This window comes from Botryllus schlosseri, chromosome 13 (assembly GCF_051294905.1).
Source record: "Botryllus schlosseri isolate E-star chromosome 13, Bs_hap1, whole genome shotgun sequence".
NCBI lineage: Eukaryota > Metazoa > Chordata > Ascidiacea > Stolidobranchia > Styelidae > Botryllus > Botryllus schlosseri.
Window position 1 is genome coordinate 22,849,806 of NC_137248.1, and position 58,191 is coordinate 22,907,996.

At 40.5% G+C, this 58,191-nt stretch overlaps 4 protein-coding genes across 5 annotated transcripts; 1 reads left to right on the plus strand and 3 right to left on the minus strand.

The window, feature by feature from the left end:
- The first annotated feature begins 2,048 nt into the window (after positions 1-2,048).
- LOC145453311 (transmembrane protein 243-like) lies at positions 2,049-4,598 on the plus strand. The gene is made up of 3 exons (XM_080331298.1): positions 2,049-2,885; positions 3,479-3,643; positions 4,241-4,598. The coding sequence occupies exons 1-3, from the start codon at positions 2,832-2,834 to the stop codon at positions 4,391-4,393; spliced, it is 372 nt and encodes a 123-aa protein (XP_080187424.1). The 5' UTR covers positions 2,049-2,831; the 3' UTR covers positions 4,394-4,598.
- On the minus strand, positions 4,387-29,221 carry LOC145453299 (translation factor Guf1, mitochondrial-like). 2 transcript variants are annotated; one of them, XM_080331284.1, is made up of 13 exons: positions 28,972-29,221; positions 25,608-25,710; positions 22,300-22,454; positions 20,600-20,725; positions 19,505-19,931; positions 17,467-17,709; positions 16,421-16,537; positions 13,936-14,108; positions 12,544-12,677; positions 7,466-7,557; positions 5,512-5,641; positions 5,410-5,446; positions 4,387-4,528 (listed from the first exon to the last, which is right to left on the minus strand). In XM_080331284.1, the coding sequence occupies exons 1-13, from the start codon at positions 29,071-29,073 to the stop codon at positions 4,403-4,405; spliced, it is 1,965 nt and encodes a 654-aa protein (XP_080187410.1). In that variant the 5' UTR covers positions 29,074-29,221; the 3' UTR covers positions 4,387-4,402. The 2 variants fall into 2 exon arrangements, with proteins under 2 accessions (XP_080187410.1, XP_080187411.1); XM_080331285.1 differs by having other exon boundaries at positions 25,582-25,710; positions 28,972-29,018.
- Positions 29,222-42,309: 13,088 nt separating this feature from the next.
- Positions 42,310-48,674, minus strand: LOC145454301 (uncharacterized). The gene is made up of 3 exons (XM_080332294.1): positions 46,575-48,674; positions 43,579-43,665; positions 42,310-42,663 (listed from the first exon to the last, which is right to left on the minus strand). The coding sequence occupies exons 1-3, from the start codon at positions 48,672-48,674 to the stop codon at positions 42,310-42,312; spliced, it is 2,541 nt and encodes an 846-aa protein (XP_080188420.1).
- Positions 48,675-48,780: 106 nt separating this feature from the next.
- On the minus strand, positions 48,781-50,001 carry LOC145454304 (uncharacterized). Its single transcript, XM_080332298.1, has one exon. It carries the CDS (start codon positions 49,999-50,001, stop codon positions 48,781-48,783), a length of 1,221 nt encoding a protein of 406 aa, XP_080188424.1.
- Between the last annotated feature and the right edge of the window lie 8,190 nt (positions 50,002-58,191).

Consider the following 58,191-nt stretch of genomic DNA (forward strand, 5'->3'; position numbering starts at 1 on the left):
TTCTGCCTCTCTTGCGCTAAATGAACACAGATGCGCCGCGTTCTTGTGTTTCAATAAGACTTTTTAACTCAGAAACGGCCTACCAACTCCTATACTTACCAGCTACCACCTTATGACGACCAACACATATATATATATATAGGTCTAGCTCTGTCTGCATTCAGACTAAGAGCACCATCACCGAGGTGATGGAAATATCCATCGAAAAAGGACACAGCAATAAAGATTTCAAATATAAATTAAATTTCGCGTGAAAGTGCTGCTTTCGAAAATGTCCTGATGTCGGTATCGTTCCGATTAAGGACATTGTTCATCAGCGTTGCAGACGGTCTTCCTTTCTTGGTTCTCCTTTCATCTTCAAAGGTTATTGACTTCACGACACTATCATTAGGTTTCCGAATTATGTGGGCAAGAAATTTAGCTTGTTGGTGATCAATAAAGGATGAGAGATCTTCAGTGCGACAGATTTTATGAAGACTTTTATTACTAATTTTGAAGGCGTGGCCGGTTCCCTTTCGAGTGTAGCCTCCATGTATCATTTTTCGCAAAAATTGTCTGTAGCAGACATCCAGGACGTTTCTTTGATTTTCTGAAAGGGACCATACGCTGCAGCCATATGTGAGTCGACTTCTCACAAAAGCATTTAAAATTTTTATTCTTGTACCAATCCAAATTCTGAAGTTTCGAAGCAGGTATTTATTGGATTGGAAAGCTGCATGAGCCGAGCTGATCCTGTTGTTGATTTCGGTTATTCCCACATTCGTTTCCTTATAGTGAACAATACATCCAAGGTATTTGAAAGTTTTTACGTTTTCAATATGATGATTATGCAGAGAGCAGATTGAAGTCGGGTAAGTCAGTTCTTCATTGTGGTTAAATATCATAGTTTTTGTTTTCGACTCATTAATTTGTAATCCGAAATCAGTAAGAACTTCTGATAGCAGTTTCAGGCCTTCCTGGAGAGAAGATTGGTCTTTGAAAAAGAATTCAAGATCGTCCGCATAGCCTGAGCCCATGTTGACAGCTGTTCCTTGGTAGTTTTTGTCCCTTTTATTTTCTCGTGCATAGTCCGGTGTGCGAAAATGATACTGGCTGAAAGCGATATCGGTTAGTTCCGCTCTGTGTAGGAAAACCCTCACGGCATAGTCCATGTAAAGATTGAAGAGGATAGGGGACTCGGGACCGCCCTGTCGAACTCCAGATTTTGTGGAAAAAGTAATATGACATTACAATAATAGAGGTGAAGAGGCCGCTGGTTACCTGAGTATTTGAACATGCCATTCGGGGTACAGAACTTCAGAATAACGCGAAACAATAACTTCATATTGGTAATTTATTCGCTAAAACCTAGTGATAGCCAACCTGAGTGAGTACTGAGTAGTGGGTTGAGTAATGAGTATGTTACCTATCCACTAGTAGTGTTGTCCGTCACAGCATCGCTAGTTCTCAAAGCGGAGTCTCCATGCCAGCTACGTTGTAAATTGCTATGGTTGTAGTCACGTGAGTATAGTAAATATTTTATTAAAAAGTTTGAACGCTGCAGTGTTTATTATCCAGTTTCCTGCTTGAACTCTTCATCAGTTGATCTGTTCGCGGATATTCCAGGACGCAGCGTTGTTACGTTAGACGCGCCTCGGTGTTTTGTTAAGTCTTAGCGATCTACCACACATGCATACCGATTGGTTAGTACTTTGCAGTTGCTAATATACTCAATTGTATTCTGTTGGATTAAGTAGAGTCGTGGCAACAGTTAAATTGAGTGTGAAATAATATTTGCGAAGAGGAGGAATATTATTCACTCAAGCTCGGTAGACAGTGGCATTCGCATGACCACAAAAATAGTTTTCAAAACGTGAGGTGGACCTGCACATCAGGAAAATCCAAATGTTGCATACCGTATGTTGAATCTCTTTTTTATATTGCGTAGATCTTGACTATGAGACTTGAACGTCAGCTTTGTCACTAAATACAGTGTGAGCTTTGAGTAGAACGATTGAAAATAACCTTTCTGTATGTATTAGCAGATAGTGTTACCTTACGCTTACGGTATAGTCGAATTGGAATTGGAAGATGATCTGATGATAGGAAGACCTAGGAACTTTTATGTGTCAGTGTGCCTTCATTCAATGAAGAAATATCATAACAGACGGCAAACATACAGTAACATATCAAACATTACTTGAATATACACTGATTCTTTGTCGCCCCAAATATCTGTCTGATACAGGTACAGGATTTTTATTGAGAACTTGCAGCATGGTGCCTTCGAATTCAATTCAGTACAAGTTTATTCAATGCAGTTCAGGTCGATTCTATTTTGGATTAACCAACAAGCTGTCACAATCCACTATTTTCCATCTGTTTGGATCGATATCATTTGCGAGTTGACAAGTGGTTCAAATCCAAATGTATCACTGGCAGACTTGTACAGACTGGGATTTTCTAAATGCGATACCAGAACTATAACTATTCACTTTCAAAACTTGCAATTAGAACTAGAACAAGAAATATGGGAGCTAGAATTGGCATTTACGTTTGAAATGGGAGAGGTTGCGGCTAGCGATCCAAAAACCTATCCCCTGGCTATGTCACTGTTATAGTAGTGATGACTCTGAGCTGGCAATGGCAGCAATATCATCACACAACAGATCTCCGTATAGTTATGATGGTAATGCCTATCAGATTCACTTCAGCTAATGTTTGTCTAACCATTTACAGAAGAATACTACTCGATCTGGTTCGTAGCGGGCATATCTATAAGTTTAAATGATGTGTCTACTGTGACCCCGTGGTTACCGTAGTTGAACATTGTACATTGTATCACCTTTACCATGGATGGATATGAATCTCTGGATAGACCGCTGTTTGGCGTCAGCACAAGAAGGGTAAGTGATTTCAAAACCGATTGGATCTAATTTTCATTGTAATTTGTGTTAATGAAATAAATTTTTGATCAAATCGTTTGAAGTAGGCTATGTACTTTAATAAACGTGCCATTTGTGTCAGAGTGAGTCTCCTGTAGTCTGGTTTTGATATATGAAATATTTCTATGCTCTAATTTTAATTCCAATCTAATTTCTGCTTTTACTGAAAGTGCTACAGAACTGTATAGTGCTCTACAAACATTTGTCGTTCTTGTGCTTATGAGAACACTCTGATTTGATATGACCTGGACTTCATTTTTGTTGTGTACCGTAATTCAATTTCCAAGTTTTTACGAATAAACTCTAGCTACAATTCTAAATGTTAGGCTATCCGATTTGGAAAAGCTGAAAATTTTCTACTTGTCCAGCTCTGTCATAATCTACTTCGACACGTAAGTGACTAGAATACTGTTGGGACAACTTGGAATATTATACACGATTAAATGACATTGAAAATACCTTCATACCATCCCCATTGTGTGTATGGCTTGTTGATTGGTTCTGTGAATGAATTTGTTCAAATATGGATGATTAGCCTATATTTGTAATTCCAGGAACGTTTGCTGAATCTCGTTGTTGGATTTGCAGTCAGTATATTTGTTATTGTGACATTTATACTGTCATTTGCATCTTGCTCTGGTCAGGACTACAATCTGAGGGGAAATGATGTCTTCTTTGGTATTTGCATTGCCTTGGTATGCAGTTCGCTGGTAATCTTGGTAAGATTTATACCTTCATCTTTTTCCCTAGCCTTGTAGATATTGAAACTGAATGTAAAAAAAGATAACTTCTCTAATGTGTGAGGTTTCCCACTTGACCTAGAAATTATGTGGATGTCACCATAAGTGTATAATACTAATACATCTGAAGCTGTAGACTATAGCATGGGCTGGATAGCAGTATTTTTCCATTTACTCAGCCATGCATCTCTGGCCAGTTAGCTGTAGGCTACCTGGCATGCTCAATATGCTGAAGTATGACAATTTTGTAAACGGAAAACAATGCCGATTCTTGAAAGTGGTGATTCTCAGGACATGTCATAGCTTTGAGGTGGCTGTGAGATCTGAAAATAGCTCTAATCATTTAGTAGGCCTAGTTAGAGGCAATCGACAATGACAGCTTACAAAATTTACTAAAATCAATCCGAACAATAAATTTAAAAAGTAGTTGTTAGTGTCAATAGGACATATTTACATATTTTTCTGGCACTGTGGAAAGGGTACCCGCCAAAATAAGTTGGAGAACCCCTGCACAATTTTATGTAATGAAAAATAGATACATGTCGTGGTGATTACCAATTGTATTTATATCTACAGATCTACTGGTACAGAGAAGGTGATGTGAATCCGAAATTCAAGCGTCTGATCTACTTCATGTCGGCAACCATAGTATTCCTGTGTGTCTGCGCCAATGTCTATTTTCACTTCCATTGCACCGCCCTTCAACAGAACAACACCACAGGGACGTGACAAAACACTTTATTCTCGGAATACTTTGATAAAAGCGTCCTTGGGAACGTGCACCTTTCCGACTTGTCGCATCCGTTTCTTTCCTTCTTTTTGATTCCGCAAAAGCTTCATTCTGCGAGTTATGTCGCCGCCGTACTGAGCATGTGCAATATTGTAAATGGAATATTGTATAGAATTATACACGAAAATACTGTATATCATATCATTTCAAATCAAACAGATCTCATATGGAATCAAAGTAGCTTATGTCCATTTTTCAAACTTATGAAGAATGAAACGAAAAGTTCATTTTCTCAAATTGTGGGAAATCGACATAGCTAATTTGATTCAACAGCGACAATATGCATGTGTACTTGCATCATTTCTGGCAATTGCTATTAGCTAATTGATATATTTACAAGCATACACACATTATCAGAGGTGGTCAATGTTGCTAGTCAAGTAGAAGTAGAAATTATCGAGACGACAGATTGTGTGTAATAGGAATGGGTCGTTCACACTTTTATTTGTGTAACTTGGATTCGACCTTTATCAAAATACACCAGCCAAAGCTGTGTCAACAAAAAGAGTTGTTCGTGCATCAACTAAACACGTCGTATTCGACACTTTATGCTGGTGACGTCATATTTTGGTATACGATTGTTAGTATTCGATGATCTTTTGAATTCTCTACTAGTTGAGGATTACCCCTGACGCGTGTCAGCTGAAAATATTCAGGTTCATTTCAATATGCATACACTATTCAAGTAGAAGTAAAGCTGAAAAGTTGCTTACTCTGCAGTTAATCTGGGTGGCAACTTAGATAGATTGCCCCCTAACAATATCTATCTTGATGATGCTACAAAATTACTTTCAGTTTCTGAAATACTTGATTCGCCGAAAAACTGTTGAATAGAAGTTTGAATCTAACCACTTCATAAGTATACAAAACCTACTTGGGTACTCGCTAAAATTAGACGCAAGGCATCGCTGACCACCTCAGCAGATTACGCACACGTTGTAGGTGTCTTACTCACCAGCTTGGCAGTGACGTCTTTTCTTGACGGGTTGATCCTGTAATATGTTGAAATTGGTTTTGGTTCTTTTTTTATATTTAATAATAAAAGACTGAATATTACTTCTCGCTGGCGATGGTCTTGCTGCCGACGACCGCTTGTATGGTGATGAGGAACAGCTGCTGCGGGATGCTCCCTTTTAGACGTTCGCACATTTGACGGCCCATTCGCTGAGCTTTGTCTTCCGTGAACACTGAACGGTTATGAATTAATGCAAGATGTAGTAGGACTGGCAAATAGGGTGGAGTGTAGTTCAAAAATTGCCATTGATATTTAGAGCCAACTCAAAAATGAATTACTTCCATCACGATTTCAGGTTCCTGCACCCTCAATTTCACCGCACAAGCCGGAAATAGCTAAATTTGCTATATCTTGATAACCGCTTATGCTAGAAAGTTAGTTTTGGGCTTGAAAGCTACGGAAGCAACATGTTTCTATTTCGTTTCCATAGAAATTCGTCCGGAAAATGTGCAGAAAAAAAGTTACAAGCAGTTGCCGGCTAAAAAATTTTAAGCTTTTCCAAGATATATTAGAATTAGCAGGGTTGTAATGACTTGAGTCGTGATTTTCTGATGACTCGAGTCATTTTCGCAAACTTTGGAGTCGGGTTATTGCGCATGACTCAGACCAAGTCACATGACTCGAGACTGAAACGGCCAACATTTCATTGTAATTTCAAAGAAAAGTAAAGTTACCACGTTGTTGGGATTTCGTCTATTGGTACTGGCACTTGAAAATGTGACCAGAAACTGGTGAAAGTGAGGAAAATTAGTATATTATTAATGCGTAGTGCATACCATTCGATATCACCAAGCAGAGTTATAAAATGCTGGGTTAGCAAGATTTTAACTGGAAACTGAGCAGTTAACACAATGGCTAGGATTCGGACTTGACTCGGTGGTGAATTGAAAATGACTCGACTTGACTCGAGTCAAAACTATAAAAGTGAGATTGAGTTGTGACTCGGAGCCTTGTAACTTGGTTAAAACCCTGAGAATTAGCCAGGGATATGGAATTAGCATTATAGAAACACAGTTTTTTCCAATTTAGATTCCTATTACAACTCTAGAATTTGCAAAAGATATACAAAAAGTTCATATCAAATTAGAGGTCCTTTCCACAAGCATGAGAATAGCCTTGCTCGATTCGTAAGTTACAATTCTGTGACATTTATGGAAAACCGGGAATTAAAATATTAGAATCAAAATTAAAACTAGAGCAGAAAAACATTTTGCCAATTTGATTAGAATTAGATTACACTCGAATTAGTCCGTTAGAAATATGTAGTTGCCCAATGCCCAAGTCTGTCTCAATTAGCTGTATCACAGCTGGTTTCGTTTTGGCATGGAAATCTTCTCGGAATTGTGATGACGTCACAATTCGATGCAGACAATATTGAATAATGAAGACACATACCGGACGTACCGGTACCAAGAATAATTGCCCGTCTACTTGTAATTGTACTCATATGACTGACGAAAGTGCATTCACAAACGTGGTACAAGGCACAAGAAACTGGTATTTTTGTTTCAAAATCATAAATTTCAGTTGAAACTTGACAGTGGTATGAGAATGATACAGCTTGAGTGAGTGGTGCAAACAGTAGATTTTTAATTCATCGAACGGTGAACACCTATGTTCTGTCACAGTTCTACTCATGCTTACTACTCACTAACGTTTTGTAAGTATGCTGACTCTACCTGCACGCCTCTATACAGGTTTTGCTCTAGGTTAAAGTTGCTTATATACGCTGATCCCGAATTGAATGTCAAACAGGTCAATTCCTATACGTCCAACTATTTACGAAAGGTGTTTTTGTGATAAATTAGCTTTCGTATATATGCCGATTAGTAAAGCCCGTTGTGATTCGACCACGGGAAGCATGGGGTGGCTAATAGCCACTGGCTATATCATGGAAAACAGGGTTTTAGAGGCGAAGCCATAGAGCAGTGTTTCTTTACTAGACAGCTAACTAATTTTCGAATTGGCTACGGACACCCTCCCATGAATCACAAACCTGATGCCAATTCCGGAACCACTGTACCATTCAGCAATATATCGAGCTTGACTAAAGCCGTCTCTTCATAACCGGCATCTTCGTAGTCAAAGCTAAAAAACAAAGGCAAGAATTCAATGGCTTTACAACAGTACACGACTCGTGTGAACTGCAATTACGAATAATCTGATCCTACTGCAATCGACTTTCAACTCTATAGGACTCCTTACCAATTAAAACAGTGGCTCTGAATCAATAAGGGTTCTTGGGAATTTCCTGGAAATTGAAACCCCGTCATTCTGTAACGTCAATTCTATCTCAATATTTAAAAGCTCATGTAATTAGGCAATTGGTATCACGCTGCTGCGTTGTGTTATTATATTTTAATGGTTTTTAACACTTTGTTGATGCACAGTTGATTTTGTGCAGTGGATTTTGTACGGTAATGAATTAGATACGTATTAGGGTAGGATTTTGTTTCTGACGCGGCGAAATTTCGGGGTTCCACAGAGGCTTGCAGAGTAGCATATGTGTTTTGCAGGTTATTACGGTAAAGAACTGTACTATTCCTTATCTATACTTTCCATCATTAGTAGATAGATTCACGTTAATTACACTCGCTCTCCTTACCTAGTGCTGTGAGTAGGTAATTCGTTGTCAGTTGTTCTAGGTGTTGGTCTTGTGTTATCGTATTTGAACTGTTCCCATACTATGTATCTCATTTGTCGTCTGTTGCAGAAAAAGTTTATTAATGACTATCTCTAGGTCAGAACAATTTATCAAACTTATTCTTCAACACAATCAATATGACCTAGAGATAGGCTTTATTAAACTTATTCTGCAACAGACGACAAATGAGATACACAGTATACTAGGGTTACTATACGTCCTCTTTTAAGAGGATTTGTCCTCTTTTTTGACTTTTTTGAAAGTGTCCTCGGAGGACGCCCTTTTGTCCTCTTTTTGAAAATTTAGGTAAGATTTAGAGCAAATTGCGAGTGATGTGCCGTAAATTAGCACAAAAGTGACGCTCCGGCGGGTATTTCGGAGTGAAAAACGGTGATTTTAGCTCTGGGCGGAAAAATGACCTTTTTTTTTGTAGTAAACCGATCACAAAGTGGGAAAAATTCACCGGTTTTTGAGAATTCTTATCCGGTTTCGCAAGTCTCAAATTTCTGAAAAAGTGTCCTCTTTTTGGATTCCCAAAATATGGTAAGCCTACAGTATAGGAACAGTTCAAATAAGATAACACAAGACCAAAAAACCCAGAGCAACTGACAACGGATTACCTACTCAGTAAGGAGAGCGAGCGTAATCAACGAATGATGGAAAGTACAGATAAGGAATAGTACATTCTACCCCCCATAAAATATTAGCGAAACAAAGTTTGTGATACATTGTCAATCATACGGTACTGCGCCATATCGATCTACGGCTTTCCGAACACGCGTTGAACAACAAAGCGGTGATCTTTCACGATCAATGTTCGGTTACGAACTTTCGTTATTTCCTTCGTCGGTGCTAGTTGCAATGGCAGCATCACGAACCGTGGCGTCTTAGTTAGAGAGCTGTCCACCAGAACATCTTCGGCTGCGGTTACTGAATTCAGCTCTGCTGGTTACGTCGGTGCTATTGCGCGGTGAAATACCCCGAACCGATACCGTAGTTTCCCTGCTGTCGTTAAGTCTGACTTCGGCGTAAGCAGGGTTTGTCTCGAGGAGCTCCGCCTCATTCACCAAGGGTTCGCCCTTATGGCGCACATGTCGCTTGACATAGATAGAACCTGGTTTCAGCCATGACGCAATGGAAGTGCCATTTGTCGAGCGGCGAGAGTGATGAAACATTCTCTCATGAGGAGTGCAATTTGTCAATGTGCAGAGCAACGACCGAATTGAATGTAGAGCGTGCAAGAGCACATCCTCCCAATGGCCGAGAGGAAGACGTCAAGATTTCAATGAGCATTGAATAGCCTTCGAGACCACGCCGTTGTACTTTTCACATTGTCCGTTTCCACGAGGGTTGTAGCTAGTGGTCCTGCTTGTAGAAACCCCTTTGGAGTTGAGCCAAGATTTGAGTTCGTAAGACTGGAAAGACGGGCATCGGCTGGAATGTATGTATTAACTCATCCCAAATACAGAAAACAGCGTCGTCAAGCATTTGATAACCGTCTTCGCAGACATGTCTGCACAGGGAAATGCAAACGGAAATCGTGAATATTCGTCGACGATAGTGAGGAAATATCTGTTTTTCGTAACGGACCCTTGAAATCGAAGCTGAGACGTTCGAAGGGTTGAGTCGCCTTGATTAGTTTCACCTCGTCGGAGCGAATGAACTGAGGTTAGATTTGTTGACACTCCTCGCACTGTGAAGTCATGGTACGTATCTCTGACATTGAGAATGACATATTCTTGACTCGTACGAAGTGAGACATGCGGGTCACGGCGGGGTGACAGAGTGAAATGTGTAGATCGCGCAATTGGTGTTTTCCCATGTATCCGCAATAAGTGCGCGTTACAGCGTCGGGGCCGACATTTTCGACGCCGGGTCAATGAATGACAGTATGGCTAAACGTCATTAGTTCCAATCGCCAACGAGTGATTTTGTTGTTTTTGATTTTGCTGGTGTGTCGATTGTCGAACATGATGGAGACACTTTTCTGGTCAGTGACCAATGTAAATTGCCGCCCGGTGAGCAAATGCCTCCACTTCTGCAGCGCTTCGACCACAGCATATGCTTCCTTTACAACAGCCGAATGTCGTTGTTCGCCTGGCGATAGGGTGCGCTAGTGAAATGCAACGGGGCGCCCTTCCGGATTCAAGGTTGCAGCGATCGCAAAATCTGAAGCGTCAGTTTCTACTGTGAAGGGCATTGATTCATTGATGGGTCGTAATGCGGCGTTGGCCAGGTTTTGTTTGATGAGATCAATTGCTTCACGAGAATCGTTGTCTAAAGGAATCGTGGCTTTGATTAGCGGTCCGATTTTAGTAGAGTAATATGCGATCCATCTAGCGTAGTAGGCGAACAACCCTATCATCCTCTTTAACCGAAGCTCAGATTCCGGATATGGGAGATTTAGGAGTGGTGTCACTCTCTCTGGGTCAGGCAGAACAGACTGGCGTCCGACCTTGTACCCCAAAATAGCTATTTCTGACTTAGCAAGTTGCGTCTTAGCTTCGTTGATGGTAAGATTGGCGTGTGAAGGCCCTCAAGTTGTTGTCCTGGTCAGCCTGATCCACCCCAGCGATTGTTATATCGTCCACATCTGGAAAACAGCCTTTCAGGTTATTCTGCTTGACGATGTAATCGACTGTTCGTTGAAATTCAGGTTCAGCATTTGTCAGATCAAATGGAAGTCGTCGCCACTGAAACAACTCGCTTCCTGACTGGAAGGCAGTAAATTCTCGGTCACATGGATCCAGTTCGAGTTGATGATAGGCCGATTTCAAGTCAACTGATGTGAATACCTTATACTGAGCAAGCTTATTCACAATGTCCTCGATGCGTGGCAGAGGATAAGCTTCGAGTTGAGTGAATCGGTTAATTGTCCTGCTGTAATCAATGACCATTCGTCGTTTGGTTAAGTGTTAGTTTTTGACAACGAGTACCTGAGCTCTCCAGGGGGAATTACTTGGCTCGATAAGATTGTCAGCAAGTAGACGTTGCGTTTCTTCTGCGATAAAGGCGAGATCTGCCCGTGAATATCTCCGTTGCTTGTCCGCGACAGGGCGGCAATCCTTGCATTCAGGCAAGGCATTCAGGGTGAGCGGAGGCCGTCGTCTTGAAAACGTGAATGTGACGCTTTCGTGTTCCTTGAAAATTCTTTCGCCGATGATGACGTCAGTTGCCAAGTTCTTCAGTATGTGAAACGAAACAGTTCGATAGTCGTTATTCCCCACGGTGAGGCGAGCGAGGCACTGACCTTCAATCAGCATGCGTATAGAAGTCTCCGCTAGCCTGACCTCGCCAACGATTGGCTGGATGTTAAATTTTTCTTGATATTTGTCGGCAAATTTTTTATCCATGAAACATTCCCCTGAACCAGTATCCATCAATGAAGTAGCGTTCAAATTGTCAACCTTGACGTCGCATACTACTCTAGACCGATCCGTAGCTGATAGAGTAGTTTTCGGGTTAAATTCTATTTGTCCTCTGCTGGGAGGTGCGGGACCTTGTATCGAGGCAGTTTCCGTATTGATTCGTGGAAGGTTTCGTAGGCGAGATTGACACACCTTCGAATAATGGCCAGTGACATAACAATATCTGCATACGGCATCTTTTGCCGGGCAATTCATGCGAGGATGCATAGCGTCTCCACAAAAGAAGCAAGGCCGTTTCGAAGACATTGGTTTTCGGCGAGCGCTGCCATCTTCATTTTGAGTCTCGCCCCCCCGATTTCCATTGCACGTGCCTTCTTGAAGGCATCACCGAAAGTCAACGCGCTTTCTTCCAGAAGTCTCTGGCGAATCGACGGTGATTGCAATCCCGCGATCAAGGCATCGCGAATCAGCTCCAACCGATATTGTTCAGCTAAAACTGCCTGACACCCGCAGTCTTTGCTAAGTGACTTCAGTCGAATGACAAAACTGTCTATAGCCTCGGCAGGCAGTTGTTTGCAAGTCAGTAATTCATGCCTAGCTGCAATGGCGTTCTTCTGCTTCACATAGAGCTCTTTCAAAGCACCAATGGCAAGGTCATAATCATCAATATCCGCTATGTTGCGGAAGACTTGAAATGATATCAGATTTGTTAGCACCTTGAGTTGGCCGGTGTAAGTCAGCGGCTGCAAACGCTTCCAAGTAGTCGTTGAACGTTTTAAGCCAATGTTTGAACTCATCAGCTGCAGTCTACGAGCCTGGCACGACGTCGAAGGCGTTTAGGTTTCAGAACCTTGTCCATTGAACTCGTAAGAATAAGTTTAATAAATCGTTCTGTCCTAGTGATAGGCTTTCAAAACTATGACACCGATTAGGATCGAATTCTAGCAACACACTGGTGTGAACAAACACAAGCGATTTTCGATTTTGAAAAGAATCTGCGATCAGCTTCTGAAAATTCTTCAAATTGCGGGTAACATATTTTCAAGCGTAACAATTCTTCACCTTCCGTATCCTGACGTTATGGTCTTGAGTTTATGGTAAAAATCGACGATGACTTCGCTCAGCGGAAATTTATGAGAGAGGATGAGTCGATCTTGATTTATATACGTCACATCAAGTTCTTCACCCTGGTGGTCCTGTGCAAATGAAATTAACATGTTATCACATATTATCATTGAAAGAGGCATATTGGACAGCGTCGAAAATGACTTCTAGTAGCAGGGTTGTAACCAAGTCACAAGGCTCCGAGTCACAAGTCAATCACAGTTTTGCAGTTTTGACTCGAGTAGAGCCAAGTCATTTTCAAATTACCACCGAGTCATGTCTGAGTTCAAGTCAGCAAGCAGAGGGTCGAGTCCAAGTCCTTGTGTTGACTGCTGACTTTACGGGTTAAAGTCTGGTTAAAACCCCTTTTTATAACCCTGTTAGGTGATGTCGAATGGTTCGAACTCGAAATATACTAATTTTCCGTACTTGTAACAGTTTCTGGTCGCATTTTCAAGTACCAGTACCAATAGGCAGAATACCAACAGTGTGGTTACTTCAGTATTCTTCGAAATTACAATGAGATGTCGGTCTTGGCTGTCTGAGACTCGAGTCTCGTGACTTGGTCCGAGTCATGCGCAAGGACTCGAAACCAAGTGGAGTCAATGCACAGATTGACTCGAGTCGAGTCATTTCCGTATTTTTAGAAAATGACTCGAGTCATTACAGCCCTGACTAGCAGACTTGGACAAATAGATATTCCAAGTTGTCTACTTAGTCATCATCTAATTCGAATCAAATTTATGAAATCTTACTATATCTAATTTTAATTTTAATCAAATTTCTGGTTGTCTTGAAAATGCTACAGAACTGTATCGTGCGAAATGAGCCAAGCTTGCTGGACAGACATTTGTCAATCTCATGCTTATGCGGATGCATTCCAATATGATACAAACTGAACTTCATTCCATTCCCAAGTTTGCTAATTCAGTAAATCTTATTACTTTATTCACTACTTCTCGTAATGAATCTCTTTCTCTCAGTATTTTGCGATCAACTTCTACACCTTCAATATCCTGTCTCAGCTTAATCAAGTATTCATAGAATAGGAACTTCATTTGACCCAAATAGGAAATTCGGAAAAAAATGTAGCTATGATTTTAATCCTGGTCAGAAAAGAACTGCAGCTATAATTTTAATTCGAACCTAATTTGGAAAAGCTAAAAATTTTGTCGACCACTAGGATTGTTCAAAAATAACTTTTTTTCTGAATTTCACTAACTAATTTAAAATACTGCCAGGCTGCATAAAAAACGCCGCACACAAAATTTATGTCAGTTCCAACCAGGAAAAGCCAAGCTACGATAATTTGAAATTTCGGCCATTTTGGAAATTAAATCTAAAACGTACCAAACACAGCTTTGAGATAGCTTCCGCATATTTAGACGGGGCCATTATCGTTCCGCGGACCATCGGCTGTAAATAGGACTGGACGTGCATGGGATCCGGAAACTCTGAGGCCGTGTCGATGTTTAATTCCTTGCTGCCATTCGCCTTGATTGCATTTGGTGCGGAAAGAATAGCTGGTAAAGGAATCGCGGTTGGTTAGCAGTGGAGGTAATCCTACTTTGTGAAGTACTTTTGAAGGCTTTGCGTACTTGCACTACTTGCTCAAGCGCTTACGATTATAGACCATTTCTACACCTTCATTTGAGTGATTTGAAAAAAAAGGTAACATCAGAAATTAGTTAGGGACAAGCCTTCCCTCTGCCTTTAAATTATGAGCAAAGTACAACAAAAAAGTGTCGCAAATTCCATATTAAATTCTGAGATTGTGATACAGCGGTCCGTGGACGTATGAGTATGCGACACTTGGGCATGGCGGTAAATTTTGGGGTTAGAGCTGGGTAGTGGGTATGGTTTAGTACAGGGGTGTCAAACATACGGCGGCATCTGGCCCGCGAAGAAATTCTGAGTAGATTGAAAAATTTGTGTATTATTAACACATTTTTAACAAATGTAGAGAATGTATATTGTATATTGGCCAACTTATAACCACCCGTACGGTGTGGTGGTTTCTAGTCACCATCAGAAGCAGGTCGCCGACATTGCCATCCAACCCAGAGAAAGTAAGAAAGAGCGAATTCATTCACCGACCAAAAACTAGTTAGTATTCTGCACTTCAACAAAGTAATGTAGTGTACGAATATAGGTGACACTGTGATTGTGGCTACGTGGGAAGAACGTCAAGACGTCAGCAGGACCGCATAAACCAACATGTCCCCACATTTATCAGAACACGTGCGTCACGCGATGTGAAAAGCTCACCCTTAACTCATCCACTTAAGATTGATGCTGATCGATCAAAGGCCATTAATTCTGCCATCGGCAAACATCTGTTGGATAATCCGATTTGTGCGAATATTTATCGAGACGACCGATTTCGAATCGTAGGGCGAGGCCGTTCACAATTCCATTTGTGTGCCTTGGAATCAACTTTTATCAAAATACACCAACCAAAACTCTGTCAACAAAAGGAGTTCGTGTACCACCTAAAACGCTCTCTCATTCGAAATTTCATGCTGGTGACGTCATATTTTGTGATACGATTGTTGATATACAATGTTCTTTCCAATTCTCTACTAGTTGCTGACGATTACCCCTGACGAGTGCCAGCCGAAAATATTCAGGTTCATTTCAATATGAATATACTATTTAATTGTATATTGAAGTTCTGTACCTCCAAGAAGCTCTTCAAGTTAGTAATCTATATCACAGAAGCGAAAACGCCAATGCAAAGACCTTAATGTACAGGTTAAATGGAAAATACAATAGAGGTCTCCAGCCTCGAGAGAAACCCGAATCGTGATATACTAAAATAATATGAAGCAAATTACAACGTCCGCGTTTACAGGCTCACAAGTCACAATGCATACGCAGGGTTGACAATATCCCACAAAAACAAAGGGAGCATAGAAATATGCCAACTTATAGCATCGTTGGAGTCACTGTTTTATCGCTTGTAACTGTATTCAACCGACCAATCATCTTATTATTGCCAATTTCACCGATTGCAATTAATGGTGCAGATACAATATAATCCCCTTGGGCCTTGATCCATATATAATGTTATATACTATTACATATATATAGGCTGGTTAATAAAGCATTCAAACGAAAAACAAGACCATGGATTTTAATGTATTTTGGGATTGAGGAATTTTGGTGAGGCCAGCGAGCGATCTGTAGTGTTGAATCTGGCCCGCATCGTCAGTTGAGTTTGACACCCCTGGTTTAGTATATTGAGGATGGATTGGGTCAAGTTTGGGGTGAGGGTATATGTAAGGGTTGATTTTGGGGTTAGGGTCTGGTTAGGGTAAGTTTTAGGGTTGTGAGACCGCATGCCAAAGTGACGCATGCTAAAGTGTGTATATTGTGGAATGTGGATATGATGATTTCGATAACAAAAATAATGCATACTCTTTCCAAACTACGATATATTCGGCTGATATTCAAAGACATGGCATCTAGCTTAATGTGCATTTTTAAAGCCGCAAAGCAGCTATTTCAACACGTTTACAGCCATTTCTATGCTTGGACATGAAAATATCTAGAAAGGCTGCATGTGGACACCTGCAAGGTATACGATAAAGATCAATATTCCTAGTCTCGAAGTTGCAGATTATATCTAACTCCCCTTTACCAAGCTGTGACATCAACAAAATTACCGATATTATTTTACCTTTTTATAGCTCTAATCGCCAATCGAATCAGATACTGATATTTCATTCTGTGATATGTCAAATCGATATTAATGGCTCTAATTACAAATCACTGCATTATATGGTGCGGTGGCATACACCGCCTCTACAAAGAGATTGCCGTTGCTATTTACCTCTGTATGGCACCGTGGGTGTAGTAGATACTAAAGAAGCATCGTATTCTTGTTCAAGTCTTTGCCTAAACACGTCCATGTGTAGTAGGCCGAGAAATCCCAGTTTGAACCCAGCACCTGAACACAACAATTATAAATCATTACTGCCAAACAGTGTTGGAATGACTGGAGTTGACTTGAATCAGACTGGAATGAACTTTTTAGTATGACTTGACTAGGCTCAAGTCACTTTGCAAGATTGACTCGACTTTGCGTTTCAGAAATATGGATAGAATAGTGATGACTCGTGCAAGCTACCAATCTAGTTATTCGACGGTCAACTGGCTAACGGTTTTTTGAGTACCGGTAGTTCTAATTGTAGTTGTAGTTGCAAGTGAGCAGTTGTAGTTATAGTTAACCGATTGGTACCGGCGGATTTGTCAGATTAATTTTGCTTCACTTTTCACAACCTAAAAACGAGAACTCAATTGGACACGAAGCCAACAAGTAATATAACGTTGGATTCAGAACTTCAATATCTCACCAACTACACCACGAAGTGAGACAAGAGCAGGTTAACCGCGCGTGTATGTAATCGAGAAGACGAGAAAACCTTGCTGTAAAAATGTACATGTTCTGGTTGCTTCCTTATAGAGCCCATGACGTATAATTGGTGCAAATAGGCACACGCTGTTCACTTCAACAGAGATAACATCTTTCGTACAAGACATGAGTGACCACTTTTGCTCAACTTATGCGATAAATACTATCAAAACACTGTAGAGCGTTTGACCGAAACACCATAGCCTGACTCATGCGTCAGCTGGGGTAGTTGCCTAGTTGGTTAGGCGTTGACGTTCTGAATCCAACGATATATTAGTTGTTGGTTTCGCATCCCATTGAGGTCATGTTTTACAGTTTCGAAAAGTGAAGAAAATTTTTTTGAAAAAACCAATCGGTTAAAATTACTGATAGTAGAATAGATTTGTGACTCGGCACCTTGTGACTTGGATACGACACTGGTAGTGACTAACTTTCAATACTAAGAACCAATCTCAACTACTCACCCAATGCTTCTGACATAGAAGGTAACACAGTGACACTGCTGTCGTTCAGAGTCAACTTATCAATCGCGCCGTTCAGATTTGTATAAGCAGACTGGTCGATTGGATAAAACGATCCGAACACCATGGGTTTTGCGGGCTCGAATCCAACGAAAGGTTTAACCTCTTTTCCTACGCGGTGAAACGTGTCTCCAACTTTGGCTTCGGATATCGACTTCATACCGCAGAACATGTACCCAACCTGACCTGAAATAGTACATGTTTTAGGACTGTATTTTCAGAGGTGCTCTCGGCAGTTATTAATCATCAGCGGTTTACTATTGAAATTGCACGATGTATCATCATAGCTAAAATGATTAATGACACTACAGATAGGTACAATCTTCAACAATATATTCAGTTACCGAAATAAAGGGGCTATTTCACAACCAATCGAGTAGTTTTGACGACAGGCGTCATTTGCAAACACTTGAGTCGGTTTTGACATGCCTCAGTAGGAGTATTAATCTTAATGATTTGAATCTAGTAGTGAGATATGATTTCTTCGAGTACTGAAATTATACACTCCTGAGAAGTATAGTTTTGATACTATATTCCACTGGCTGTTAACCTCTATTGGTTATATCGTATAGGGTTACCATAATTCCTCCTTAATCAGGAAATAGAAAATGTTCTCCGAGGACGCCTAAATGTCCTCCTTTTTGGGAATCCGCCCTATATTATAGCTTCGAGAGCCAGGGTAATGGACAATCTGAACTAAAAAACGCCATAAACGAAATCTATAATGTAGGACTGGAAAATTGACCCTTTTGGCCAACACCACACCAGTATAGTTAAAAAGTGGGTAAATCAGGTGTCGATTCGTAAAGATGACCTTTGTTTAGTCAACACAACAAGATTTGCAGTACAAATTTTAGAATCAGGAGTTTTCTAGTCCGGTAATCCGGCTTTTACGACCTCCACCTCTTCGGATTCCAAAATAGGGCAACCCTAGTATCGCATCATCCAAAATGCATAGCACAAAGCTACACACATTAGAGATATCTGTGAATTGGTGATCAACCCACATCATTGATATAAATCGTAATGAAATAGGCTCGTTCAAGAAAATACCTAATTATCTTTAATGTGATGAAGAGCTGGCATTATGTTGTTTTTGGTCACATAAAAGGTACGTATTTGAAAATTCCGTAAATATTTCATACTGGTATGATGTCCTAATGAGTGATTAGTAGGGTGATTTTTTTGACATGTCAAAAAAAGTCTAGACTCAACCTGCATTTCGTTTTTATCGTAGATTTTGCACTGTCATTGAACTTATCATTTCACATTTAACATCTTGCAGCCAACTTTATAGGCCTACCGTTGTAGACGGCCCATTATCTGCTCATTGCGAATCATAAACATTCAAATGAAAGAAATAGGTTGACTTGGTGTTATGCTGTGCGTGTCGCAATATCTTGACTGAAGCAAGACTGCGTGGGCATTGCGTGGTTCTTATATCAAGAAGCGCATGATGAAAAATTGCGATGTAGACAACATTGTCAGACTGAAGCAACACAGTGTGTCACATTCTTTCTCCATTCTTGGCGAGCTACTTTGTAAGGACAGACACTTTCTACCCCGAAATGTAGGAAAGTATCTTCCGTTACACTACAACAAATTGTAATTATTTCTACGATAATACTTGATGTAACTACTGGATTTCTCCATACGGCCAGATTTCGTCAAAATAAAGTTTTTTCATGTAAGAATTTGTCAGTTTTTGAGTCGAAAATGTTTTTTCAGGCCAAACTTCTTCGTGAGGACAGACAGTTCGAACCAGAAATGAAGATAAGTAGTACAATTCTAAGATTTTATGGGAAAACACCTAATTTGCATATGTTAGGTCAAAATTTGATCAAAATTATGTTTCCCAAAGTAAAAAAATGTCAAAATTTTGATTTTTAGGTCAAAATCTTCCGTTTTTAGGTAAAAAAATCGCCCTAGTGATTAGTAGATACTCAAAGCCTAACAATTTTGCCAGCTCAATCCCGCCTACCTGCATATAGCACACCGGTCGACTGAAAATCAGGCGACAGAATCCCGATCTCCTTGACTTCATACGAAGCCTTGGATTTCGGCCTCGTCTTCAAGAATGACGACGTGACTCGATCTCCCACTTTTAGGCAACCGCTCGTAATCGCCAGGTTCGCGTTCACGCCACGATAAACCTCATACGAAGAGTCAAAAAGAAGCGCGCTCAACGGTTGCTCCGAGGTGCAGTTTTCGAAGAATTCGGCAGGAGAAGGCAGTCTCGTTACGATCGCGTCGAGAACTTTTGAGACGTTGTGACCGGTTTTCGCAGAGACCGCGATGATTTCGTCGCTTTTGATGTCGAAAAATTTGTCCATTTCTTCTGTGACTGCTGGCACATTTGCCGTTTTCAAGTCGATTTTATTCAGAACCGGAACAATCTTTTGTCCTTGCTAAAAAGTAAGAAAATCTGCCGTCAAGAGGGTAGACACTAATGTAGGGTTTTAATGACTCGAGTCACGATTTTCTTGGAGACTCGACTTGACCCGAGTCATTTTTTCAAATGCATAAAAATACTCGACTAGAGTCAATTTGCGCATTGACATGACTTGTACTCGAGTTATTGTGCATGACCCGAACAAAGTCATATGAATCGAGACTAAGAAGGCCAAGACAGACAACTTCGAAGAATAATAAAGTCACCACATGATTGGTATTTCGTCTATCCGTGCTGATGCAATTGGAAATAGAGCCAGAATCTGTTAGGACTGAGAAAAATTACGATACTACGAATGCAAGCTATTCTACATCACTCAAGCAAAGTTCAAAAAGTGGTTTGAACTGGATCGAACTAAAAACCGAACAGTCAACACAAGGACTTGGACTACCACTCGAGTCACAACACTATGACTCTGACCAACCCTCTACTCACTGACTTGGACTTGACTCTGTGTTGAATTGAAAATGACTCGACTTGACTAGAGTCAAAACTATAAAAGTGCGATTGACTTGTGACTTGGTTACAACCCTGGTACCTTTTACTGAGGTAGCAACAGCTAGCTACTACGAACACCTCTGAACACGTGTGTATTTCAGAAACAATACAAGAAAGAAAGCTAACCTCCATAGTCAAGTAGAAATTGGAAAGTGTCTGAGCTTGCACCCCTTGTGCTGCGTCCACAACCATCACCACGCCTTGACAAGCGGCGAGTGACCTCGAGACTTCGTATGAAAAGTCAACGTGACCCTAAAAGTAAAATTGGTTGCGAAAACAGACAGACAAAAGTTTATTTCCAAAAATAAGAGAAAATAATCAAGTGAAATGGTGGTCAGCGATACGACCATTAGTTCATCAAGTAAGCTTGTCACATTGTACAGTCTTGTATATGGTAGTCAACTTACATACAAATATCTGTTACAAAAAGAATGATGCATAGCAATAATATGAATGACATCATCGTCATCAGTTTACTAAAATTTTTATCAAATGAATATACCTGACGGTTTGCGATATACGGTAATGAAAAGACGGGAGGGTGGCAAAACGACTTGAAGTATTCTTTTATTCAGACACCCATCTTGGCCTACAGCAGTGTTGGGATGACTCGAGTCACGACTTGACTCGAGTCAGACTCGAGTCACCTTTTTCGTATGACTTGACTTGACTCAAGTCACTTTGTTAAAATGACTTGACTTGACTCGGCGTATCAGAAATGTGGATTGACTCGTGACTCGAAGCAAAATTCACGAGTCAATTTCAAGTCATCAAGCACTCGATGTCGATAAAAATCACTGTATCTTTCAATCGGATTGTTCGCAAAACGCTAGTGTAACCCGTCAGAGCGACCAATCATTCAATGATCGTGCGTTTTACTGAGCCTCCATTGTTCTCTCACAAATAAATTGATCGCTTACAAAGTGATCGAAGCTTACAGCTTACGCTGTCGTAAATTAGTATTGTAATGTATTTTAATAGAGAAATGTCTATTACTGTTCTCTGTACCTGAACCAAACCTCTTTCTTGAAATTAAATTCGAAGATAGTTTATATAGTCCTCGACCATTGGCGCAGGCTTGAATTGAATCATATTCATTTTTAAATGTGTAATTTATTGCATCTTATCAATTCGTTTCTCTATTCTCTATATTGGCTGGTAATTATATACTGAGGCTTTGCCGTTATACTTGGGTAGTTCAGCATTTCTACGTATATGTAAGCGATACAGCGCCGTGTATATTTACCTTCATATTCGTTCATCGGTTCAAAATCAATGACCAGTTAATTTGTATTTCAGACAGCTAGCAAAATGCAATGGCGTAGGCATTCGAAAATGCAACTTGACTTGAAATGTGACTTGACTCGTGACTTGACTTGACTTGACTCGACTTGACTCGAGTCACCTCCAAAAATCGAGTGACTTGACTTGACTCGAGTCACCTTCGAAAATCGATTGACTTGACTTGACTCGAGTCAAAATGTGCAATGACTCGAAATGACTCGTGACTCGAAGGTAGTGACTTGATCCCAACACTGGCCTACAGCATGTAAATATGAGACATATTCATAACTATCATATATACCGTATTACTTCTACTCGAGTACCAAAGTTGGCTACTTTCAGCAGCCCAGGAACGCGCAGATTCTTGTAGTTTTTTTTTCTGATTAGATGCAATTCTTGTACTTCCACATGATCAACATCGACACGAAAAGACTTTATATTTCCATTGAATATCAATATGTCGTTACATTGTTACTTCAATTCTATTAGCAAATATTCGAGGAAATTTATTAACAAAATTGACAAATAAACTTGATACGTACCGGGGTGTCAACCAAATTCAAAAGGTAGTCTACACCCATATAATTGTACACAATTGATGCTGTTTGTGCCTTCACAGTGATTCCTCTCTCGCGTTCAACTTGCAGTTTGTCCAGGACTTGCTGATTTTCAGAGCTCTTGCTGATTGCCCCAGTCACTGAGAAATGACAAATTTGTAGTATGAAGATATTGGCAAGACGGCAGTGACCTGATGTGGTTTAAGTAGTCAGTATCAGTGTCACTATTCCAGTAGTAAGTAGGGCTGTAAATACCAACTCGATCGATTCCGTGAATATCAACTTAACTGTGTGGTTTAATAATGGAGGGAAAAATAATATAACTTGGGGCGTGCAAATCAAAGATTGACGAACAGTTTTGAATTAAATCTAACAAATCGTTAAGCCAAAAATGATGCAAAAACATGACAAAGGAAAACTGATTTTACTGATAGCTGTAGACTACATAAACAGCAGTAGCATGAAAATGAGTATCTGGATAAAACTTAATTATGGTATATTGAAAATATCTTTAGTCTTTCCTCGGATCTGGGGTTGTTATAGTGCATTAGTGATCCGCACTTTGAACCCGTACCGTACTGGTTTCCCTGCTGACAGCTGGTTCGTTGAGAGATGCGTCTACTTTTTACATGTCATTCGCAATAACTTTGATTGATTGATTGGATTATGTTCCAAAATTCAGCGAGAAACTCATTTCTGCTATTTTATATGGCACAGTAGCTGTGTAGGCCAGGAGTGTCAAACTCAAACATGTGGTGACGCTAGAATATGGCCCGTAATATTATTTATGGTAGGACTATATAATGAAGCATCACACTTAAAAACGAAGGTATGGTAACGGAGGAACAGTTTTTTGGAAAATTTGAGTAGTCTGGTTCAGAAACGGCCAAAAAGTTTGAATTGGGTCGCAACTGAAATTGAGTTTGAAACGCCCGGTGTAATCGTCCTACTGGTGTATTGAGTTCGAGAAAATATATTACCGTAATTTTCCATGTATAATCTGCAAAATTTTCACGATTTTTTGCCCTAAAATAGGGGGGTGCGTATTATACATGGGTACAACAAGCCTTGAAAAAAATCTCCCTAGATAAAAAACTTGAAATCCCACTTTTCTTCATGTTTGTTTCCAATCGCGCATCACTTTCAGCAATCGCGCACAGTAATTCCTATTATAGAGTGTAACGCGCTGCCAATTAGCGGAAAGCGTGTTGCCAATTAACAAGAGTCGTGTGCACAAGCACGCGACAGGCCCAAACAATCGCATATACGTAGCCTATACAAGAGGCCATGTGCGGAAGATATAATCGCTTGCGTAATCAGTCGCATCTCCAACAGACCTGGTGCGCACGACATAACCGTTAGCCCGAGCACTCGCATCTGTAACATCGTCTTGCGCAAGATATCGATTGTCAGTTCATTGGCCTAAACCAGTGGTTCCCAACCTTTTTCGACTCATCGCCCCCTTTTCAAACTCCACACCGATCATCGCCCCCCAAATATTGGGAACCGAAAAATGGGCATACAGACTGAAATCACCGGCGAGTTGACTAAGAAAAAAGGACAACTTCTCGGCTCGACCTCAAAATTGCACTTTTCCAGCTAAAGTTTGGTGATTTGACTAACAAAAAAGGTGATTTCTCCGACTTGATTCCAAAAGCACCGTAACAGCACTTCGTCAGCCCCCCCCCCTAATACGTTGGTCTTGACCCTCCTCCATAGGGCGGTAAAGCAAACTTCTGCACCCCTCATACTCAACTCCCCCGATACCTCTTTACCGCTACTTCTCAGCACAAATTTTTGGACTCTTTAGTTGGTCGGCTTAATTCGCGCGAAGCGCGAAAAAATTCCATCATTCATGATTGAATCGGTCAATATGATCGGGAATTGCATATATATTGCTGTCAATTTTTTATCCTCTCTCTGCTCATGTATTCAGATTTACCGGTAAAGCTGAGTGAGGTGTCTTGGAAAATGTAGGGCCCGTAAATAATAATTGAACATATTCGGGCGGACCCGTGAGTATAATGACTTCGTTACGTAACGACATTTCGTGGCCTGTCTGCTATGTCAAAAGATATTCAAATCGCCCATACGTACTAAACTAAAAGACGCACACGATTTCAAATTGGTATTTCTGCACTGGCAATTAATTTTCTCTTTGAGATGACATTTTTGTGGGGTTTTGATTGCCAGGACAGAAACATTTGGCGCCAGCCATTTAGGCGCCCATGGACAAATAAATATATATATATGGATATGGTATATATATCGAAGTCGGTCAGCATAAAGGCAGTCCTTTTCCGCCAAGGTTTTCTCATTCTGGCACACTTCTCGGAGTCGCATGTTACATGGCCTGAAACTTCATGTCTTGGTGCGATAATGGTCGACGCCGAGATGCCCATTTCTATAACTCATGCGTGTTATTTCTTGGAGGAAGGGTGACCAATAAGCAACAAATACGTGACCACGAAATGGCGCGCAGCGCGAAAATTTTTTGAAAAAGTTGCCTCAACTTCCTAAATAATACTTTATAATTAATGTTAATTCACGAAAACACTGTAGGCCCCCCATCCCAATTGAGGTTTGGGTGTGGCAGTTATGGTCATAAACGCCAATATAGCCATTTCAACGCGCCATCGCCCCCTATCGCCCCCTTCGTCCATTTTCGCCCCCCTATCGCCCCCTTGGCTATTTTCGCCCCCCTGGACCGACAAATCGCCCCCGGGGGGGCGATATCGCCCACGTTGGGAACCACTGGCCTAAACCATCTCGCCGCCGGCCTCGCAGGCTTTGGCTGCTCTCTACTATCGTTTAGAGACAATGCCGTTAATTGTCCGCTATATTGATTAGCAATCGCATCTATAATAGGTCGCGTGCTCAAGTTGTCGTGTGGTTGGCCTGAACTATCGCGCCGCCGGCCTCGCAGGCTTTGGCTGCTATCTACTATCGTTTAAAGACAATCCCGTTAATTGTATAATGATTTGCGATCGTTATGTCATGATTGTTCAACGGTGACATCGCAAAGCAGAATGACACCGTGTACTAAATCGGAATATTCATGTACTGAAATACAGGGTGCTTACTATACATGGGTACAGGGTTTTTCCCAGAATTTGCATGGTATTTTAGGGGTGCGTATTATACATGGGGGCGTACTATACTTGGAAAATTACGGTACCTATTTCTGTGACCAATGTCAACAACAATCGAGTACCGGTAATGCAACACTAATTGATGGACTGTGTTATAAAATGTTGCTAGCTTTACCAATACACGTAGTAGAACTTTTATACTTTCCAACAGACGATCGGCAAGTGTGCTTTTCCCATGGTCAACGTGCGCGATAATGCTGAAATTACGTATTTTTTCAGGTGGAAACTTGGATAGATCGATTTTCTGAAATAGATTTGTAGTCAGGAGGGTAAATAAATGGCAACCAGCAAATTGAGACAGCGATAAGTTTGAACAGAGGTGAAGCATAATAACGTAAAGAATGGGTACGAATCACTGGTCCCGCCCAATGTTACTGAAATATTGAATAGGATTAGGTGCTATGACCAGATGTAGACAGGAACGAGGCACTTTAACTTATTCGGAGTTGCTAGTAATGTAGGTTTTGCCCACTTTCTCATGTGGTCGTGATGATAGACTTTTACGTCTTCCGTTTATTAGACAAAACCACCAAGGTTGGTGTGATTGAGTGCACATGCACATTAAGGACAGTCACATGCACAATAAGGTCAGCAGGCACAGAAAACAAAGCTGTAGGCAGTAAGCCTATTCCAAACCCAAATATTTGATGCGATTTTTACTCTTGTGGAGCTTCATATTTATAATTTGTTTCCTATAGCACTTTTAAAATCGATATTTTACTTTTTCATAACAAAATTCAAATTCTATATCCAATTATAGATCCTAAATTTGAACATGCTTCCATACGAGCAGTTTCTAAGGGTACAACAAGGACAGTCGCTAAGTGCGCAGTAGTGTTAGGATTAGGGTTGTCAAAGTTGAAGCTACGGGCTCCTTAGGATTAGGGAATTTATGCTCAGTGTATACATTGTGAGCTCAAACACAACCCACCCTTTTCGGCAAAAATAGGCTTAGATTAGTTAATTGTTTCATCTAGTTCGAAATTGTTACCGTACATCTCTAGGTAGAGCCTACTCGAGTAGAAATTTAGAGCATTTATTCTACATTTTCATGAGCAACAACGATGACTACCTCAACCACCTCTGGTTATAGTTAGGATTACAGGTTAGGCTAGTTTGTAGAAGACATGGGGATAAGGTTAGGATTTAAGAGCTTCATTGGCAGAAACATGTCTTTAATTCGTGATACTAAACTTATGGCTAAGTCACAAACAGACTTGCACAAACTATTAATCTAGTTATTTGATGTCCTGATTTTTTTAAAGTAGTTCTAGTTTTTTAAAAAGTGTGTAGTTCTAGTTCTACTTGCACATTCAAAAAATAATTTAGGTAAGAACAACTAACATGTATCGTCATTTAACGTGAATCATGATACCAGTGTTCTGTTGTGTAATGTTTTTGCAGCCATTGCTAGCTCAGATTTATCACTACTAACAGTGGTGCAGTCAGGAATTGGCTTATGGGTAATTTCCTGCCAAATCAACAAGGGGGTTGCACCAAGGTTGGAGAATTTATATGAGATTTGGCACACTGGCTGATGTAGCTTTAGACAGCCCAAATCCAATTTTTTTTTGAAAAATTCTGAAAAAGTAGTAAGTTATGAGGCTTCAAACTTCGCACATTTTCCTTGTCACGCTTCATTGAACACTGTCAATAATTTTTTCAATGTCATGATTTTGAAGGTAAAAAGCCGTCAGTGTGACTGAAATTTGGGGACATGATACTACTGCTATCCAAGAATTCTAAAATTGATGGCCCAAACATTTCAGAGTATGTTATCCTAAAAAATAATGTCCCCAAAGACTCCTACTGCATGTTTTGGTACCGAAAGTTTACACTCCCACAAATAAAAAAGGGAAAAATTTTAGAAGCCTAAATTCTGAAAAAATGATCTTGAATATATTGTCTTTCATTTAATATTGATTCAATTCATTAATTTCCAACTACACCAGTAAAAAACTTCAAATTAATAATTGGATTAGATAAACAATGAACTAAAACTTGCAAGGCATTGTTCACTGTGATGTCACAATGCATGGATTGTTAAAGGTGGCTGAATGGAGTAAACTGACCATGAGAATTGAAGTACAGTTGTGGCTGAGTCCAATTTTAGTGAGTGAGTGACTTTATTGTCTTAATTTCAACAGGTAAATAACTCATTTGAATGCATAGTTAGAAAGGTGATGTCTCAGCTTGAAAATTGCAGTATTGGAAGAAATTTGCCACAAATTACATTTCACCGGAAAACCGGGTTGATAAACGTGCCAAGCTTATTTCATTGGCCAGCAAGAGAAGATATCTGCTATGTCACATTTTCTCACATACTTCTTTGCATTGACATGCCCTTCAACTGTTAGTGGCAGGCAGTACAAAGTACATGAAAACAATATCCAAAAATACAGAACATTTTCCATGGATTGGGCAATTGAGATGCTTTTGTACAAGTATGCTACGGGATCAATTTTTTTTTTAGTTATGTGGTATATATATGATTAGAGAAACTGTAAATTCCAGACCAATTGGCATGGGATATTTGGATTGAATTACATGTATTCATTTACAGTAGGCCTATACAACCATTTTATGTGAATTTCGTTTGTTAAGCTTGTTTGGTTTGTGACGTCATAATTGGAAATGCTAAAAATTCACAGTAATCAGAAATTGCCAAATTTCCACCAGATAACGTGGAAATTAATTGTTCATTTTTTGTAGCAAGGTAGAATGCTCATTGAAAACCATTAATTCATGAAAATGACCTTAAATTTTTTTTCCCCTTTTCAGATATACCACATTCCATTTAAGCTGTAGGAAAATGAGAAGCTGCTATTCACAAGCCTCACTAAAATGATATAGACTTCAAATGGTTCATTCAGCTCACTTTATATGTTAGTCAGGCTCTTGAGGAGATTTCCACCAAATTTTAGGGTTATCAAACTATCATAGTAAGATATATTGCTGTTTCACTGCAGATTTGATGAAAATCACTGAAGCGTGACATGCAAAAAGCATGATTTTGTGAGGAGTGTAACTCGGTCATCAGATTGAATTTGAGAAAAAAAAATTTGGATTCCCTCATGATAATGACGGAAGAATCAATCTGCCAAATTTCATAGCCATCCATTAACCTTGGTGCTCATCTGAAAATAAATTTGCTCATTTGGCAGGAAATTACCCTTATGGGGTCGAAACCACTCAGATTTCGAATTGGAAACCCCGTACTTTCAAAATGCCGATTTTATCTCCAATATTTCTTAGCTCATCTATTTGCAATTCAGTAATTCGTATAAGCAGTAATTAGTTAGTTAGTTGTGTTTAACTTGGTTAGTTGCGGATTTTTAGAGGTCGTTAATTTCAGTTGTAGTTGCGAGTGTTGAAAGCAAAAGAGAGTAGTTTTACTTTCAGTTGTGCATCTTGAAAATGCAATAGTTTGCACTAATCTGGTCCCGCAATGACATATCATATCAATTCATTAACCTTCGTTCCAACCCAATAATGCAAACCATACCTGTTCATCTTTTTTCGTTCCAAATTGTCTTTTGCCTTGATTGTTGCAATTACCCCTCAGGCCAAAATAAAAGCGGCAATACCTCAATGAGCGAAATTTCATGACTGCTCTACTGGTAATTCATAGTAGCAGCTAGCAGGTCCGGTGCCAAGTTACTCCAAATCATTCCCTCGTAGATGCTGTGATAAAACTATGCATAACAAAAAATAAACGTTGATTTGATGACATCTGGGACGATTGCGCAATACCCACAGATTCACCGGTGCGTGGTATATGTTTTGATGTATCATGGAGCTTGTTCTGTTAGTCGGCATCATCAATCAATCGACAGATGATAGTTTTACACACACAATGTACAATGTGATATACAAGACACACAATGCAATGTAAAGCTAGGGGATGCCGTTCAACTCAGTTGGGGTCTCAGTCTCATCTTCCTCGATGTTAGTCTTTCTTTAGAAGATATATATTTAGAAGATTCGTTATTGGACCTTTCTCGTCGCCGTAATGGTAAAAACAACGACACGAGGGATGAGGTACCCAGAATAACCTCCAGCGGCGGGAATCAAACCCGGGCCGCCTGTTTGGACGGCGCCGACGTTCACCACTACGCTATGATAGGGTTACCATACGTCCTCTTTTAAGAGGAGTTGTCCTCTTTTTTGACTTTTTTTTAAAGTGTCCTCGGAGGACGCCCTTTTGTTCTCTTTTTTGAGATTTTGTCCTCTTTTTGGAAAATTTAGGTCAGATTTAGAGCAAATTGCGAGTGATATGCCGTAAATTAGCACAGAAGTGACGCTCCGGCGGGTATTTCGGAGTGAAAAACGGTGAATTTAGCTCTGAGCGAAAATATTTTTTTTTTAGTCAGCCACCTAGCAATGTGGAGAAAAGGTATTTTGAGCTCTGAGCGAAAAGATGACCATTTTTTTAGTCAACCGATCAGTGGGAAAAATTCACCGGTTTTTGAGAATTCTTCTCCGGTTTTGCAAGTCTCAAATTTCTGAAAAAGTGTCCTCTTTTTAGATTTCCAAAATATGGTAAGCCTACGCTATGAGCCCCGTGGTAGAATCGCTATCGGTTCATTTATAATTCTATCATTTCGAAACACCACATTTGCGATACAATTAAAACATAGGAGTAGTGTTTGAAATCAGACAATCACCTGGGCCTGGACCAGTGGTTCTCAAACTTTTTAGACACGCCCCCTTTATGATAGTGAAAAATTTCGCGCGCCCCCTATAATACTGTTCCACTTGGTTCGTCTTCATTGTTCTTGCTTTGCTGCATATTTTGCTGTGCACACTGTGTATTGTATACCAGTACTATGCTTGGATGCTTACTGCTGATTTTCCATGACTTTTATCTTTTGTTTATTTTTATGTCCATTGGTTAACTGTCATAATCGTTAGTATTGATCTTGCCATATTTACTCATTTATAACTCCGCTGGGTGGCGACTGAATCTAAGACCTACCGGTCCCCCGTGGTCTCCCAATCCATACCAATTTACATGTGTTTGTTGGTGAGATGAATAAAAGCATACTGACTGACTGACTCACTGATATCACAAAATGCAACCAGAATGATGGAAGTCCCCACGGATAGTTTGATGGCATGGGAGTTTATAACTCTTGATGAAAGAATTCCTACATATGAAACTTGGACTATACTCAGAGCAAAAAAAATCAGTTGACAGCAGCTTTGCGCTCCTTACATTGAAGCCTCCAGGGGGGTCTCTCAATTTGAGAACCACTGGCGTAAACGATGTAAAGAGAAGGCATTACATACTGAATGAAAAGTAAAAAAATATAATGTTAAATATTCTAGTTGCTCTTAGCCGTATAGGTTGTCTTAGTCGAGGGAAAAAAGCTGCCGTTCCCCCTCCCGTTTTCGACTTGTACATTGTGACTCCATACGAGTCACTACTATTCTTATCAAAGTCGGATGAAAAGCTTTTTGCTACGATTAATTCGATAATATGAATATATTTTTGAGCGAATAACATAACAAATATACTAATTCTACAATTTTCCAAATACCTTTGTGGCCCACCTCAAAATGCTCCTGTGGCTCACCCTTTGAGAACCCCTGGTATAGATCATTTGTACGGAATGAATGCTCTGGTGATGATGAACGCTTGCCGTAAAAACGCTGCATGGCAATGTAGACCTGGTTAAAGATATTTACGGTCCGTATATGTCAGGAATTGAAAGCATCTTTCGTCAAAGAAGCTATATTTTCAATTGTCAAGGTCTATCCATTATGGCGTCACACTTAAATATTCGTGACGTCACTGCTTAGAAAGAAACAATAAAAATATGTTTTAAACAAGGCGTTGTTTCAGACATTTTTTTAAATTAAATTTTCATTGAAATACAACCCTAATATGATATCGCAGTCTTGTGGTGTATTGAAATGAGGAAATTGTTAGCAATAAATTGAATTGAATCATTATCAGGGTGCAATCGGACTGTGTTGCCACTTGGATCTCACGTCTGGGGTGTGTCGAGACTATATGTCGCCACTAGGACAGTATGGGGTTAAGGCTGCATTTAAATCAAACTCTGTTATAGAACACTTTGTTTAACTTTAAAACATGTTTTTAAACAAATGTGTTTTTGAAAAATCAGAGTTTTTTTTTCAAGCGTTGTCTAACTACGCCAGCGGTTCTCAACCGGGGGTCCGCGAAGCATTTTTAGGGGGTCCGCGAAGCCTTAAAATATTTGATAACCTAATTTGTATTTTTTTTAGTTCGGAAAATCACGAGGCAGTGTCGCTTCATCACTAATGAAACTCCAGAGCTCACATCGACGGAATGGCTATCTGAGACGAAATATCCAACTGTGCAGACTCATTTTAATTGCTAAATTGCCAATAGCCCGCTGATACAAACATTTTTATGTTTGGAGATGTTACATTGGGGATTGTGAGAAAGAAAAATTGGAGGAGTAAGGTCAATGACGGCGACTTCGAAATGTTTACAAAAATCCGTTTTCTTCTGTGGTACATAACCATTTTTTTTCATAATAACTTCAAGATAAGCTGCTAAATAAAAATGACCAGGCTTGTTTGTCAATTTATTGCGATGGCACCCAAATGTGTCGTCGGAAGCGTTCCGTGTTATTATTACATTAGTCACCATCTATATTTAGATTTTTGGCACTCGTTCACGTCAAATCGAAGGCGCGGATTTTCAAGACACGACCACTTATTTCAAGAAATGCAGTTGCGGAATTCGCTTTGAAATAATAGTAGTCAACCTAATTTCCACATGATTAGTATGATCTTATTTTTCAAGAAAAGTCATTTTGATTTTTTGTTAAGTGGGTTATTGTATGTATTATAATGATGCTTCCCTGTAGAGTAGTATGGTATGACGTCATGTCTTGCCCAACTGTGCATGACCAATTGACCATATCACTCGTGCTTTACCGCTTTTTCTCTTATCTCATCTCTGGTTGATGGCACAGTGATGCCATAATAAATGTACAACAATAAACATTTATCACTAAGACTACAGGTATTAGGTATGATGTGATGTGAGGTTCACGTTCGCGTTCGCGTTCTGTGTGTGAACCTCGGAAAATTGGAGGTTCACGTTCACAAACGAACCTTCGTCGGCTCTGCACTGTGAACCTTTTCCATATATTACAATTTTCACTTCAGCTTTGGTTCAAATTTATTGCATTTCAACTGCTGGCCACTCTATGCATGGCGCTGGGAGCATAAAAACAACACTAAACGAGCATGTCGAGTATACACCTTGACAAACAAAAATTTCACTTGCTTTGCTACAAAAGTTTGCTCGAAATATCCAGCTTTCCGTTTGTGAATATTTAGTGACTCTCTGCTGTGAGATTGACGCGCAATCACACAAAATCAAGAGCGAAATACCCTACATGTCGTCAGCGAATGATGCTTATTCAACCAATCAATGAGATTGATATAGTAAAATCAAGCAGACGTGCGGGTTCAATCTTAAATTCATATGTTTACTGTATCATAAAAACCAAATCCGTTGGATTTTGGTGTTGGCTACTGCTGTATAACTTTATAATGGGGTAATATCGGTAGCAAGTATAAAAACCCGTTTTACATTCTGCTCAATATCAATGTTGCAATACTCGGACGCCGAATACAATGTCCGATCTGGCCCGGACCGTTAAGGCGTAAGCTTATCCTCCCTGGCAAGTCCTCGTCGAAATTGTTGGCGAAGCGACGGAAAATATTGATTTTATGGGATTATTATATCATTTGATTGCATCAGCTGATACATTTAGCGACGTTCAAAACGTCAATATGTACATGAGAAATGTGGCATTATGTGACCCGCGTTCACACGAATCTGAACCTTTCAGAGGTTCACACCATCCCTAACAGGTATCATTTGCACAAGACAGATGACGATTGCACGATAATTGAGCTAGATTTGAACTAAAACTTCGTTGGGGTCCGCGGGGTCCGTGACGGTCCGAAAGGGGTCCGCGAAGACAAAAAGGTTGAGAACCACTGAACTACGTCATATTTGTGGAAATACTTTCGAGAAAACACGCAGAATGAGCCTGCCGATGATTTATACCCAATCGTCGACGTGGGGTACCCACGTGACTGGAACCCTCGAAATCGTCGTCGGTTCAACAGTTATACAGTGGTTCTCAACCTTTTTGTCTTCGTGGACCCATTTCGGACCGTCACGGACCCCGCGGACCCCCACAACGTATTCATTCCAATTTAGCTCAATTATCGTGCAAACCTCATCTGTCTTGTGCAAATGGTAACGATAACCTTATCGTGATTAACTTTTAATGAACATATAATACAGCACCGGCCTGCAACGGGATTTTGAGTGGCCCGCGGACAGTCGATCTCCAGTCTTTCATGATAATGTGCCCCGCAGGTCTATGCATTTGCAAGCAAACATTTTCGATCATAAACATTAACAATCCAACTGACGTTCACGACCATTCTTTCCCAATAGTTTTTTATTACCACAGATGACTCATTGACTTCAACAGCTATTGAATTACATTATGAGTAATCCAATAAATATTGTTTCTGGTCTCTACTTTAAACTTGAAGGTTACATTAGATACGATTTATTCGTTGTAGGTGGATAAATACGCGACTTATGTATCAATTCAGGAATCCGGCCCGCCAAGTACTTAATTTTCACATATTCGGCCCGACTGGAGAAGTTGCCCGCCCCTGATATAACGTCAAGTCTGGTCATTTCTATCTACCACAGTAGTTATCAACCTTTTTGTCTTACCGGCCCCCTTTTGGACCATCACGGACCCTCGCGGACCAGCAAGTTTTAGTTAAAAGTTAGCTCTATTATCGTGTTTCGACATCTGTAACGCTTCAGACGACAATTTTCGGTATTATCGCAACATATATGGCACCAATACAACGTCCAGTCTATTGGTCATTTCAATCGAGCAACTCAATTTGAAGTTATTCGGGAGTATAGCGGTTATGCATATCACAGGAGAAGATAAATTTTGCAAACAAATATATTCCAAAGCCCCAACAAAACCGCTCTAAACAGCACTATGTTTGAATCATAGGCTATGTTGGAAATTGACGAGTCTTCACGCTAGAATATTTCATCTCAGACTGCCATTCTGTTTATGTGAGTCCCGAAGTTTCAGCAGTTATGAGGCGAAACTGCTTCGTCATTTATCTAATTTAAAATAATCAAAATCACATTATCAACACCCTTGCTAATTTAGAGGTTTCGCGGACCCCCTGAAAATTCTCCGCGGACCCCCGGTTGAGAACCACTGGTATACAGTAGGGATGATGTGAACATGAGGTTCACGTTCGCGTTCTGTGTGTGAACCTCAGACATTTATAGGTTCACGTTCACAAACGAACCTTGTTAGGTTCTGCACTCGGAACCTTTTTCATAGATTACAATTTTCACCTCACTATAACATCTTTGGTTGTAATTCTTTGCATTTCAACTTCGCACCACTCTATGCATGGCGCTTGCAGCTTAAAATAAAATCAACACCAAACCGAGATGCACCTGTCAATCTCAAATATTTTACTTGCTTTGTTACAAAAGTTTGCTGGAAATATCCAGCTTTCCGTTTGTGAATATTTAGTGACTCTCTGCTGTGAGTTTGACCCAAACAACATCAAGAGCGAAATACACTACATGTATTTGTAGGTATAGTCAGCGAATGATGCTTATTCCACCAATCAGTGAAACTGATGTCGCTGTCTGATGTAAAAAATCTAGCAGGCGTACGGGGTCAATCCTGATTTCATATGTTTATTGTATCATAAAAGAATCCTCATATTGGGATAAACCAACAAACTGTTGAGCTCAAACGACTAATTAATGTTTCTTTTAATTCAATTCTTCACATTTCATAGCAGGAAAATGCATTCCCCAAACAAATTCCATCACCAAAATTTGTGCCATAAGATAATGGTTACTAACAGTTATTAACAATATTCCACTGGGTTATGAGGAGCTGAGGATAATGCCAGGAGTTATTCCAGTTCAATCACAAGAGATGAGGTAGTAAATATGTCAACAGCAACAACTATGCATAATGAATGTCATTACCTTAGGATATCATGAGTCGGTTTATACGCCACAAAACATCAAGGACGAAGATATAGTAGCCTACTTGTTATTCCTATTCATTACAGTAGAAAAGAGTGAACGACGAATTACATTCATACGATTATCAGAACTTCCGATTGTTATGTATTGAGATTTGCCTGTGTTGGTTAACGTGAATATAACAAAGTGATTAAGATTCAAAACAATAACATGGCAATTACCAAGCTCACTAAGAGGAAGAGACAAGTATGTAGGTATTAGCTCAGTCAGATAGGCCTACATATAAAACACTACTTCATTCACCTATTTCTTTCATATCTTACATTTTATATTTTTTCATTTCGTTTTATATAGCTTTTTATTTTCAATCTATCACACAAAATGTAAAACCGTAAGACCTTGGTAGTTTTCCCACCCTATTTAACGACCGCTTGCGAATGAATATAACTTTATTAGTTACACGAGCTTTCGGAGCGCCGCTCCTTAATCAGGTGTTGAAGCGAAAGTCAACAAAGCATTCAACAAAATATAAAGACACTGCACACTATGCGAGATCATTATTCATTCAATATTTTTGTGTTTTTCTGTACATTTTAATATATTCAATTATCTCAAAACTATAAACACCAAATAACCACTAACACAGATTAGGATTTTGATAAATATATATGCATATAACTTCTACAATCATACAGATATATTGTATGACCCGTACAGTGACTTTGATAAGGTAACATCACGAATATACAGCCTATGTAAAAGTTGGTTGATGATTAATTAAAATCAGACGGGGATTGGTCGACGAATTGGACGAATTCAAGCAAAATCATGGTTTGACATTTTTCCACCACAATGATTGAGAACCAAAACCAAGTGGCTACTACAAAATACACAACACGAGGACATCCGCTATTCCCTTACAACTTGCGAGCGAATACTTAGAAAAGAATAAATGCATATATGATGACGATCGACTCGACAGAAGCGAAACATCGATTTCATTTGAATCGATTAAATTAGTTTGCGCAGTAAAATCTTCAACCTCATATGGTCATATGGACCAAGTATCTCGGTATGAGAAGTGATTTCGTCGTTTAGTTGAGCATAGCGCAACTTTTTGTCATGTAATTCTAAAATGAACAAAATAAATATAGTCTCGTAAAATTTATTAGCCTACGTGTTAATAGCACAAATCGAGCGCGAAATAGTAAGCTCGAATCCGGAAATAAAACGAAGTCATTCTGCTATTCACATCTCAATTTGGTTGATCAAATCGGGCGTCTCAGCGATGAGAATGACCCAATATTTCACTATCACGTTCCCTTTGATCGAAGATATCTTGCGTTGTACCGTTATAGATGATTACAATCTTTTTGTATTGATAATTCCTATCAATGTACGTGCACCCGGCTGTATTTCAACTATAGGCTATTGGCAACGTAAAACCTGTTCAAAATGCAGGTTGGATACTGAAAAACGAATTTCGCGGGTGGCATCAAAGGCAGACATGCCAAATCTTCTACGAACAGTGTTCGAACACGCGTCACCTAATCAAAGATATATTGCGATGTAGTGGTCATTTACTGTTACAGTCCTGTTTCAAGGATGGAAAGTTATAAAGCGCTCGCGGCACATTTACAAGAAAGTTGCATCGAAAATCGAATCAGGTGTTAATGTGAATGTACCCAGGCTTATTTGCTGACAAGCCCACCCTTATTCCGAGTGTGGCGAGATAGCGCAGTGGTATATAATCCACAGCTGTAACACCAATGGGTTGAGGGTTCGAGTCCGACCAAGGTCGACCCCAGAATTTCTACCCAAGTGTTGAAGGTTTATCTAGGCTCCTTCTCGCCATATCATCCGTGTAAGCGGTGTCTTATAAATAAATATGCTTGCTTTGTGCCTGTACAAGATCACTATGTTGAGTACTATAGTTAAAGACCGAGGCATACCGAAAATCGTTACTACAATGGCGGTATCATGGAAACCGACAAGATAGCATAATGGTTACGCGTCCGGCTTCTTGATCGGTCGATCGTGGGTTCGATCCCCGGCCGGGTCAGACCAAAGACCTGATTAGTAACACTGGTATCCATGGCTTCCCTGCTTGGCGCTCATGCATTACTGGGATAGCATGGAGGGTGGTGCAAGACTTTTCAAGCAGCGCCTCTTGGCTGCAGCTTTCAATTTCAGTCAAAACTGACGAAAACATGTTCACATACTCCAATGACAATTATAATTTCATTATACTTATCATGGAATAGCATTAGGAAGAGACATCCAAAACTTATCAAATTTTTCGTGAAAAGGAGCTGTTCCTCTTCTACAAAACGATCGTTAGGTTTAAAAATGGATTAGTTATCTATAGATAGCCTACACGTCTATATTTGTTTACAGTATATCTTGAGAAGTATTGTTAAAGTGTAAGTTGAACCCCAGACTTTTTGTTTTGTTTATTATTTGATTTGAAACGAATCAAATAATTTATTCGGGAAATAGCAGCCCAGTTATGATCTGAGCATCAACCCCTCATCGCAAATAGCATGATTGGCTTCCTGAACATGGCCCTATTGGGCTAGTCATCTGCTATTGAAAAAGGTAGACCGTTTTCAATTAGGTCATGCTTGTCTGCATGCGTCTTCAATATTATAGAGTTCTTTTACAAAATTCAAGAAAGATTCGCTGCACACCTGACAATTTTTTACTGAGTGTACACCAGTGTGCCACGACACTCAGTTTGGGAACCACTGTTATAGATACTGATATTATAATTGAAGTATGCATAGACATTAGCTTAGTACCCACTACCAGTCATCGACATGAAGCGCGAGTCATCATAAGAAAACCGCAAGTGAGAGGCGGTGGTGAATTTGAATGTTTGGTGGGAAATCGGGAAAACCACCTCTCTCGTTAGCATTTGTTTAATTATCTGAGTCGGATTCGAATTGAAAGGAGGTTTCTGGTTTACGTCCCGTGGTTCGGAATTTATTTGCAATTTTGCGAACCCATTGCAATTTTTTCTTAGGGGATCGCCGTCGAGGAAAAATGTCGATAACGGATTCCATATTGTTCTTTCTTCTTCCTTGCACTCTGATAAACAAACAATATCTTCATTATTTAAACATGTCTGCAAACTATCTGGACGATCAAGATGGGCAGCGACCGATTGTGTGTACGTCATTAGGCAGTAAAAAATTCAAATCAACTTTTTGTAGAGGATATGTGCTCATATTTGTTCCGATTTCATACCAAGTACATTGGTGCTATCCAATGTGAAATGGAAACAAATGTCATCTCATTGCCGGCTCGTTTTTTTCTGTTTCGCATCATGTACTGATCGATTTGCTAATCAGAGTATGCGACAACCCGTCCCAGTAACAAAATGTCTAATGCCCGTACTTCAGTAATTTTCACACCTTCAGTTGCAACAATTCTAATACTTAAGAACTCGAGTAAAAATTTGACGGGATACTTCTGTACTAGGGGTTATTAAAGTATTGGTCTTGATCCAAAGTCGGTTATAAAATTGGGCCGCGGGCGTCCAATCCGATTGTTATTATCTTGCAAAAACAAATTTTCGCGACATCCTATGCTTGCTTTGTGCCTGTACAAGATCACTATATACTATGTTGAGTACTATAGTTAAAGACCGAGGCATGCCGAAAGTCGTTACTACAATGGAGATACCTTAGTATTGCACAAATTGGTTTATTGTCATGATAAGATTTGTTTGACATTGGTTTCTCTGGAAAGGTCTATCTTGCGCGGGTATTACTCGGGCAGGGTAGAGGGAAGGAAAATGCGGGCGTAATTGCCGCACCCGATATTTTTAGTACACATACTTTACAGAAATAAATCAACTTTATTCTCAATTGTGAAAGAGCAGAATATTCCTAGTATCGTTTAACGCCACTGGGGGCCCGCGCCGGGACACACGAAGACATAACGTTTCAGCCTATACATGCGGCTGCGGTCAAAACGCGGTGCTGAAAACGCATGATAAATGCGATAAAACGTTGGCCCAAAATGACCGGTTTTTGAAATGATCGGTATAGCCCCGTCCTTGCAATCTGAGCCACAGACTATGTTGCCAACAAAAGAAAATAATGTACCCCGATTTGAAATCGTGTTTCATAGAACTGCATTGCGTGCAACTGGATTTCTACACTATATTTTCCTTTGCGTGCAGGTTATTTGTCGACTTTAGGCGTATCAAAGAATCAATTCTACGAGTATCTTGTCGAAGCTCAGTAATTCCCCCAAGAAAATGAGATCTAGGCAGTCGTATAGTCATATACTCTATACAGCAAGCAATCATACATTGAAGTGGCGCAATACCGTTGAAGATCGACTTCAGTATAAGACATTGGCAGAAGTGTTGAGTAACGTAGAAGCTTTTCTAACGAAGCTTCGTAACGTCACTATCCGACATCATAATAATTGATAATTTATTATTAATTTAAAAACAAACTGATCGCGTCGCAATTTCTCTATGCTGTTGTGTGAAGCCGGGTGAATGAGAGAATTGATCGACCATGAAATGGATGGATAAATCTCAATCCTAATTTTAGACCGGTTGGATTTCACGACATCTACTCACTTCCTATTAAATTCTTCGTCGAGTTTCCGCCATTTTTCGTGATACACGGCTGAAATGAGAAATTTGCAAAGCATAAAATAGTTGTTAGTAACCGATGTATGCATCCTTTAATTTGTGCTTTGTTGCTGAACATATTACGTGTTACTAGAAACAAAGATATCAAGGTATTGTTTATTGCGATTGCGATTGCGATACACGGCGCTTATCTATTATTTTAATATTCAAATCATATTCCATTCGGTAATGGCTGAAATATCAAGTACAAGTCCAGACCCATGTATTAGGTAATCATGAATGTATATCCAATCAAAATCCATCACTAAGTAATCAAATCCGCTTCTTTCATATCCTAATTCAAGTGTATATGATTTCCTTATATAAACCACTAACTTCGTTCTCGAGACACATTTCCTTCATAATATCGACTGCAAACGATCCAGAATTACTATTCTAAAGAGCTTCTTGGAGGTACAGAACTTCAATATACAATTAAATAGTATATTCATATTGAAATGAACCCGAACCGACACTCGTCAGGGGTAATCGTCAGCAACTAGTAGAGAATTGGAAAGAACATTGTATATCAACAATCGTATCACAAAATATGACGTCACCAGCATGAAATTTCGAATGAGAGAACGTTCAATGTACTATTTTTAGGTGATACACGAACTCCTTTTGTTGACAGAGTTTTGGTTGGTGTATTTTGATAAAAGTTGATTCCAAGGCACACAAATGGAATTGTGAACGACCTCGACCTACGATTCGAAATATTCGGGTTCATTTCAATATGAATATACTATTTAATTACTATTCTGCTTAAATAACCACATAAAGTACAACAGTGAATAAGAACGTGGCAGATATTTTGCAAAGTGTTTAGCAGGGATGGCACGCGACATCAATGGCATATGAATTCATAGAGTGGAATGGTGCAAATCGTGACAATATTTATTTTTGTTTCAGTTCGAATAAGGTAATCTGCATATGCATAATATACGTATATCTAATCCAATTATGCCAAAGAGGTTGAAATCACTTTGATAGTTTGAAAACATTCCTACAATATGCGGCCAAGAATTTACGTGCTGACAAATCGATTCAAATCACTTAAATTTACATACGATGAATATTTGTACCCGTTACACGTTCTGTGAGATACGTTTACAAAACGAATGATTCGCGTATTCGTTTTGACATCAAAGGTCACTAGAGCAAAGTAATTCCGAATGCTATTTCAAGATTTATAGTACATAATTTAGTTGGACAAAACGATTTCGGACTCGTTACAATGTCGGTAATTGTAATTCAGTTATGCTTGAAGAATGCACGTCGTATATCAACTAAAATTCCGGGGATACGTATGACTGCCAATATAATAAGTAGGATGATGTATGTGAGAAAACAACATACCATTCAGATATGAGGTCAGTAACAAAGTACTTCTACTTGATCTGAGTACTCAAAGAGTTTTGCACACTTGCATCGCTTAATAAAGTGGTTATTAGTTTAGACTGCTTTCATTTCCACTTGTAACAGTTATTAGACAACTTACTTCATAAGGTTTCGTTAAAATAAAGTTTTTACAGTTACGACATTTTCTACTTCCACATGAAGAAATTATGCTATTTCTTGGCAATTGCTACAACTATTTGCATTTTCAGTACGAGCTTACGGTATTACTTTTATTTCTACTTGAGTGTCAACGGTGTCTACATTGACCAGCTCTGGTCGTCCATGAACTCTCGTTAGAAATACTACTCACAGATGTCACAAAAAAGGCTACAAAAGTGATAAATGTCTTCCCATAACTTTAAAAGTATATGAAAGTGGCCGAAAATATTTTGAATCATCACCCTCTTATCAAGCTTGATATATCTTTATCACACCACTGAAAGCTAAAGATATAATCCTCTGCGAAGTACTCAAAGTAGTTTCATCGTTAAAGCAGTGAACTCGGAGTATTTTTACCATGATGAAACTGTTTTTGATATTGTGATGATCCTGTCATTCGATCTGATTTTAATTTCGCCCTCGATGCGAACGATGTATTTCGCACAAACAGATCAAACCACATACGAACGACGTAATCCTAAATAACTCTGGCATGATAGGCAACATGTACAGAACGAGTAGTAGACTATGAGATCGTGTGTTTTTTACTTGGTGTAGCATGCCGGACTTGGTTTTTGCTTCGTTTCCGTAGTTTGGCTAATACGGGTGAAATACAACTGCGGTCTCATTTGATGAGATTGCAACCACCAGTATTTGATATACCATATACAACTCATGTAAGATAGGATGCAACTGAACAATGACTTGCATTCGATAACTTTCAATACAGTATCCTGATCATTTGCAATCTTCTGAACTTTCTCAAATTCGTCTCCTTCCAACATATAAAAATCCGCTTCGTATGCCAATGGTATTTTCTTCACCTTCGAGTTGTTGACGAAAGACAAGATCTGGGCGAGTGAAGCACCGTACGATAAGATGCATCTGATATAGTCGATCTGCAATGGGAGATTATTATGATGCTTACCGCCATTGTTGGCCGTTTTACCAGGGCTCTGATTTGTTACAAGCTTCTCTAGATAAACTTATTACAAAGAATTACCAACTCCGAAACTGCAGTGGATATCTCGGGCTGGGACAATAAGATAATTCATTTGATTGGGACTCGTACGGTACGGCATAATTTAATGATAAAGTTGTGATGGTGGGAGAAGTACACTCAATATATGCCAATAATACCGGATAATGAGTACTATACCTTCTTTTGCTGACATGATTCCTCTATCTTTCTGAAGTCATTCTTATTCGATACACAGAACATCGCATGGATATTGCCGAAAACTGAAAATGCACTCCCGCGCTTCAAAATTCTGTTGTAATCGTCATCGGATGTCTGGCCATTCACCGCAATATCCAGGTGTGCCACCTCAAATGAGAAGAGATGTTGATTAATTTTGACATAAAATACGGTCATTTATTGTAACATTTATCTCCGGACGTTCACATAGCCGCTGAAGCGATCAACGGGATCTATGCACAATGAAAGGATAGGGAAATATGAATGCATCTGAAACTAATGTTTCTCCAACTCCATCATCGCAGTCTGTTGATACACTGCGTGATTATGATCAAGTTACTGCATGTAATTCGGCTGCTGGACAGCTTCCCTTATCCCATCCATAATGCGCTGATTATTACAATTGCACTCAATTTCCTATAGTTGCTCGTGGCCGTTCTCTTTTTCATTTGAAGGTCCTGGAATGTGCGATCATAAAGCCGCCAAAGCCGATTTGATTCACCCTAGTTCGCTACTAATGAGAGTCTGTCGAGAAGCTTTTAGCGAATAAATTAACAATATGAAGCTATTGTTTCGCTCATCTGAAAATATTTCGAAAATCAAATCAGGATCTTACCTGATACTTTTCCACATAAGTTTCAATTAACGACCAACCGACATCTTCTTCTCGCGTAAATGTACAATCGAGCAATATCTTGGTTATCTGAACACAATATTGGTTTAATGAGGAAAGATGACGTAATTTAAACGATCAACCATTGTAATCATTCTTCATATAATTACACGACAATGGTGATTGGTTAAATTATTTCATTCTACAAAATGCATACATTACATTTGCTTTAGTCCAGTGATTTCCAACCGCGGCCCCGATAACCGCATGCGGCCCCCAGCTAGCCTACTTGCGGCCCCAGAAAATGTTAAGAAATCGAGTTATGACAAAAACTAAAATTTATATTTATAAAATCCACTTGCTTGGCTTTGAGTCTGGAGTTTTTAATTAGGATTGCGGAAAAGTCGCGAGTAGACTGCTATCGTTACGTCACTAGGGAAAGACAGGACCGTAACTGCTACACGCCAAACCCCCAACGGGGGGGGGGGGGGGGAGGGGGGCGAGCTCGGACGGGCCATAAAATTATTTCGTAAATTAGCATAAATTATAGAATATTTCTTCACAATTTATGCATCTTTTTCAAAATATTTTCGCTCTAGGCGTGATTTCATGCTGCCAAATATCTTGATTTTTGGGTATTCATCACCAAGAAAAAATGCGTAGGATTTATAGAAATGGTCATATCGGCGTTGGCCATTACCGCGCCACGACGCACCAATACATATTAAGTTTTAGGCCATGTAACATGCGACTCCAAGAAGTGTGTCAGAACGATCGGCAGCGACAAAACCTTGGCCGAACAGGACTGCCCTTACGATGACCGAAAACTTCGTTATATATACAAAATACTGCCTTGGCAATCTGAACCCCACGAGACAGGGAAAAATTATATTCCAATGAAGAAATACCAATTTCAAGTCGTGTGCATCTTTTAGTTTAGTAGCCTACGTTTGGGCGATTCTTTTTTGTTGTTGTTGATATAGCAGACAGGAGGTCACGAAATAACATGTTACGGAATCATACTAACGGGCCCTACAGTTTCCAAGACACCTCACTCAGCTCTACCGGTTAATCTGATTACGTGAGCAGCAAGGACAAGAAATTGAGAGCAATATATATGCAATTCCCTATCATATTGACCGAAGAATCCAAAATTCCGCGCTGGCCCACTTAACAGTAAACCAACCTTCGTGGCAACAGCGAACAAGGTAATAGGGGTAGGTTTATCACCCTATGGGACCCCAAGACCCAAGTTTATTTTATTTTTATTTATTATTATTATTATTTTTTTGGGGGGCTGACGAAGTGCTGTTTCGTTCCTGCCAACGGGTATACGCCCGAAGATGTTTAGTTATTATTGATGTGTCCTACCTTTTCAAACACACCTCCCTCGGCTCTACCTGTAAAACTGATTACGTGAGCAGAGAGAGGATAAAAATTGATGGCAATATATATTCGATTCCCGATTATATTGACCGATTCAATCAAGATTTACAGAAAATTTTCGCGCTTCGCCCGTCTAGGCGATAAAAACTGAGTCACTAAACTGCCCCGAAAGCAGCATAATTGGTAGTCCTATAGCTCACGATCGAAGCGTCCGAATAATTTGTTAGGTTCGGTCATTATCGAAAGCTAGTGTCGCACTGATTCCAAAAATACGAATTGAAATCTCGCCAGGGCAATAAAACTACTTCGAAATAGCCATGAGAGGTCGATTGTTCTGAACGATGGGAGCGCAGCAGCACAATGACTATAACAATGGCCAATGGCGTCGAGCGATTGATCGGAACACTGCCAATTTTCATATTTTGATGACTATTTTGGGTCCGTTTAATTGCAATGGTATTCGTGCGGCCCCGACCGTACTCTGAAATTCTAAATTTGGCCCTGACACCGAAAAAGTTTGGGAACCACTGCTTTAGTCGCATCCCAATTATGGTTATTTGTTAAAATCTACCTATAAATATGTCATGTATTATACAAAAGTATGATATAGACAGCGGTGGTCAAAGTATTCGTCGTCGGTACTCAAGCAGTAGCAGTAGACGTAGCGATATACACATGTAAGTACAATTGTAGGTACTCCAGGAAAAACTTTGTTTAAAATTTGCAAACTGTCAAATGGAAGTGGAATTTGTCTGAAATCATAACCAAATGCGAAAGTAGTGCAAGTAGGAGAAATCTACTTGAAGTACGACGTCAAGTAGAATTACTTCGTTACTGGTCACCATGTATACCCGAAGGCTCAATCTTACCCGAATCGTGGACCATATCGTACATACCTAATCGTTTTGTACTAGTCGCAGCGAAGCATTTGGCAATTTAAAAGACCAGTCACCACCGAAAAACTGCCAATTATTAGTGAATCAACGACTAAAAATAATGTTGGAGCCCACTTACTTCTGGGCACTTTGCAGACCTTGGATTTTCTATTTTCACTTGACACGTCTTTCAAAGAGCAGTTGTTGTTTATTAAACAGAAAAATTGGCGCTTATCGCCTGACGGCCTTTTGCACCACGGTCATTGAGCATAGTACACAAATAAAGGAGGTAACACGAAATAATGATCAATAGCACAAAGATTAATAGCACAATGAAGTAGAATCAATCAAGTGAGATAAGGCGATTACACAAATTGACGCACGTACGAACATAACAGAAATAAATTACAGACTATACGGTTGTAAATAGCGGTTGCACGATAACACAAATTCAACGACATACGGGACTATTCGAGAATCAGTGAGCAAATCATCAATACAGAAATTCACTTTTAATTGAACACATTTATCAATAAGAAATGAACGATGAAAGTCATATTTAGGGCAACTAATTAAGAAAGGATCCACAGTTTCGGGGTAGCGGCAGTAACAACACGCAGGAGAGTCTACCATTCCAAGTTTAAACAAATGGCCATTTAATCGGCAATGACCCGATTGAAATCGAAGGATTATACTATCATAAAGGCGATTACCATAACCAGGGGACGGATGTAGAACAGAACTGTTGAAGGGCTTGTAACGTAGGCCGTTTTCGGAGCTCTGGTATTCTTGGTCCCACGATGCCATGCAGTGACGACGTATTATGTGCCGGGCTTCTTGTTCGGAGAGCGCCGGCATATCTTCGGAACTTGGCGGGGTGGTGGAGACATTCTTTGCCAATCTGTCAGCTTCTTCATTGCCGTGAATGCCCATGTGGCCGGGTATCCAAAGGAATGATACGTTGACGTCGAATTCCCTCAATCGAGACAGGGAGAATAATATCTCATAAAGCAGCTTATGGCGAGGATACATGTTGAAGTTGCGAATGCAAGCCAGGGCACTCGAACAATCTGACATGATCAGATATTCGGTTGACGAGTTGCGATTTCTTGTAATCCAACTCAGCGCTAGGTCGATCGCTATCATCTCAGTGAAGAAGACAGAATGCTCGGCTGAACAAGCCTGGGCAACTGAAACGTCAAGTGAAGGGATGCAAAACGCCGCTCCCCCTCCAATAAGCGATTTAGATCCGTCCGTGTATATTAGCGTGTGTGCATCGTAGTGATCGGCAACGTGACTTAAACAAGTCTGGTTATAGGCCTCAAAAACGCCACGTAAAGCATTCTCCGAGAGGAGAGATAAATCAACCCTTGGTTGAGGTAACAACCAAGGAGGAGACGAGGGAAGCCGGTACCTATCCAATATGAAGCCGTTGAATAGCGGTGATTTAGTATAGGTGTTGAATGTCTGAAAGCTTGGATTTGTGAGACTGTAAATGTCATGCCAGGAATCTTCAATAATTTGGCTGATGAACGAGTTTCTCGGGTCCTGGTTCATCAGGTGACACCGGTAATTCATTGAAATAAACTTGTGCCGCAGATGCAGAGGCATTTTCCGACATTCGGCTTGGATCACGCAAATCGGGGTGCTACGCATGGCATTTGTACAGATCCGTAAAGCTTTATTCTGGATAACCTTGATCTTCTTCAGATGTGTGGCCGGTGCAAAAAAGTACGCCGGCATTCCGTACTCGATGATGGAGCGAACGAGGGAACGGTAGACACACAGGAGACTCTTCTTACTGGCTCCCCAACTTGTCCCAGTGAGAGCTCTCAACAAATTTAGTCTTTTACTACATTTAGAGGAAATGTATTCGATATGTGCTTTGTAGGAGAGCCTCTTATCAAAAACGACGCCGAGATATTTGAATGTTTCCACGAACGGTATATTTGAACCATCCAGTTGGAGAGCAAGAGGAGGAACTTTTCTTTTATGTGTAAATAACATTACTACGGTTTTGGATTTGGACAAGAGCATACCCCACTTGTCACACCATTCTTGTATGGAGTCCAGGGAGCGCTGCATGGACAGAAGTAGGCTTGGGATGGAGAGACCGCAATCATAAAGTAAGAGGTCGTCGGCGAAGAGTGCATGGGAGGTGTTGACCAACAGGGGAAGGTCGGCCATCCTGACTGCAAAGAGCAGAGGACTGATGACACTACCCTGTGGCACGCCATTTTTTAAAAAATGAACGTTGGATAGAGAACCACCAACTCGAACTTGAAAAGATCGGTGTGACAGAAAATTCCTTATCCAATTCAACGTTTGGCCCTTTATTCCAAGCTCTGTTAGTTTGAACAAAAGACCGTTGCGCCATACCATATCATACGCGGACTGGATGTCCAAAAAGACTGCAATCACGGAATACCGATTGTTTACCGCTTTGTACACGGTATCATGAAGTTGCATGATGTTATCCATGGTGCTACGCCCATGACGAAATCCGGACTGAGAGGCGTTGAGAAGGGAGTTCGATTCCAAGTGCCATCTCAAGCGCCTCGTTGCCATCACCTCCATTACTTTACATAGGTGACTTGTCAGCGAAATGGGACGATAGGATTTAGCCGCAGCTGGGTCTTTCTCGCCTTTCAATATGGGGACAACAACTGAGTGTTTCCAGGTGTCGGGAAGAAAGCCATTACTCCAAGAAGAGTTGATCAAACGGAGGATATATGTTAGAGACTTGTCAGACAAGTGCTTCAACATGGGGTAAGCGATGTCGTCCAAGCCCGGGCTGGTGTTTCCTCGAGACGAAATGGCTGATCTCAGTTCGGCCATGGAAAAAGGACCGTTAATGACATCATTGTTAGGTGCTGAGAGACAGGTGATTCGGGAGGTTATTTGATCCTCAGCCGCTTCCTTCCTTGTTCGGAATGCAGACGTGTTAATTGCTATCACTGCTAACCGACGAAAAGTGCAAGGCTAGAGCGTCAGCCTTCGACCTGTCGTCACTACCCGTAACGACGCCACCAATAGTGATAGGAGGTATGATATTGTAGGAACGGACACCAGAAAAGGAGCGAACTACCTTCCAAACTTTGGAGTAATTGCCGGAATCATTCAGAGAAGAACAAAAGTTTTCCCAACTTTCCTTTTTAGAAGAAAGTATCATTTTCCGGCATTCCGACCGCAAGCGTTTATATTGGATGACATCATTTATGAGGAAAGTCCGTTTCATTTTGAGGAAAGCAGCTCTCCTTCGTCTTACAGCTCTATCGCAAGACGCATTCCACCATGGCACAGAAGGTTTTCGGTTCGAGAAATGAGACTTCGGAATTGATGAATGCGCCGCGTCCATTATGCATTCTGAAAGAGTCTTGTTCAAAAAGTTTACATCTTCATAGACCGAAGATTCTAAGCTCCTGTCGATTTTTCTCTCAAAGGCCGCCCAATCCGCTCTGCGAAAATTCCACGAGTTTTTCCTGTTTGTTTCATTTGAAAACTTCTCCTTGAAGGTAGTTATTACAAGAAAGTGGTCGCTACCCAGTAACCGATCCGTGACGTCGGTTCGGCACTTCGAAGATACGTCGGCTGACGCGATAGATAAATCAAGTAGCGAGTAGCGGTTTATGGCGTTGGAGGCAATATTAAGATGGGTTGGCGAGCTGCTATTTAACACCACCAATCCATTTTGGTCGAAAGCGTCAAATAGGAGACGGCCCCGTCGGTTATTTCGTTGCCCCCAGGAAAGATGGTGGGAATTAAAATCCCCGAAGATTATTGCACGATGTGACAGCGATTCAAGGAAAACAAAAGCGTCATCTTCTGAAACTGCGGTAGGGCTCATATAGACGTTGCAGATGCGTAGTTGACCGATGGATGTACATAACACTTCAATGCAAGATGGGGTGTCAAGTTGGATCTCAGTCGCGGGGAGAGATTCACGCACAAAAATGGCCAGGCCACCGGAATGAAGCGAGTTGTCTTTACGAAAGACCCGAAAACCCGTCAACTTGCGGGAATACTTATCGATGAGATGAGTCTCTTGAAGCAATATCACATCAGGGGTATTTGGTAGGTTGTGGACAAATTGCTTCAGCTCTGGTAGTTTACGATAAATACCTCTACAATTCCATTGGATGAAACGAAGAGCTTGATTAGACATTTATTTTAGGAGCAGGAGCCGAAAAACCATACTTAAGGCATGCTCTGGAAACGATTTCAAGCGCATTGCATTGACCTGATTTGGCAGCCTCCATCGTATATTCAACGATTCCTACAAGTAGGGAAAGTAACTGCGAAAGATCTGGGGTGGATGGTTGACACGGAGACATTAGGGTATTCTCTTCCAATTCGGTAGGCCTATGGCTGGCAACATGGTTAACCGTATTTTCTTTCGATTGGGTCTGACTGAAATGTCGCAAATCCCCGTGATTGGGAGCAGGAGCGGAAATTGTATGTTTGCTAAGGATCGAACTGATTTTGGTGCGACGCGGTCGTGGTTGTCGGAAAGATGTGGAGGAGTCGTTAGCGAGGACTTCACTAAAAGTCCTGTGCATATGAGACGTAGGCAAAGAGGTAGCAACGGTGGCAGAGTTTAACACGACCTTCGCTTCGGAATAACTGATTTTTGTACGTTCTTTGATAATTTGCAGTTTAGCTTCGGTTTTATATACGCTACAACCGCCATATGCGGCACTGTGAGGTTTTTTGCAGTTGATGCAAAATTTATCCTTCGTGCGCGAGGCATGGTCGTGGTCAGAACTACCACATTTGCTACAAGTTGCTTTTCCTCTACACGATTCTTTGGAGTGGCCGTACCTGTTGCAGCGATAGCATCTCAAAGGGGGAGGATTATAAGGCCTAGTCTAGAACCGAAGGTAAGAGAAATTCACACTCTCAGGTACTTTGTCACAGCGGAAGTAAGAGAACGACGGAACAGGAGTCGTAACCTTTGTCGACTTTCCTCTTAAGGCGTTTTACGGCTGATACTCCAACACCGCTAAGGATCTAAGACCGCTAAGGGAACGTCTGCTTTGAATGCAATTTCCTTGCAGATGGTCAAATCGCAATCATGTAATACTATTGACATTTGTGATTCGAACGACAAATTGGCATCTTTTCAGTCCAAATTTCCCTCCGTTTTCTCTAATGTATTAGGACGATGCACCAAGAGAAAGGTGACGATTCACTTGAAACCTAATGCCAAGCCCGTATTTAACAAGCCACGCCCTTTGCCTTTCGCAAGGCAAATCGCTGTTCAAACCGAATTGGATAGATTAGTCAATCAAGGTATTCTCGAACCAATCAATTACAGTGATTGGGCAGCACCAATCGTTGCCGTCACTAAATCAAATGGATCAGTACGCATTTGTGGTGACTTCAAAGCATTGAATCAACAAATTCAGATAGATCAACATCCCCTGCCCTCCTTAGATGAAATTCTTCACAAGTTACAGGGTGGTAAAAATTTAACTTGCCGATGCTTATTTTCAGCTAGAATTAGATGATGATGCGAAGAATTTGTGTGTCATAAACACGCAATTCGGTCTTTTCCGTTACCGACGCATGTGTTTCGGAGTCGCATCTAGTCCCGCAAATTTTCAACGCTGTATTGATGCCATGATCGCCGGCTTACCCGGTGTTGCTAGTTTTATCGATGACATAATCGTTACTGGCATTGATGAACGCGATCATTTTCGCAACTTATCGCTACTCTTTAAAGCCTCACCGAATACGGTTCCACCGTCAACTTCGCTAAATGTGAATTTTTCAAAAGTAGTATCGAGTACCTTGGTCATATAATCGACAAGGACGGCAAACGCCCGTCTCACAAATCCGTTGAAGCAATCAAACAGTTGCCTAAACCTCAGGATGTTCGCCAGCTACAGGCATTCCTGGGCAAAGTCAATTATTATCGCGCGTTTATTCCTAATTTCACGAATAAAGCCGCTGCCTTGTATCGCCTTCTTCAAAAAGACGCGAAATTCATTTGGAATACGGACTGTGACGCAGCTTTTCGCATTCTCAAAAACGACGTAATCGACGCTACGCAGTTAGCTCATTATGATGTAAACAAGCAGCTCATTTTGTCAACTGATGCTTCTCAATTCGGAATTGGCGCTGTCCTCTCAATCGAGCACAATGGCGAAGAGAGACCGATCGCGCACGCATCCAAACACTTTCCGATTCGCAAAAATCCTACTCTCAAATCGAGAAGGAAGCTCTGTCAATCATTTACGGAGTCACTAAATTTCGTCAATTCTTGTATGGTAGAAAATTTACGCTCGTAACGGACCACAAACCGCTTTTAGCTATTTTCTCGCCGGACAAGAAAATTCCCGTGATTACAGCGCAACGCCTACAGCGATGGGTACTAACGCTCATGGCGTACCAATACGTTATTCGCTATAAACCGACTAATCAGCACGGAAACGCCGACGGTTTATCTCGCCTACCAAAGGGTCCAGACCCTGAGTTTGACGAACTGGAAATTCGGGAAAACGCGGAGATCGTTCACGCTATTAATATGGCATTCGATGGCTTACCGTTAACTCGCAATGAAATTCGGGACGCGACGCTGAAAGACAAAACCATGGAACTAGTGAAATTATCTGTCACTCATGGAAATTGGAATCCAAAGACGCACATTGATGATTTTTCTTGGTTTTCGACTCGCAAACATTCACTTTCTCTGCACGAAGACATAGTCATGCTCAATATTGATGGTTTTCAGCGCGTAGTAATTCCGCAGTCACTTCGCTCGCGAGTATTATAATTGTTGCACGAAGGACATTGGGGTATCGCGAAAATGAAGCAGATGGCTCGACGTTACATCGCATGGCCTTCCATTAATCGCGACATTGAAAATCTCGTTAGGAGTTGCGACGCTTGCCGTAAGGTAATGAAAGCGCCTGATCGTCAGTATCGCGAATGGCCAAAAACTTCTGAATGCTTTGAACGAATTCACTTGGATTTCGCAGGTCCAATAAAAAATAAGATGTAACTTGTCATCGCCGATGCGCATTCGAAATATCCTTTCGATAAAGTAATGAATGTCGGTTCTACCACAACCTTGTGTGTGGTCAACGCTTTGAAGGAAGTCTTCTCTATCGAAGGCTTGCCTATAACAATTGTCACGGATGGCGGGCCGCAATTCACATCGAATGAATTCGATACGTTTTGCTCTAATTTGGCAATCAGCCATATCGTATCACCGTCTTTTCACCCTGCCTCGAACGGGGAAGCGGAGCGTTTTGTCCTGACTTTGAAAGCTGGATTAATAAAAAATTGCGACGTGGGAAAAGATCTCAACTTCGCGCTCCAAACACTTCTCGCTACGTACCGATGTGCACCGCACCCGGGCATAGACTGGAAAACGCCTGCCGAGATTATACATGGTCGGCAGCCACGCAATTTGTTAAGTTTGTGCTCGCCCTTCGATAAATCGAAACCCGTTACGCCTAGACAATCAGTCACTCATTTCGAGATTGGTTCCTCAGTTTACGCTCGCAGTTACCGAAGCGGACCAAAGTGGGTTGCTGGCGTGGTGACGGAAATACTGGGGCGTGTTGTGTACATTGTAAAAACAGATCATGGGTATTGGAGAAGGCATAAGAACCAACTCCAACCACGCTTGATTTCAGCTGGCAATAATACAGCCACACAGGAAGTTGTTCAACCTCGGCAACCACAAGTTGAGCAACCATTGGTCAGGAATAGGGCACAACGTCCTGTAGCTAGTCCTGCTCGAACGTCGGGCAGACGTTATCCGCTTAGACTTAGAAAACAAACTGAGTTCTATCGGCCAACGTAAACTACCTTGTTTTCTTAACTTACAGGGGAGGACTGTTATGTTCGTGCATTTTACGTTGGTATCGTTTGTTTCGTATTTGTCTAGGATTAGTAATTACCGCCAATCATTATTTCCTCGTGTGTCGTGCTTTGTATTTATACCCTCTGTTCTGTTGTCTCGTGGTCTTTTCATTTAACTGAACTCTGGATCGTGTCGCCTGTCTTAAAGTTATACTGCTAATAATATACTGATTTCTTATTGCAACCTCGTCGCATTGAGTTATTGTTCAAACAAGATCAAGAACATAACAATAGTGACACAAAAACGCGCTAAGCGCGACTCCAACTTGAAATTCAATAATTGTGTACCAAACTACTCTACTTTGAGGGGATCAACGCTATAACGTCGAGCCACCGTCGACTTTGGTTTAAAACAAGTCGCCTTGATTTTTTGTATTCTAAAAAATAGTTTTTTTTTCCAGATCGTTTGAATTTTTCGGAACGTGTTTCGCGGTCCTAAAAACTGTCTCGCGTACCTCACAAAGACTACCAATCCCAGTTTGAGATCCACCGCTATGGACCATGGGTCACAAAGCGGTACCCTCGGGCGCCAGGTCGCCGTCAGAACAAATTAGTCACCCGCGGTCGCAGTCGCAAATATTCAAATGAGAGCTTTGAAGATCGAAGTGGTGAATGGTTCCATCAATCAATCAATCAATCAATCAGGTTTAATAATATTTTCATCGTTTCAAAACATCACAAAACTGCGATACAATGAAAAGATAGGAAGGTGTCGAAACAGCTTGGAGTACCCATTAAGATCAGATACCCACCTTAGCCTAGGCCATAGGCGAAGTAAATAAGAGGCATGCACACTGAATGAAAAGTAATGTAGAGAATATAAGACGCAGGCGACAAAATGGGGTGGCATGTGGCGGAGGGCGAGGTCGATGTTTGGTCGTGGTCCATATGAACAGCAGTCGAGCATGTGAACGCAGGTCTTGATCGGGGCGTTGCTTGTCTGCCCCCTTGCGGAGGTGGGAGTATAGCTGATATCCCCAAGCCTTGGTGCGTAGATTGGCGCTTCGGCGCACAGTGCGACAACACAACTTAACTCGGAGACGCTGGAGTGAGTCCCGGAAGGAGTCATTATAACATCTTTCGTTTAAATTATTTGCATTTCAACTTCCGAACACTCAATGCAAGGCGTTGGCAGCATAAAAAGATCGCCACTAATCGAGCATGCGCCTTGTCAATCTCAAATATTTTACTTCCTTTGTTACCAAAGTTCGCTCGAAATATTCAGCTTTCCATTTGTGGATATTTAGTGACTCTCTGCTGTGAGCTCGACCTGCAATCACACAACATCAAAAACGAAATATACTATACCCCATCTCGGGAAGTCAGCGAATTATGCTTATTAAAAAAATCAGTGGAATTGGTATAAAGAATAGGCCTAAATCGTTGTCTAATGTAAAAAGATCTAGCAGGCGTACGGGCTCCATCCATCTTGATTTGAAATGTTTATTGTATCATAAATACCACATCAGTGCGATAGGGGTGTTGGCAACTGTGTTACTCGTTTATGGGGTAATATCGGTAGTAAGTATATAAACCGGTTTTACACACTGCTCAATACCAATCTAGCAATAGCCAGACGCCATATACATTATCCCTGGTAAGTCCTCGTCGAAGTTGTTGGCAAAGCGACGCAAGATATTGATTTTGTTATAGCATTTGATTGCTACGGCTGGTACATTTGGTGACGTTTAAAACGTCAACCTGTAGGCTAATTAATTAGGCATTGCGGCTTATGTGGCTTGAGTCGTTGCTAGCTATCGTGTTCCTGTTCAGTGTACAGTGTACATTAATATATCACTTCACTAAAATGCAGGGTTAGAATTGGCAATATGACGTAATGTGACGTCATACGGTCACGTTCGCGTTCACACAGAACCTTTCAAAAAGGTTCGCTTTCACACGAACCTGAACCTTTTAGGCGTTCGCACTATCCTTACTGGTAGCCCTTCGCATTAATCAGTACCATTAGCTCTTAGTTTCAAAAAGGTTGGTGTCCTCTGCTATACTATATACAAATCTTTATCTAACGGTTATTGATTAGGCCACCTGCTATTTCGCAGTAACTTCCTTCATTTCACATCGTAAGAAGGACATTCACCGGAAACAAGATAACGTTCGCTTGCACAAACCCCTCATGGAGAGTATATTTGCATGTAATCCAATCAACTCAGGTAATTGTTTTGTGACCTCGAGAGTCATGTTTTCGAACCAGCAATGTGTATTTCGTCATACTATCTACACCAGCGGTTCTCAACCGGGGGTCCGCGGACCCCTAGGGGTCCGCGAAGCAATTTCAGGGGGTCCGCGAGACCTCTAAATTTTTTAAATGTTTGACAACCTAATTTTTATTTTATTTTTTAATTTGAGAAAGCATGAGACTGTTTCGCACCACCACTGCTAAAACCTCATGACTCATATCATCATAATAATCGTCTGACATGGACTAGGGTAGTGTGGAAACTCATTTTCATTGTCAATTTTCGAGTAACCTGCTGATACAAACGTAATGCTGTTTAGAGACGATTTGATGGATTATATAAAAATCTATATATGTGAAGATAGTAACGTCTATCAGGGTGACTTCGTAATGTCTGCGAAACCTTCTCGATTTGAAGTTGTCACTCTCATCAAATAAGTGAACAGTCGTTTGAAATAAAAAATTTCCGAAGTATTTCCATAATTTGTCCCAATGCAGGGAACAGCTTCTTGGAGGTACAGAACTTTAATATACAATTGAATAATATAATCATATTGAAATAAACCCGAATATTTTCGGCTGACACTCGTCATAAATCGGACAATGATATACCTGCTTCTAAAGTTCGGCTATCAGATTTGGCGCATTCTTATTGCGGATGCCCTATCGACAAAGCTGATTTTTTGATGAAAAAGGACTAGGGAGTGTTTCGTTGCTATCAAAGCATTACGCTCCAACCCTGAAATTAATATCACCAGTTATATTGGTATGCATCCTTGTCTTGTTAATGTTCAATTGTTCATGGTCGAAACTGTTTGCTGCAAATTTATATGTATAAACCCGAACAGAACAAGTCGTTTCATGACAGTATTTTTCTGGTTAGAAAACTTGGATCCGTTCTTTGGAGCATAAAATTTGTAAATTAGGATTTCACTTTGACGGTAGAAACTCTCTGCGGGCCGATCAAAATGCCGTTGCGGGCCGAATCCGGCCTGCGGTCCGTGTGTTTCCCATCCCTGCGCTATAGATGCTGGACGTAATATGTTCATAAAATATGTGTTTCTTCATTTGGGTGCCATAAATGTTGCGATCACACCAAAAGTATCGTCGGAAGCGTTATGCGTTAATATTGCATTAGCCTCCATCTATCTTTGCGGAAATGGTTTTCCGCACTCCTCGCTCATATCAAAACGGAGACGCAGATTTTCAAGACACGACCACTTACTTCAAGAAATACAGCAGCAAAATTAGCTTTGAAATGATAAAAGTCTACCAATTTCTACATAAATAGTATGATGTTATCTTCAAGAAATATCATATTTTGCTGTGTATCACAAGCCTACAGTTCATATTTGCACAAGACAGATGAAGGTTGCACCATAATAGAGCTAAAATTGAACTAAAACTTGAGGGGGTCCGCGAGGGTCCGTGACGGTCAAAAGGGGTCCGCGAAGCCAAAAAGGTTGAGAACCACTGATCTACACTAAATGCTATATACTTTATAGTAGTTGCATTGTTGAGTTTATTTTATCTATTGGGGTGTATAAAACTCTCGCTGTGTGGAACTGCTTACGCATTCCAACTGACATAGGTCGGAGGTGTTGATACGGTTTCGACGTAGTCGCCATCATTTTTCAACGTTTAGACTCGTATCAGCGATATAATTTCTATGAAGCTACCTCGATATTGGTATTTATTATTATTGTTTACTTATTATATACACAGCAATGTCCTTATATATTCTATATGTAATCGCCTCATCGAAAAGTGCGTTGCGATATAGTTTTGGTATTCGGCATACTTAATCGTCACGAAGTCGACAGCAGGTAGCGCATTGTTTCACCGCCCTGCGGTCGTCCGATTGTTGGGTCAACAGTCGGCGAGGCAGACCAAATCGTATTTAACCTTGCAATGTTTCACCATAGTGTCCTATATGGTGTGAACACAAGGAAATCTCACGGCTCAATGAAGTTGGAGTAGGCCTACGTCACACTTTCCATTTGGTTTAAGGCAATTTGACAGCAATTTTTGACCGGCTTGGCTAGCATTAAACTTGATATTAAATTTGAACGGGTATCAATCGAATGCTACCTCGGTACTGAATGCGTAAATATAAATTTTATTCTGCTCGTAGCCCTGGAACTCCCCATAAGCAGCCTCGAATGTTGCATTGTAATGGAGTTTGGTATTATGATGCAACAATGCCTTCTAAGCAGCTCAGCAGCAAGTGCGCACGGGAGCGAGACTGTGAATGCTCAATCGGTTTCTCAACAATGGCCAATA

What these genes read in the sequence shown, in the direction of transcription:
- LOC145453311 (XM_080331298.1), top strand. Translation starts at nt 2,832, where the DNA reads ATGGATGGATATGAATCTCTGGATAGACCGCTGTTTGGCGTCAGCACA. An exon ending in TTGGCGTCAGCACAAGAAGG is followed by an intron (nt 2,886 to 3,478) that starts GTAAGTGATTTC and finishes TTGTAATTCCAG; the next exon opens with GAACGTTTGCTGAATCTCGT. An exon ending in GCAGTTCGCTGGTAATCTTG is followed by an intron (nt 3,644 to 4,240) that starts GTAAGATTTATA and finishes TTATATCTACAG; the next exon opens with ATCTACTGGTACAGAGAAGG.
- LOC145453299 (XM_080331284.1), bottom strand. Translation starts at nt 29,073, where the DNA reads ATGAAATTTCGCTCATTGAGGTATTGCCGCTTTTATTTTGGCCTGAGG. An exon ending in GACCGGTGTGCTATATGCAG is followed by an intron (nt 17,710 to 19,504) that starts GTAGGCGGGATT and finishes GTACTATTTCAG; the next exon opens with GTCAGGTTGGGTACATGTTC. An exon ending in CTATCTCAAAGCTGTGTTTG is followed by an intron (nt 12,678 to 13,935) that starts GTACGTTTTAGA and finishes TCATTTGCACAG; the next exon opens with GACCACCAGGGTGAAGAACT.
- LOC145454301 (XM_080332294.1), bottom strand. Translation starts at nt 48,674, where the DNA reads ATGGCCGAACTGAGATCAGCCATTTCGTCTCGAGGAAACACCAGCCCG. An exon ending in ACAAGCCCTTCAACAGTTCT is followed by an intron (nt 43,666 to 46,574) that starts GTTCTACATCCG and finishes TATTGTGTTCAG; the next exon opens with ATAACCAAGATATTGCTCGA. An exon ending in CTTATGTGGAAAAGTATCAG is followed by an intron (nt 42,664 to 43,578) that starts GTAAGATCCTGA and finishes CTCCCATTGCAG; the next exon opens with ATCGACTATATCAGATGCAT.
- LOC145454304 (XM_080332298.1), bottom strand. Translation starts at nt 50,001, where the DNA reads ATGTCTAATCAAGCTCTTCGTTTCATCCAATGGAATTGTAGAGGTATT.